This window comes from Eupeodes corollae, chromosome 2 (assembly GCF_945859685.1).
Source record: "Eupeodes corollae chromosome 2, idEupCoro1.1, whole genome shotgun sequence".
Lineage (NCBI taxonomy): Eukaryota > Metazoa > Arthropoda > Insecta > Diptera > Syrphidae > Eupeodes > Eupeodes corollae.
In genome coordinates, this window is record NC_079148.1 from 104,066,425 (window position 1) to 104,138,513 (window position 72,089).

The following is a 72,089-nucleotide window of genomic DNA, read 5'->3' on the forward strand; positions in this document are numbered from 1 at the left end:
GGGATGCCAAAACTAGAAATTGGTCTATAGAGCTCTTCCCTATGGATGACGTCATAAACGGCTTTAAAATCGATAAAAAGATGTTGGGTATCGATTTGAAGCTCCTGGGTTTTTTCCAAGATCTGCCGCAGTGTGAATATTTGGTCGATAGTGGGCTTTCCTGTTCTGAAGCCACACTGATAAGGACCTATCAGGTTGTTGACGAACGGCATCAGACGCTCACATAATACTGCAGTGAGGATCTTATATGCAATGTTAACTAGACTGATGCCTCTGTAGTTTAGAGGGCCTACTTTTTTATGTATCGGGCAAACTATGCTGATATTCCATTCATCGGGCATACTTTCTTCCGACCATATTTTGCATATGAGTTGGAGCATGCTCCCTACCAAGTCATCGCCTGTTGCTTAGAATAGTTCGCAGCGATGCCGTCAAGAAACTAACTTAAACAATATTTTGCATTGAATAAAATAAGTCTGATTAAAATATCTGTTTTTGCTCCCGACATTTTTGAAAGTTTTCATTTATTGTAAAAAGTATCGATTGGATTTTTGTAAGAACAAAATTATGCCTTGAAACAAATAATTTTGAGTTTTATTCTGACTGACTGTTGAATTCCTCCAAAAATTGTACTAAACGTGAAAAAAAATATTTTTCATAAGATTGACATCTGTACAATTATTCTTATATAAGCAGTGGATTTAATCGTCCAGTCAACTATTGGGAATTCCAAGCTTATTTGTTTTGTTTATTTTTACGAACTATCACTATTTACACATGTTTGGATGCTTGTTTTTTTAATAAAAGGCAGTTAGCAATTTACTAGTTAGCACAGCGAAAAGAAAGGTTTAAACTTTTGGAGTCTCTTAGTAAATTGATAAATATTTAGAAAATTTCTAACTAGTCAATTCTTAAATCCTCAATATTTATAAGTTTGCGCCAATATCTTTAAAGGTCCTTGCATATGAGATCGAACAACAAATGAACTAATGGACGATCAAACGTAATCTTACATATTTCAAAAAGTCAATTTCAAACAAAAACACATTTAAATTATAAGAAACCAATTGACACTTATGTTGGGATAATACAATTTGTATTTTGTTCTCTAAAACAATACAATTTTGTAAAAACAATTTGGTAGTAAAGCTGTAGTCACATGAGCGCGACCAACGAACGACGAATGAATTACAAAATGTGATTTTATATGCGTTTGAAGACATATTTCCACACAAAATTTTAACAAAACGATAGCAATGTAGTTTCTATTTGATTTTGTATGCATACTTTTACTTTTCAATACAAATTTATTTGTCGCGAAAAAAATTGTAGTTGATACGAACTGTCAAACTTTATTCGCGTTCCATATTATGTAGACTCACAACGAATAAAATAATCGTGCGTACTTAACCTAAAAAAATCATTTTTGTTTTGGTTTCGGTGTTGAATGGTGTTCGGCTGTGGTCAAAGTCAAACTTCATTTGCGACGAATTAAAAACTCTCATGTGAAAGAAATGTCAAAATCGACGAATATTCGTGCATTCGTTGATCGTGCTCATGTGAATAGTGCTTAACGAATTGAAGTGTGGTTGCTATGAACTGTCAAACACTATTCGCTTTCAACATGCCATCCACACTGCAACGAATAAATTGATCGCGCTCAACTCAACCTCAAAATTATACCACTCTTGTTTTGTTTGTTGAAAAGGGTGATTATAAATTGACAATTCGTTGCTGTCTGCGCATAGAAATATAGCTCATGTGAAAGAAATGTCAAAAAATTCGTAGATCGTAGCTCAATTTGGGTCGAAAATCAATATCTGCCAACTTTTAGTAGTGTTTTTTTCTTGTTGTAAAAAATGTCGAAAACGTTATTCTTAAACGCATACAATTATTCAGATGCAATATCATTTTTCGTTCAATAAATATTTTTCACACATGGATTTGTTTAAAAGCCCTTTCAGCATATTTTGGCATTATTATCTTTAACATTTGAACTTGATACCTTTACCAATTCTTGAGAATTGGAGGAAGAAAAAAGTATTTCAAACGTACAAACGTACCTCTGACCTTAAAACGTCGACAAAATTTCAAAATGTTCAATTAGGGCCGATTACAATAACTTCAAATGAGAACTTAACAATTTAGTAATTGACAGTTCGGGTAAATTGTGTTCGAGTATTGTGTTCTAGTTGATTATAATCGTCTGCGGAATAATGCGAGCACAAATTTGATGGTTTGGTTAAATAATATCTCCAATATAAAAGGCAGTTTCATGTTTGCCTATTTACGTCCGCGTCGTTGTCAAAACAAGTACCAGTGTCTGCGGAGCATTTTACTCATTTATGTTTTCTATATCGATTGATTTTTTGAACATCAGTGTAGTGTAAATCTAAAGCCTCAAAAAATTAACTAGACAACATTACTCAGACATTTCCCAACTATAGGCTCATCAGAGTCAAGAAATGATGAAATGTCATTGAAAGTCATTTAAATTTCAATGACAGCTGTCCGATATGAGAAGCTCTAAAAAATTCAGATAGCTGTAAATGTAGTGCTGACGTTTCATGTGTTGAGCACACAATGATTTTAAACAAATTTTTCTTTTTAAACAATGAAAAAGAACGAACACATCATAATTATGGAAAACCGAAGGGGTCAATCTTTTCTTCACAATTATTCATTTTGGCCACAAGTAATAAACACCATACAAACTTTTTCCAGGACAACTCTTTATGGTTTGTAAACATTAATGTAATGTATTTTTTACCATCGTCTGTTACAATAAAAGTCAAGAAAGTAAGAAAATGGTTGCCTTTAACATCCGGAATGCGTGACTTGATAACTCATTGAAAATTAAATAATTCAAGCGAATCAATATCAAGCATTCTAAACATTACCATAGTCAAGTCTTTTTTTTCTAATGTTCTAACAACTCTAATTCTATAACCTATGTGTGTGTCCAAATGTTAATAAAAATTATACATCCACCAAAATTTCACGCTATACTTGCAATAGAATAAATTATAAATATTAATAAATTTAAGTGGAGTTTTGTGTTAGCACAGTGAGTGAGGAATTGTTATACAATAAAATGCATACCTTACTCTATGTGATGCATTATTTGTTTATGGCACGTAATTGAGTTTTGATAATATTTTTAGTCCGATTGTAACTTACCAACAATGTAGGATAAGCTATTAAAATTTTACTACAATTTTATGCTATTTTTGTGTGGTATTTGCGATTCGTTTAATGCAATTGTAATGCATGACAACAGACCATTGACAGTTGCCAAGCAACGGTCGTACACAAGGTTAGTATGACGGTTCGACGGAAATGGCTTTCTTCAGATTTTTTAAAGGCAACACGGAAATCCGAAATACCACTCAAACACAGTCAAATTTAAATAGGTGTACAAAACTAAAATCTTGTCCCTAACGTTGATGATCTAGATTTTCAGATCTTACACTGAACTTTTTAGCAGTAATGTAAAATAACCATACAAATCTGTCAGAAATCTATTTGACAATCGTTTGAAAAACTGACATGTGACATGAAAACTGACCATCGAATAATTAATAAATTAAAAAAAAGTCCTTAGTTATGACTTGTGAGTTGGAAAACTTTACTTTTCCACAGATGTACATACAAAGGTGTATTTACATTAAGCACTTTTTCGAAAAAAAAAAAAATAAAAGGCTGACTTAAACGTCAATTTGACAAAATATTTCTAACTGACATTGAAGCAGGTGTTCCATTACATTCCATTGAATTTGCATTCCACTAGTTAACCAGTAAATATGTTAAAGTTCCACGTTCCATGAAGTTTTAATAGATTTTATATACAACTAGCTGACCCGGCCACGCGTTGCTGTGGCTAACGTTTTTGTCTTATTGCTGTGTTGTTAACTATTTAAGAGCAACGTTAGGAGAACATGAGACATGGGCATTACCATGATTTTTTACATGGATGGTATTTGAACACCATTGATCAAAACTTTTGTGCAGTTGATGTAAAACAAAAATCAAAACAAAACAAAGTAAATTTAAAAAGTATTATTATTTTTATTCAAGTTTATAACAAATGAATATATTACAAAGTTTTTAGTTAATAACATGTGTTTATGACATCATTTATTTATCAATAAATGTATATATTTTTTATTTTTAAATTACGTACTAAAAATACTATTATAAATTGCTATTGTGAATTAACGTTATTTGCAGCCCGATATGACATTCATGTCAATAAAAATTTAGTACACAAGGACAGAAGAGAAAGAACAACAGATAGAAAGAACACATGACAACAGCACGCGGTGGGTTTCGAGACGGTCCCCAATCACGATCACTAATGGTTGATTTCGGTGATCGATGGGAACCGAAGCTTTATCAGTGACTAGGCCTTTGCCGACTTACTTACTACTTACTTAAGGTGGCACTACAGTCCTGTGTGAAAAAGGGCCTCACCCAACAAACTTCTCCATTTAGCTCGGTTCCTAGCTAGATGTCTCCAGTTTCGCGCTCCAAGTTGGGTGAGGTCACTTTCCACTTATGCGCACCACCTGATCCGCGGTCTTCCTCTACTGCACTGTCCTGTGGGTGTAGATTCGAAGACTTTCCGAGCCGGAGCATTGGTTTCCAAGCGCTCTTCGTGAACCAGCCATCTTAGTCGTTGGACTTTTACTCTTCTGGCTAAGTCTACGTCGCTGTACAGCCCGTACAGCTCGTCGTTCCATTTTCTCCTTCACTCCCCTTCGATGCATACGGGACCGTAAATCACACGAAGAACTTTTCTCTCGAACCAACCCAAGGTGCTTTCATCCGCTTTTGTCATAGTCCATGCTTCTGCACCGTATAGCTGGACGGGGATGATAAGGTTCTTATATAGCGACACTTTGGTCCCTCGAGAGAGGATTTTACCACTCAATTGCTTTCTTAGTCCAAAGAAACAGCGGTTAGCAAGAGTTATTCTGCGTTTGATCACAGCGCTGGTGTCGTTTTCTGCGTTTACAGCAGAGCCTAGGTAGACGAAGCCCTTGACTATCTCAAAGTTACGTCTTTCGATGGTGACGTTTTGACCAAGAAGTCGATGTTGTATATCCTTTCTTGACGACAGCATGCACTTTCTTTTGCAGTCATTCACCGCTAAGCCTATTTTTGCCGCCTCTGTCTAGTAATTGGACAGACTTTTAAAAGATGGTGCCTCTAGTGTTGACGTGTGAGCTCTGCCCTATTCTTTTAAGCACGATGTTAAAAAAATCACATGACAGCGCATCACATTTTCTAAAACCTTTTTTGAGATCGAAAGGTTCTGTTAAGTTGTTTTCAACCTTTATGGAGCAGCGTGAATTTTCCATGGTCATCCTGCATAAACGGACGAGTTTGGCAGGGGTGCCAAAACTAGACATGGCTCTATACAACTCGTCCCTGTAGATGCTGTCATAAGCGGCATGAAATCGATGAAAAGATGGTGGGTGTCAATTTGGTGTTCTTGGGTTTTTCCAGGATTTGCCGTAATGTAAATATTTGATTGTTCTTGACGATTGGCTTTAGACGTTCACATATTACGGCGGAGAAGATTTTATAGGCGATGTTAAGTAGACTGATTCCTCTATAGTTGGTGCAGTTAAGAGGGTCTCCTTTTTTTCAGGATCAGGATAATGAGGTTGCATTCATCGGGCATGCTTTCTTCCGACCATATCTTACAGATAGGTTGGTGCATGCTCCTAACCAACTTATCTCCAGCTGCTTTAAAGAGCTTGACATTCAAGCCATCCACTCCAGCGACTTTATTAGACTTCAGCTAAGATATGGCAATCTTTACTTCGTCTAAGTCGGGAGGACGGGATTGTTGGCTTTCGTCATCTATGTTGAATGGATCATCCTGCCTGACAGCGGAATTCAGTTCGTCGTCGTCGTTATGCAGACTGCAGAAGTAGTCCTTCCATATCCTAAGCATTGACTGCGGTTCCACTATGTTTTTTACACTTTCGTCTTTGCAGCCTTCGGTTCTAGATTTATGTACCTTTGAATTTAGTTTCACCTATTCATAAGATTTTAAACCTATCAACATCTTCGACCGCACGCTTTCCTTCTGAAAATTCGGTATTCCTCTCGCCTCCTCTGCTCATAGAGCTCATGAGCAGCTCTAGTCCTTTTGCCTGCCGACATTCCTCATCAAACCAGGGGATCTTTGTTGATGGCTGCTTTAAACCTAGCATATCAGAGTTGGCTTCTCTCATTGCATCTTGGCAATGTTGCCACTGGTTTTCGATACATTGTGCTGGCGGCAGAGAACTTTGAGAGAGGTATCTAGTACCTCGGTAGGAAAAGGATTTAGCGATGTACCTTTTCCCAGCACCTTGCCTAGGGTCTGGTAACCCGAAGTGCTACCTGGGCTACAACGAAGTAGTGGTAGGAGTCGATGTTAGCTCCTGGGAAAGTTCGGACATCCATGATGCTAGAAGCGTGTCTGGCGTCGATCGCAATATGGTCAATCTGGTTGACGGTAGATTGATGTGGAGAAGTCCAAGTTCCTTTGTGGATGTTGAGGTGAGGAAAACGCGTACGGCCTATCGTATCGTATTTCCTGGATGGCGTTGATGTCTGTTTATAGCAGTCTAGGGCCTCCGCCTTTTTAGGACCTAATATTGTGGGTGCTTCGCAACTATGATGTTTTTACTTGGCCGGGAAGTAAACCCGACGGCACAACCCCCAACCTTGAGGGCCAGGACCTCTCCCCCTCTCTCGTTTTGCTGCCCCAACAACTTTCCACTGAGATTGGAACCCAATCTCCAGTTGTGGTACTAGGCACCCGATGTTCACCACGGGGAGGTGAGAGTAGAAGTTGATAGACAGAGGTGGGTTTTGAGAAAAACCTGTGGATGCTTGTGTCCTCTAGAATGCACATGTCTACCATTTGAACATCACTATAATATTACTTTAATATATACTTCAGTCTAAGTAACACGTTGCCGGTTATGCTAACATCAAAAATTGAAAAAGTAAAATTCACTGTATTTCGTTTACTACAAAATAAATTTGACTTACAAAGGGTTATTTTGTAGCTATTATCTTTTTGGCAACACTGATTTAAACAGCTCTGGAAAGTTCATCGCGCGATTTTTCCAACGAGCGACGAAGTTAATTTTTTCTAAATGGGTTAGTAAATAAGCAGAATTGGCAATTTTGGAGTGAATATCAGCCAGAAGCATTGCAAGAGATCCAGAAAAAGTCTCACTTTGGTGCGGTTTATGGGCTGGTGGCATCAATGGACCGTACTTCTTCAAAGATGATGCGAATCGTAACGTAACTGTGAATGGTGAGCGCTATCTTGAAATTATATCCAACTTTTGTTGATCAAAATGCAAGAACTTGACAAGTTTGACAAGAACGTGAAGTTTCAACAAGACGATGACACATTCCACACATCACAAGCAACAATGAGAGGCGAGTTCGGTGAACAATTTAATTTAACGTTCGGGACCGTTCAATTGACCGCCTAGATCGTACAATTTAACGCCTTAAGACTATTTTTTGTGGGGCTATGTTAAAACTCATGTCTATACAGACCAGCCCGCTTCAATTGACGCATTGGAAGATAACATTGAAGCATTTTTTCGTAAGATATTGGCCAAAATGTTGCAAAGAGTATGCTTAAATTGGACTAAGGGGATAACCCATTTGAAGCGCAGTCAAAGTCAACATTTGCATGAAATAACCTTCAAACATCAAACTATATGGACCATACAATCGATTTAAATAAAAATTTAATGCATTTTCCTGAATATAAATTGTTTTTTTTTTTACTTTTCTACAGCTTTTTAAAAATCACTCTTTACTTTAGCTTCGGCAACACGTGGCGATTATTAAATTGTAGCTCATATAAAACCTTTGGAAGTTTTACATAGCGTCATCTATCGAATACTTACTCAATCCAGTCAATAGATGTTGCCATCTGTTAGAATCGTTGGGATCTAACAGATAATTGCGAGTTTCAAATTATAGACAAATAATTTCTATTTCTTTCAAGTTGAATCAAATTGCATACGGTGTTCAAATTTGATTAAAATCTTTTAAGTAGTTTAGTATAATTTATATAAGTAGTGAAGTATAATATATATTTATTAAGATATACAAAACTTCAAAGTAAAATTGCTTTGAAAAAGAAATAAAATGCGAGACAAATCTCAATCTAAATTCCATTTTTACTGACTTCTGTTTTATAAATGTATGTTATAAGATTTGCTTGTGACACATGTCAATGATTTAAGTTCAATCAAAAGAGCCACTGTTAATGTGTTTGACTTTTTTACACAAACACCTAAAAATATGCACCCATTTTCTGCTTAAATAAAGATAGTATGTGTTATGGGCTAACCAATGTTTTCGAAAAAAGTAACAGCTTTATGGAGTCTAACAAATTTAAAGAAAAATGCTAGCGGAAAAAAGTTAAACTCTTAAAATTCATTAAATTACTGTGTATTTTTAAAGAAAATTCTTAAATTAAATACAACGGATATAAATAGAAATCTGATGGCTTGCAAGGGATTAGCGTTAGTGGATTTGAATCATTAACTATTGCTCGTATTGTCTGCCTGAGTTGTTATAAATAAAAGAACTTTATCTTACTTGATTTTATTTATCTAACAAGGAAGTGAGTTCCTTTCCTAGCTGCAGCTTTTCAATTAAATATTCTTAAATGACAACTGATAAGAATCATTTCTATAAACTTGCTGCTAGTAACACATTGAGATATGTAAATACAAATTTTTTTTAAAGAACTACACCCAACTAATTGTTCTAAATGACTGCTCAAAAACAATTGCATTAATAAAAATTTGATTTATACTCGAGGTAATTAAATTGACATTACAATACAAATACATATATAAATTGTACAAAATTAATTTAAAAAAAACCCTACAAGGCACGATTTTTTCACGTGCACTAAAAAAGTATTTCAAGAAAACAATTATACCTCCCTAATCTACATTTAAATAAACATGAGACAAGCGTTTGAATTGCAAATTGCGAATTGGCCAATGGTATTCAATATTGCCGTATTATTTACATGAGTGTTCACGGTATCTACAAACTTATATATCGTCTGCGTTATCCATATAGTAAAGTCTTGAGCATACCGAAGAGGTATGTGATGACGTTTGCGGTGTCAAAATAGAATATCCAATTAATTTACATTACATTAAATTGTCAAAAACTGATTTTTAATTGTCAAAAAACATACAAAAAATGGTTTCGACTAAAATATAACGGGAATAAAAACAAAAATAATTACATTCGGCTAGCCCGAGAATTCGATGTTCTTATCAAAATTCTATATAAAAATTACATTTCACCGATTGAAACAAACATAAAAACTAATGGAAAATGTTGTTGGTCATTTATTAATAGTAACAAAATGTCAAATGGTATTCCTAGCAGTATGAACTACCTTGGTTCTACCCAATTACTTCGAACAAAATCTAGTCCAGATCCATTAAGAATAGCCAAATTATCTAATCATAGTTATAAGGTTGACATAGCAAAATTAGAAATTAATATTTCGGAAATCGAAGAAGGTCTATTGAATTTAAATAACGATTGCAAGGAAGGCCCTGATGAATATCAATTATTTTGAAGAAATGGGCACTTGCTGTATCTGAGCCCATTTATTACATTTTCAATGCCTTGAGAAAGGTGAATTTCTTTCAGTGTGGAAAAAATCATTTCTCCTTAAGGAGCTTTTCAACATGGATTTATTGCAGGAATATCCACTACCACTAATTTTTCTATCTTTTCCAATTTCGTTTTAAATAAACTCGAAGAAGGCTACAAAATTGATGTTATCTATAATAATTTTGCAACGTAGTACCCGTGGCATGATGGTTAGTGCGATGGACTGTTTTCTGGATATTAGTTTTTTTTTCAAATTTTCTAATAAATACAAAAATAAATAAAATTTAAATTGAAGTAAAATAGATCTTAGAGCCGAAAGGCATTAGTTTAGTCCGTATGGGACCATTAAGTTAGTTGTAAGTTATGGATAATTAGGCTAGTTTTATGAATTTTTGTCTAGCTTTAAGATAAGTTTAAGAATGAATTAATAAACAAAAAAAAAAAGTGCGTTGGACTGTCATGCAAGGGGTCTTGGGTTTAATCCCTGCCTGTGTCACCTTAATTTAAAAAAAAATAATTTTCGCAGGTACTGGCTCTTGCGAGGAATTGACAAATCCTTCAAGAGTAATTCTTGTCATGAAAAAGTGCTTCCTCAAACTAGCCGTTCGGATTCGGCCTAAAATTGTAGGTCCCTTCCATTCCTGACAACAGTACTCGCACACAGGAATGGTTGAGAGTTGTAAGTCACTAGGCCTGGTTCACAACGGACTGTTGCGCCACCCCATTATTTTTTTATTTGATTTGTTGTAAGAAATTTATTTACATTTTAGATATTTGAGCTGATGTGGTTTTTCAATACGTCATAGATCGATGTAGAAGGTTATTGAAAGAGCAGGTTTCGATGATTGACAGTTTTCGATGAGGTGAGTTCAACTCATGGTTGTATTGCAGGTGGAGCATATCGGTGGATTGTTTTTGCTTAGAAGGTGTTTGTGAGTTGCTGAGGTGTGACCAAGTCTTAAGCAGATGTAGTTAGAGATTTTTTGTTTTGGTACGTTTGTAGGGTATTGAGGGTAGGTTTCATGTTAGTTAACTTTTTTATAATGGTGGTGGTATAGGCTCCATTCAATTTCTTGTTTTCTTTTCAAGGTGTTCAGTATTTGGGTTTTAAGGTCTTTTTTGGTGAATAAATTGAATTTGTTGAGGTTGCTACTTTATCAGCTTCTTCGTTTCCACGTATATTAAAATGACCTGCAGTCCACATTAGTTTTATTTTATTCGGTTTCATTATTATCTTGTTCCTTATCGCAGAAATAAAATCTGAATCGTTGTTTGGATTTTTAACTGCTTTCAAGAATGATAGGCTATCAGAGCATATTACGAATAATTTATCGTTGGAATTCCTTATTGATTGCAGAATAGCAAAGGCTTTTCGGTGAAAATAGAAGCATATTCCGGGAGAATGCCAATATTTTAATATTTATCAACGACCTGGCTGATATCTTCTTAAATTCTAGTACACTTTTATTTGCAGATGATTTTAAGTTTTTCAGATGCATAAATTCTTTATATGATTGTATTCGTTTGCAAAATGATCTCCAAAAGTTAATAAAATGTTGTACAACTAACCAATATTCTTGAACGTTAATAAATGTCAAATTTTTTCCTTTTGTCGCAATTTTTCGAAAGTTTCTTTCGATTACAAAGTTAATCAGCCCTATAACAAGTTCCATCGTAGTTAAAAATTCACTCCGTTTCAGGATAAAACTATCACAATTCCATTTGTATTGAATTCAGAGTCGAAAATCTTTTACGATTTTCGAAATTCGTAAAAATTGGCATCACTGATTTCGAATGGAATTGAATGAAGCCATGTTTTTCTACGACAAGTTACTTTTGTCGAACATTGAAGTTGTACAGTTATATTAACGAAAATGTAAGTATTTATACAATTTTGTTGGTTTTAAATAATATTTTCCATAATTATTATTAATACCAGAGACTTTTTCAATGAATTAATACCAGAGACTTTTTCAATTAATGAGTGAGAATCCAGATTTGGCCCAAGGATTCACAAAGCTGGCAAAAGAAGATGTTCACGACTTTTGGGGAAAAGTTAAAGTAGATCTGAATTGTCTTGGGACACCTAATAAAGATGCTGCCGTATGGAAAAAAGTAAGTGGAACATTAAAGTGAAATAATCACTAGAAATAAAATAATAAATAAAAATAATCTTCTATTTTATTAGGTTTGGTTCGATTAGAAGAAAACAAAACAGAAATCAAAACAACTGGTGGTGGGGAATATAAACAACATTCCTTCTCAAAAATACCATTTCGTGTGGGAATAGAATTCCTTACGAGGCTGAAAATAAAACCCAAACAAATAATCAAATCCCCCAGTCACATGAGACCACTGCGGAGCTCATAGATGTGTCCACGTCATCTGATCAAGAAACAAAACGGCGAAACATTCCTTGAAAAGTCGATGACACTGCAAATCTTGATGCACCAAAAATATTTTATTTGAAAACAGACAAATTTTATGAAGAAGTCGGAGAAGATCTTGCATTCAACACAAAGCGGATTTATAGAGCTCTTGTCAAGCTTTGTAATTCGAAAAATGAACAAATGCAAGAAACGATGCGGCACAATAAAGTTCAAGAAGAGCTTCTCGAACAGAAAGTTGAAATGAAATTGAAAATGTTGCAAATGGAGGAAACAAAGCTCAACCTTCACGAATTAGGCTAAACAAAAACGGAGTAAGAATCAAGAACCAACATTTTGTATCCCTATTACTAATTATCTAACAAAAGTTCCTATTGCAAACAATTGCTAAATTAAATTTGAATTCAGATTTTTTTTCTTTAAATAAATTTAAGTTTTGTTTTATTTCTTATATTTTTTATCATTATTGTACAAATGTGTTTTTTAGTTTATCTCGCATAACTAACAATATAATATATTGTAACGTGATATCAAAGAAGTATATTTTTTGAAAAAAAAATCCATCTAACGGTTTATTTTTTTATAAATAAAAAAAACTGAAAACAAAATTGTCACCTCCAAAATTTTAAGACTAAAATATGATTTCATCTCCAAAACAATTTTGTGCAACGAAGAATAATGTTTTTGACATCTGATAAAATTTTGAGAAAAATTGAATTGACAGTTTTTTTTTATAAGAAATAAAAATCTAAAAAAACTACTCAAAGTTGGTAAAAATTAAATATCGATTCAAATATGTTTTCAAAAACTTAAAATTTAGGCTTCAAACTTATTTTATCTTATTGTTAATATTGTTTTTAACATTCTGAACAATGTTGAGAAAAATGGAATTGACAAATTGAAAAATTAATAAAAGTTGGTAAAAATTGATTTTCGACTGAAATAGCTTTTCAAAAATTAAAAATATATGCTTTTTATTATTCAGAATTTTATTTCACAGAAAATATTGTTTTCGATATTCAGTAATTTTTATATAAAATCCAACAGTCCGTTTTTTTATAAAAAATAAAATCTGCAAAAAATAGTACGCAAATTTGGTAAAATTTGATACGAGTACATATAGACAAACTTTTAAGCAAGACAAATCGACAGACGGGATGGGAAGTTATCAGTGTGGGTCGCATCCCAGCCTCGTTTTTGTTTTGTTTTGCACAGTACGGTGTGTGCATGCTTGCGAAACAAATACATGGTCCCATTTGAAATGAGAAACAGATAAATATTTCATAAGTGTTTCTAAAATGTTTCGCAAGCGTCTAGACCAAAAAAAGAATATTTTAGAAACATTGAATACAAACTTTTCTGTTTCTGAAACGTTTTTTAAATACTTCTGAAATTTTTCAAAAATGTGTCTTTGCTCTGAACGCACCCTAATACACAGATAAGTTTTCATCTGTATCCATATCGCCATCACTGCAAATTAATTTCGTTTAGACATAATGGCTTAAACCTAAGGGCAAACCGTAGCGTTCTACGTTGAAAGTCACGAGATAAGAAGATCACAATAAAAACGGGTGAGCAATGTAAATTGATAGGGCCATTTCATAAATACCATTCACCCAAAACCGCTCATGGCATTAAAAATGAACGTTTTTTGAATATCGGTAAATTTTAAAATCTTGAAAACAACAATAATTCTATCTATATATAGACGAACAAGTGGGTATATACTTTCTACAATAATTTAACAAATGTGATTGCATTTAAACAAAGCTCAAGAACATTAACAATTATTTATAGAGTACCCTGTTTATACCAAAAGACACTCAATTAAAACAACATTACAACAAGTTAAATTAATGAATCTACTTCTCTAAATCACCTAACGCAACTGCAGATAGAAAAGCTTCAGCAAATCAAAACAAACATCGAGTAGAAATCTGTTATTCGCCAATCGACATTACAAATTATGATAACTAGTCTCATTAAACCAATCAATACAGAGGTGTTGCTATATTACAGCTTACGACTTTATAAGAACAAAACACACCCGGTTAATATCACGTAGGTAGTTTTATAGATACTTGTCGATTTTATCGATACATAGATATAATGTTTTCACCAGCTGCTGTGCCAAGAAATGATTATGATATTTTATTAATGTAAGTGACATAAGTCTTTTATTTTTGACAGGATTGTCTTTTTCCTAGAGAGAAGTTCCTCAAATTCTCTTCTTTAAGAAAGCTTTTGAAAAATGTCAAGAACAAGCTAATGAAACAATAAATCATTTGTAATTAAATATGCAATATTATGCGTAGAAGCAGTTGTAAATTACAAATCAATTAGCTGGGTACAAATGATGTTGCGGTACTTGTGATTTAATTTAATGGCGAAATCGTTTTTCAAAATAAATGAATGTTCATATACATAATCTGGTTTGGAACAGGTGTCTTTTTAAATGCTTACCCACCCGCAGGCTTAACGAGCGATCAGCCCACGTTGAACAGTACAATTATCTAGTGCTTTTTAAATAAACCGCTGTTCCTAATTTGATAAAGGCTAGCAGTAGCAGATGAAACAGCTGGTTGAAAAATCAACATCCTGTCAATTCTTCTGTCATTCAATCTAAATTAGAATGAGTAGGTTCAGGCGACATAAGGGACTTGAAAGTAAGGCAAGTTTCTAGTATCTGATTGGCCAGCTGCGAAAAAATTTGAATTCCAATCAATGCAATTTTATTGGAAAGTTCACTGGAAAGGGAGTCAAGAAAAATCTCCCTAAAGCATCTTGCACATGAGCTACGAACTTTAGATGTTCTCATATTTTGACATTTCTTTCACATGAGCTTTATTTCTATTCACAGACAGCGACGACTTGTCAATTTATAATTACCCTTTTCAACAAACACAACAAGAGTGGTATAATTTTGAGATTAAATTGAGCGCGAACAATTTATTCGTTGAAGTGTGGATGGTAAGTGCAACGGGAATAGAATTTGACAGTTCGTAACAACAACACTGCAATTCGTTACTACCAAAATGTTTTTACAAAATTGTCTTGTTTTAGAGAACAAAATGCGAATTTTATTATCCTAACATAAGTGTCAATTGGTTTCTTATAATTTTAATGTGTTTTTGTTTGAAATTGACTTTTAGAAGTTTGTAAAATCACGTTTGTTCGTCCATTCATTCATTCGTTGTTTGCACTCATGTGCAAGGCCCTTAACTATCAAGTCAAGTCCACTTATGTATGTCAAAATGACAGCTAATCATGATTTTTCAATTAACTGAAAGCTGAACTGTATTACTTTGTCATTCATTTATTTAATTTCTACACAACTTTATTTAATGTTGCTTGTCAATTTGGAAAATAAATAATTAATATTTTTTTACAATACGAAATACAAATCGCGATTGACAATAATTTCGTTTATAGTTTTTGTACCATGAACTGAAGGTAGAGGTTAGTAAATTAAAGTTCTTAAATTGATATTTATGACACTTGAAAAACTTACTAGTTGCCTTGGTGAAAATGTACATTCAAATAATAAAGTTGACTGCAAATGAAGTCTCTTATGTTGGCTGAACCTGCCCAATTTCTATATATCTCACAACGTCAGAAGTTGCTGTCCAAACTTTCGACAATTAACGGATAATATGATCGCACTCGGGGGTCTTAAATCTTTTGGATATTATAGAAATGTAAAATTTATATTATATTTTGCTTTAATAATATTTAGAATTTTATGTTTCTAGATTGACAGCGCAGGAGAATAAAATATAAACACAATTCCCTATTCATTCTCACCTAGAAGTCAAATTAACTTTGCAGTTCTTTTCTTCCCTTTTAAATTGTGTGATATAGAATTTTTAAGAAATCAAATCATAAAAAATCTGTTCTCAGAAATCGCACAGCAAAAAGCCTAGTACGCAGCTAAAGTGAAACGATTTTTTTCGGCGGTCTCCAAGTGCAGAGCAAAATGAAAACGAAAACCACAGTGGAAAAATATTTGTGGAGAGTTCTGTCAGCTGTCAAAAACAATTGAATTCCCATCCTATCTCCTGGGATTCTTCCTGTAATGTCTCGACTTGATCTGAAACGCCAAGAACGGCCCCACTACCCGACTTCCTCTTGTTCCTGCCTGTGACGTGGTAGCGCATTCTATCACGTAAGGAACGCCACATTGCCCTGCAATCTTCAACTGGAATAAAAAAAGCTTACATACGGAATTCTATTTATTAACATTTTGTTGAGCAGTTAGTACTTGTTTTGTTCATTTCTGCAGCTACATGTATTACTCCAGAGGCTCGCAACGGCTGCATTATTTTTGTGAAGCCTATGCTCCAACTTCCAAATAGCTTTACTGGCTTCGACCAACGAGGCCAGTTTCTTTTCCGAAGAGAAATCAATTTTTTGTCTTCGGCTTATTTTTTGGAAGTTGAAGTTCACTGGTTGTCTTCATCACTTCTTGCACATCACCAATAACATCCTGAGTTTCCGATTCAGAAATGTAATGTTGGATCACATTAGAAAAATCCATTTTATTTAATTTTAAATCAAAGATAAATCCAAATCAAAACACCGAGAGTCACGAGTAAACAATTTTTTTCAATTTTTATTTGTAAACAATTTTTTTTAATAAATAAATTAAACGTCAAAATTTCACATACAATTAATATGACGGGCAATTAAATTGAGAACGAAAAGAGCGGAGAAATCTAGTACAGCTGTCCACTAAAATGACACATTTGGTCGTTCAGCAGCGTACTGGAAAACATGATTTCGTCATGTCATTTTTGTATGGGAAATTTCGTTTCGCATCAGCAGCGTACTAGGCTAAAAAAGTGAGAAATTTGTATAAGAATTTTTGTTTATATTTCTAAGAATACGAAAATCTCTGAAATCTTAGAAATATAAACTAGCCCAATATATCCTTCTTGTAGTGGCATTTCTACTTTCGAACAGCCAATTTGAAATATCAAATCACCTACCAACAGTGCCAACGTCAAAGTGACAATAGAGATTTATAAGGAACCGAGATATAACAATGAAATGTCAAATGTCGGATTTTCAATGTCATCTTCTAAGTGTTCTCTACTTTTGATGTTGACACCATTGTCAAATTTTTAAAGCTGTTTATTTTTAGTAAATATTTTCAAAACCTAAATAAAATTATTGCCATGGCAGTGACCATAAAACATAGTACCTAAATGAGTACGTTTTAAAGCAGTAAAATGCCATTGGAAGAGATCGTTGAAGTGATTTTTATAGCGATAACACTTAACCAAAATTAGTCATTTTTTAACAAATCTTCCTTATCTCTGTTTAGCCATCAAATTTAAAATGTAAAACAAATAAAACGTATCTTAAGAATTCAAAGTGAACACAGGCTAAAGTGCCTTGCACATGAGAGCGAACAACGAATGAACGAAAGGACGAACGAACGTGATTTTACACATTTCAAAAATTCAATTTCAAACAAAAAAACTTTTAAATTATAAGAAACCAATTGATACTTATGTAAAGATAGTAAAATTTGCATTTTGTTCTATAAAAAAAGACAATTTTGTTTAAACAATTTGGAAGTAAGGAATTGCCGTTTGGTTGCTACGAACTGTCAAACTCTATCCACACTTCAACGAATAAATTATTCGCGCTCATCTTAACCTCAAATTTATACCACTTTTGCTTTGTTTGTTGAAAAGGATAATATTAAAAATTCGTCGCTGCTCATGTGAAAGAAAAGTCAAAATATGCGAATATCCACAGTTCGAAGTTCGTAGCTCATGTGCAAGATGCTTAAGACGCATTTCTTTTTCTCTAAAAATGTATTTTTCTATTTTCCGGACGGAAATTCATTTTCCTAAAGGAAACGAATTGTTCCACTGATTTTTGTTCCAATTTCACACAATTCCAATGACAGATTTCTGTCACTCAAATATTTTCTGTGACTTTCAATCAAGAAAATTTTTCAATGACAGACATTTTTAATAATACCTATAAATGACCTGCCAAAAAAAAATTCCAAGGTTTTGCGAATAAAAAGGCATCACACAAATTAAGGTTTTGACAGGATCAAATTCTGAAAATTTTCAGAAATTCCCAGAACAACAGTAAAAAAAATACAACATTAATTATAAAGAGGTTTGTTTCACAAATCATAGGTTACGTTCACATTGTACTTTCTTAGGTTTAATTACATTGGCTTCTATCATTGTATCTATTCCATGTCTAGTGGTTGGAAAATAATCAGACATTTTTCAAACACAAAATAATAATAAAAAAACAAAAAAATCTCACGGTCCTCAAATTACATTAAAAATGACAGTTTATTTCATGAAACTGTCAAATCATTCAAGTTCATGATCAAAATACCTCACCGATTGAAGTATTAATAAGCCATTAGCTCAGTCTAGTTGTCAATTAAATGTCAGTAAATTAAATTGGTTCCTACTTATGAAGTGCAAAAAAAAACAAAAAAACCATAACAATCTTGCTAAAGTGTACATTTGAAAGCCTTTAGTTGTTTATACTTCTACATACACAAGAAAACAGGTGTTTATTGAATGAATATTTATAAATAATACTTTATAATAATCATTGCTCTTAATATATCTAATTTAATTGAAGACTTGCAGACACTACTCACTGACAGACTAGCTTGACTGATAAGTTTGTTAACACCGGACACGGAACCACCTATTTCAGAGACCTAGCAGTCATTAGAGGTATGACTTGTTGGCCCATTATAGCAATAATTTAAGTTAACGCTTTTTAAAACAAGCAGAAAAAAATGTTACTTACAAAGTAAAGCAATTGATTGGTTTTCAAAATTGAAAACAAAAGTGGGTTGGGTTTGTTAGAATTTCCCCCTTTTGATTTGGTGTGCTGAAAAGAATTTCTTAGGAAGTGAAAAACTAGAGTTAATTAAAAAATGCTGTTACCTTATAAGAAGTTAATTGCATACAAATGTTGGATATTTTTGTTATTTTACATTAAATCATAGTTGCACCTATAAGAGTATTGTTTTTATTTTGTTGTATTTTTTAATTAATCAGGACAGCGGAGGAATGTAAAACTTAGATTTCTTGACAGCTAATTAAATTAATTGAAACGACATTATTTGATTAACATTTCTTATTTAAATAAATAGTTCCATAAAGTTGAATATGTTTAATATAGCGTTGATAGGTGGCTTGTTTTCAACTTCAACTGAAATGTTCTATTTATGTGTACTTAAGTTGAACCTGAGTTGAAATAATTCCACATTCGTGTAGTGCGACTAAATAGTGGTTTTGAAGGAGAATTACGCTTTTGTGACAGATACACCGAGTTTTCGAAGCATTAAATTCTACACCGTTTTTGATTCCTCAATGGACAATGCTGCCAAGATCAGAATTTAATATGCTTATCATACGCTGATAGTCCACATCCAAAAGACAAGGATGAGAATGTAAAAAACAAATTGATCACTGAGGATACTGTCATCAGTTAAACAATTTAGAGGGTAAGAAGTTCCAGACAAAAGATCATTTATAAAAACAATAAAAAGTGTTAGAGACAAAACGGAGCCTTGGGGCACACCAGCGTTTATTTTGTGGATATCAGATTTTAAATCATCGAATACTCTCTGAATTGAATGGTCCAAAGAGTAATTTCTAACCCAACGAAGAAGAGATTCATCAATATCAATTGCACGCATTTTCGATAAGAGATCTTGGTTTCAAACTCTATCAAATGCCTTGGAAATAAATAAAATAAATTTTGTGGTGCAACAGACCGTTGAGAACTAGGGCTAGGTGACTTACAACTCTCAACCATTCATGTGTGAGAGTATTGTTGTAGGGGTGAAAGGGGACCTACAGTTTTAAGCCGAATCCGAACGGCAAATTTGAGAAAGGACTTTTCATGACAGGAATTACTCTTAGAGAATTTGTCAATTCCTCGCTAGAGGCAGTACCCGTGAAAAAACTTAAGATGGCACAGGCAGTGATCGAACCCAAGACCTCTGGCATGACAGTCCAACTCACTGACCATCATGCCACGGGTACTACTGCCTTTGAAATAGCAAGTGCAATAATTTTACTTTCTCCAAAACGATGTAAAGACTCCACTGTTGTGTGAGATAAACCATGATAGAATTAGTGGACCTATTGCAAAGAAAGCCATCCAGTCATTAAGAAGCTTGCGTTCTTGAAGATGTTTCTTAAGCTGAAAATTGATCAGCGTTTCCATGACCTTGGAAAAAAGGTACGTAAGTTCAATTGGACTATAATTAGAGGGGGAGGTGGGTTCCCCTTTTTTAGGGACATGCTGGATAAATGCAGTTTTCCATCCTCTCGGAAAAAGACATGTAAAGAAGGACAGACGGAAAGGCTTGGGCAGTGGTTTTACCAACGTTGAAGAACACCTCTTCAGAACAATAGTGGGACCAGTGGATTTGTAAATGTCAAAATTTGTAAGTACTCTAGTAATAAAACGAGTGCGAAAGAAGATTTTCCCATATCGTTTACGATTTCATGTACAGGTGGAGTCATGTCACTCATTGGCAGCATCTAATTAACAGTAAACTGTGCTGCAAGCAAAATGGCTTTTTCAATCGAGCTTACGTAAGGAGTGTCATTGGAAACGAGCTTCGGAACCGATGACGACGAAGTGTAGCGCACATTTTTTTACAAATGACTAGAAATTTTGGAAAAACCCAGGAGCTTCAAATCGATACCCAACATCTCTTTATCGATTTTAAAGCTGAGTTTGACAGCAACCATAGGGAAGAGCTCTACAAAGCATCAATGTCAAACTTATCCGTTTGTACAGAATGACGATGGAATATGAACGCTGGTCTATCAGGGTCGGAAAAGATATGGCGATGCGATTTCTTCAATATCGTTCTGGAAAGAATTGTGCAAAACTCAACCGTCAACACTAGAGGCACAATCTTCCAAAGGTCCATCCAATTATTCGGATACGCAGATGATATTGACATAATTGGAAGATCAAAGCGTGATGTCAGTGGAGCGTTTTTGAGCATTGCGACGGAAGCGAAGAATGCGGGTTGGAGGTCAATGAGGGCAATACCAAGTATTTGCTGTTATAAAAAAAGGACATTGAACAACGACGTCTTGGACAAAGCGTCACCATGGACAGCTATAACTTTGAGGTAGTTAAGAACTTTATCTACTGAGGCATCGCTATATATATACAGACAACGACACCAGCGCTGAAATCAGACGTAGAATAACTCTTGCAAATCGCTGCTTCTTTGGACTTAGAAGGCAATTGAGTGGTAAAGTCCTCTCTAGAGCATCTCACCACCTATAAGACACTCATTATCCAGGTTCTCATTAATGGTGCTGAGGCCTGGACCCTGTCAATGAAAGATGAGAATGTCTTAGGATGCTTTGAGAGAACAATTCTTAGTGTGATTTTTGGTCCCATATGAATAGACAGATACAGTTAGCTGGGGACCTAGCTGGCTGGAGACGCATGTTGGTTGAGGTCCACCCCGGACTGTAGAGCCACCTTAAGTTAGTAAGTAAGACCAGAAATTTGTACTACCATGCAAAAATGTAATGCGTCCAATATGTCCGTTACAGGTCTTTCTAATTTTGTTTGTACTTATTCTGGATTTCTTTCGTTGTGTTGGCTTTGTAATTCAGGAAACTTACATTTTTGATCCTAGTAACCTCTTTACAGTTCGTTCCAATCAAACCATGAGCTTTCTTTGAGTTTAATAGATTTTACCCTATTGGGGATGAAATTTTTCATTCCACAAAAAATCTAGTTTGTAATCATATCTGCACTGGAATCCAGTGCAGTGACCAATTAAAGTTTCTAAAGAAGTCTATGAGACCGTCTCAGTTGGCTTTCTCATATTTCCAAACGGTTCTCGTAGGAGTTTAACCATTAGCTGGGGTTTTTCGGCATGAGAAATTTGCAGATTCTTTTAGGAAGGCCGTATGTGATCATTCATAGCAACAAGCACACTGTTAGGTAACCTGTTTACACGTATATCATGTTCTGCCAACTGCCACAAGTGATGAGGGCCGATAAATTACACCGCTAGATACGCAAAACAAAATGGAGAACGCTTGTCTATTCAATATTCGACACCATTATGTTGTAACCAAAGGAATGTTGTCGTGTTGCTGGGTTTTCGGTGCCTGACCGAGGCCGTCTTCGATCCCCTGACATGCATTCTATAAGTCCCATAATATATGTGTCCTGCTCATTCTTTGTCCGACCATTGTAAACGTTCTGCAGTATTTCTTTTCTTTGTTCTGTGTCTATGTTTCTCGAACAACTTAACTTGCAAAGAACAATGACGGCCCGTATTAGATTTTCCATCCATTACCCTTCCAGTTCTAACGCTTTTGTAGGGCTCACCGCGTAAGCAGTATAACCTTTGAGCTTCTGCTTGTATAAATGTTTTCTCCTTATTCCTCGCTTCCTCTTTCTTGTAAATGGTACATCACTGTTGCTTAAGACACTAGACATTTCTGCGAGAAATTATTTTTTTTTTCCAGAAAGAAATTTTTTTTAGAAAAAATCAACGTCACCGCTTAAATGTTACACTTACATACCTTTGAAACCTGTAAAAGTATATTAATTTTAAAAGCTAAAATTACTGTTTTTCAAAAACTGTAAGACTCAAAATAGTTTACTCTCTAATATTAAAAACCAAACTAGATATTGATGAACAAATAACGTCACATTTATAGCACAAGTTTTTTGACCCCAATATCTTTATGACTCCCTGTTTGCCAAATATTAAAAAATAGGTATCCAAAAGAAGGGTTTTGATATTTCAGATAATCTGTTTCATATTTGAAGGGTAACTTATGTGTCGTTTAATCTGCGTTTTATTATCCCTAGTGAATCATCACCCTTAGAAAATAAAACGATGCAGATCTAACACATTAATCCTTTATACATCTATCTCATTTTTTCTTATGTTTGTTTAATTTCCAAAATTTTGTGTTTCTTTTCCAACTACAGATCACACTACCTTACCATTTGAAACACAAAATAGCCATCTACCCGTCATAATGAAAACTTTTTTTAGGTTTCTAGAATAGACCCACGGAAACACGAGGATCACAAACTGTTGTTGTATTACGTGTTAAGAGACGACTTATATGGATCGTTTTGAACAATAAAAGGCAGCTATTGGCGGTCATAAGGCACAGATATTATAAATTTTTATAAAATTGTTAATGTTACTAGAATTCTGGATGATTTCACTATTTTTTCCGGCACCTACTATATATAAGAAAAAAACCCTGGCAATGTTTCAAATTATGACTTTTTATAAATCCGATAGTTGTTGATATTGTGGTTCTACTAACAGATTTATCTTTCTTTGACTTTCTGACTTAATGCCAAATGACATGATTGCAGATACCTTAAGATAGATAATAAACAGGCATTATACATTAAGCTATATACTTTTATTCCCATAAGGTTATGTCTGTCTACCTGTTCTAAAAAAAGAAACAACAACAAGGGGCTTTTCTGGCAACTCTATACCAACTATTGAAACAACTTCACCTCCATCCGGCAAACAATCAGTAATCATGCACCATTAACATCATTAAAGATTAGACTGAAAAATTAATAAAACACTGACAACATGCAATTCCAATGCTAAATATCTAAATAAATAAAAAATATAAAAACAAAACAAAAAAAACAATAATTATATGATGCAAACGAAGACAGTTATTGCATCATTCAATATATTATAGATATTATGAAAGATGCTCAAACAAGACCTAAGTATTTTGGGTCAGATAAATTATATTGCAGCCATCTTGAATTTGTTTAAATCACTTTTATTCGATGCCCATAAACGGCTCTCTGATTTGTTCTCCCACCAAGGATCAATTTCGAATTTTACATGTAAAATTACATCAGCAATTAACATGTGAATAAAATGTTTAAGTATCTGCACGCTTTTGCTAGATAATTAAAGCTATTTAAGCCTTGAATTAAAAGGTCGTTAATGATTTGCCACGAACTTTATCTAATTAGGCAACAACTTAATATACCTGTTGTAGAACAAGTACCCACCGGAAGTTCCAGTTGTTTCGTAAACAATTCGTGAACGTGAACCCATTTAAATATATTAAACTATTCGTGAAAGAGTGTTTTCTTAAAAACTTGTTCATAATTCGCTTTAAAGCGCCATCTGTAGGGGCATTTTTTGTTTGTTTTGTATGTAAAGTTGGGGAATACCACACAACTCAGATGTCGCGACGAACGACAAAAAGATCACACGTGCTAACTGCTATGATCTAATCTAATATATTTAAACAGACTGTCAGAGACGAGTTCGAGTCAGAGTCAGTGTCAGTATCAGACAGAAAAGTGTCTGTCCAGGATGATGTCGTGATTGGAGATGAGTCATGTTACTGGAAAGTCAACCAATAACTGCGGTTCAATAATTAAAAACTGACAGTAAATTATAGACTACGTCTACTCTTGTCAAACAAAGTGGATTTTAATGAAATATCCGGGCAACAAAATGGAAAGATTGTAGCAAAACAAAACCGAACAAATGTTTTAACTTGGGGTCAGAGGTAGAGCTTTGTTACAAAGAATTAAAGTACCTTTTGATACTTAAATTGCTTCCGTATAATATGTTAACTAGCTGTTAAAAGCCTTATTAATGTGAATGTTGTTTTAAAATTATTGATGCCGCTTTTAACCTGTAGTTCATTATTTTAGAATTCATTTAGAAATACATTTCAGAATGTGATGAAATCGATGGTAAATCCGTCTTAATTAAGTGGGTGGAAGACGGGTACACATATGTAAATAATTGCGGATAATTATACGCACAGTCAATAGTTGTTAAAAATGTAGCTAATTGAAGCGGAATCAATTGATGTGAGAAAGTTCTTTTTATTTTAGGTAAGGTAAGATTATATTATACAAAGTCAATAATTGTGTTTTTACTTCACAGAAAATTCAATCACTAATGAAATTGAGGGAGCAAGAACACTTACGCAAAAATTAGATATAGAACGAACCTATCAGCTGTTAATTTTCTTAATAGAAATGTCAAAATTTGCGATTTTAAGTTGGAAATCGAAGGTGGTGAATTTGACATTTAGTGCACATAAATTTCCACTGATGATTCTATTAGTCGGAATGCAAATTTTAATTAATTGAATTATTTTTATAATTCATTTTAATCTAATTATTTTCAAATTAATATTTAAAAAGAATTTAATAAACTCAAAGTAAATATTTTCTTATAAATTAAAAATAGACTTAGTCTCTGAGGTTATTAGCCTATCATCTTTCATTCTCAAAACTGGAACGAGTTGCTTACTGCAAAGGGAAATCGGTAGAAACAGCCTTGCACATTCTGGTAAGAAGTATCGAATACTCCCTAGAAAAAAAGGAATACACTATGGTGGCCTTCTTGGATATTGAGGGCGCTTTCAACAACGTTGACACATCCGCTATCACTTCTGCTATGACGACCTTAAAGCCGAATACTCAATCTGTGAGTTGATTAATCTAATGCTGAAAACCAGGATCATCAACTCTAGTTTGGGAGATTTTTGCAAAAAAAGGTCTGTCAGTAGAGGCACTCCGTAAGGTGGTGTTCTGTCCCCTCTCCTGTGGAACATAGTGGTTAACGAACTACTAATATCCCTTGAGAGGGAAGACTACAGAGTGGTTGCCGATGATGTTGCTATCGCCGTCACAGGGGAACATCCTAATACACTGGGAGACCTCCTCCGAAATGCACTCAATATGCTCACTAGATGGGCTGATCACTGCGGACTTAATATTAATCCTCAAAAAACAGACCCCGTCCTTTTCACACGAAAATATAAGATCCCAGTAATTGTACCTCCTTCAATAAAAGGTATACCACTAACTTTTACAAATGAAGCCAAATACCTTGGTCTGATATTGGACAAAAAATTAAGGTGGAAATCCAATAAACAGGAAAGAGTTAAAAAAACTACATCAGCTCTTTTCCTTTGCAAGAAAGCTATAGGAAGCAAATGGTGTTTTCAACCTCGCATACCCTACTGGCTATACACATCGGTCATCCGACCAATACTTATGTACGGGGTTGCAGTATGCTGGACTGCACTGGAGAAAGTCACATACTACGACAAACTCAGCAGAGTCCAACGCACTGCATGTCTCTGCATAAGGGGGGCATTGAGAACCACACCCTCAGCAGCGTTAGACACCCTCCTCCATCTGACACCCCTCGACGCCTTCAGTAAACAAGTGGCAGCGAGTACAGTGATAAGACTCGACGCCTCATCTCAATGGACCAACAACAATGTGGGGCACTCCATCATTTTGAACCTATACCAAAGTACATAGACTACACTATTCCTAAACCCCTATTTGGAAAAAACTTCCAGGCATCCATTCCATCCAGAGATGATGAAGAAGACAAAAAACTCCTGGATAACAAAAAGTATTCATTTTTATACAGATGAATTCAAGACAAATGAGGGAGTTGGTAGTGGTGGTACACAGAAAAGCTTAATATAAGCATCTCATTCCACCTCCCTAATCATTGTAGCGTCTTCCAAGCGGAAATTTTAGTGATCAAAGAGGTCCTCTCTTGGCTAAGAGAAAACGTGATATCAACTTCTGATATCCGCATCTTCTCTGACAGTCAGCTGCTATCAAATCCCTTGACGGTGTCTCAACCAAATCTTCAACCGCCCTCGATTGTCAATCGTCTCTTATGGAGATGGCGCAGCAATTTAACATTCAACTCTGTTGCGTGCCGGGCCACAGGTAATTGTAGAGCCGATGAACTCGCTAAAAATGGAACCGTCATACCTATTTCAACTGAAATTGAGAAGATAGGTATACCGATAGCTACATGTAAACTTATGCTAAAAGAAACAGCTTTTGCGATAGCAAATTCTAGGTGGCACAACTTACCAACATGCGCAGCCACAAAACTCATATGGCCTTCACTGGACCTAAAGCGCTCTAAAGACTTGTTATCTGAAAGCAGACTTCATATTAGCTCCTTAATAGGTCTCCTTACGGGACACTGTCTTATAGGCAGACACGCAATACGACTTGGTGTAGCCTCAAATGACTTCCGTAGAAGCTGTATGGACGAAGAAGAGGAGGAAACAATCTCTCATCTCCTATGCACTTGCCCTGCTCTTTCACTCAGACGCAAACTTCATCTGGGGGACTACTCTTTTGATAATCCCAGTGAACTAGCTAAAAAGGATATCAAATATCTTCTTCGCTTTATAAAAAGCTCAAAATGGTTCGACTAGTAAGAAGTAATTCTCTAGATTCATGTGGTATCACAATGGGCCTTTCTCTTGGCCTAAGTGTGTGGATTTTTAATCCGCAGCCACGTTAACCTAATCTAACCTAGTCTCTGAGGTTAAAATGTGCAAGATTGCTGAAGATGATTTTAATATGAAAATCCGGATTATTTGAATGCATTTCAAGAACCAAACTGTCAAAGATATGATGCTACGTTACTGGTGTTCGACTAGGTTAAGTTTTTGTATCAATTGAACTTTAAAAGTAAAAATACTCTAATTAAATATAAATCCCTGGAGCCATCTTGGTTTGCCAACAAGCTTACAGTTGATTCATAAAGTGATTAAATGTGTGCGTGACATTTGTACACAAAACTCATTAGTCTATTCTAAATATGCGTGAAAAAAGGCAACATTTTTTTTTGAAATTCCAATCTTTTCATCGACATCATAAACACAACATGGAAGCAAATGGGTCTTGGGGGATAATGAGTACGAAGGATTTATATCTTTTATTTATAAGACCCTTTTCTTTATGCAAAATGCGCTTAAATGTCGTTTGTGGAAAGTTTCGTCAACACCACTGAAAAAATTCCACAGTTTTTAGTACGAAATGCTTTTAATAACATTGCGTTTTAGTATAGATTTTATCATTACATCATTAAGTTTAAAGCAATTTCGTAGTTTTGCATTTCAAGTCAAAAAAGCTAGTTGCTCGAACAGCGAACCATTCAAAAAGAAACCTCTTATTGACAAGACTTTTACTGAAAGAAATGGATAAGAATTATGGTTTCAATAAAAATCTTTAATATTCAAATTTTATCAACGCGACCAACAAATTTTCTATTTGAACTGTAAAAATGACCTTGTAAAGGGTTTTTCAACAGGGACACTACAAAAGTAGATCGACAGGGAAAGCAAATGACGCCAAATTTCTTGCCGCTCTTTTGACATTTCTCTTCAGTAAGGATTTGCCATGTCATGATGGAAAGATACATATATGAGCCAACAATGAGGCGAAATTATTAAAAAATTTAATACCGAAATTTAGAGTCAGTTCAGTGGTCTCAACGCTAGAGCGCTACGTACAATTTATGGTCATCATAATCGTCCTTGTAGATCAGCAATTCAGCGTCTAGTGGGAAAATTTTAATCCACAAAATGTTACCGTGCCAGTGAAACAAAGAAGTGCCCGTAGTGTCGAGAATATTGCTGCCGCTGAGGCTTCAGTTGCAGAAAGCCCAAATGTATCTCTCACACGTCGTTGTCAAGCGTTGGGCATAAGACCTTGACCTACCAAAAACGTCGTATGTTCGTGAATTGGGCTGAGCAACAATTTGAAAATGATTCGGATTTTCATTGAAAAATCATCTTCAGCGATGAGGCTCATTACTGGCTGAATAGCTTCGTCAATGAACAGGTCAGGCGGCAATCCACACGTACTCCATGAGTCATCATTGCATTCCGAAAAAATAACTCTTTGATGTGAATTATGGCCGCTATCGTTAAATGATAACCGAATATTTTTGTCCCCAATTGAATGATATGGACTTGGAGGACATGTGGTTCCAACAGAATGACGCCACATAGAGAATGTCACAATCAATTTATTGGAAACCAAGTTTGGAGAACGTAGTCTCACGAAATGGTTCAGTGCGCTTTGGTCGTGCAATTTGACGCCGTTAGACTATTTAATGTGGGACTACGTTAAGTCCTATGCCAACAAGGCAGCAACTATTGATGAACTTCGTACGAATATCAGTCGTGAAATTGTAGCAGTATCGGCCGATTTATGCTTAAAAACCGCAGAAAATTGGGTTCAGATTCTAGACTTCTGCAAGCGTGCCCGTGGTGGCCATGCAAAAGAAATCGAGTTTCATACATAATTGCATCAAAGTTATTTTCACAGGAATAAAGAATTTGATTTATATCCAAACCCGTTTTTGAATTAATTTAAAAAAAAAATTTGTACCACTCTTATTGAAAAACCCAATATAACTAAACTAATTTTCACCACACACTTATGTGCATGAAGCTTGGCTTCAAGTTCTCATTTCAGCTGTCATTTAAAGTGCTATAATATAAGATAAATGTTTGAACATATGGTAATGGATCACTGCTGCAAGCCTGCTATAAATTACAGACTAATTGAAGCCTACCGGCCAATCAGAAGGCTTCTTGGGTTTTGGAACTATTGACAATAAACCCTTATTTGTCGAACAACAATTTTTTGTATGTGGATCAGAACTGAATTCTCAGCTGGATCAGAAATGAACACCTAAATTCTTAAAAGTGAAGACGTGACAGATTTTAGCTGCAAAATACAATAATTATGGCATTTTTAAGGTACTTTAGTTTTGGTGGTAAAGAGCAACAGTTCAGTTTTACTTTGGTTAACTCCTTGTCCACAACTCGTGGCCCAGTTGCTAACTTTCTTCAAAGCTGACTCCGTGATTTCACTGATCACAGAGGTGTACTTTCCTGACACCAATAGTACCAAATCATCCGCATAGGCTACTGCCTTCACTCCACATCTCTCTAATTTAACGAGAATTGCATCCATGACCAGAAGCCATAGAAGAGGCGAAAGGACACCACCCTGGGATGTTCCCCTACTCACGTGTTTTGTTGCGATTGTGTTGCCTAGAGAGGCTCGAATCTTCCTACCACTGAGCATGGAAATAATCCATTCTCGAATGAAGTCTTCTACACCGAACTTAACGAGCGATTCTTCTATGGATTCTGTAAGGACGTTGTTAAAAGCACCTTATATGTCTTGGAAGGTGGCAAGAGTAAATTCTTTATAATGGATTGTTTGTTCTACGCACTGTCTCATGGAGGGTAGTCTCCGTAGATTTGCCCTTAAGATAAGCATGCTGAGAGCTTTCGAGAGATCGTCCAACTAGGATTTCTCTAATATTGTAATCAAGTATGCGCTCCAAATTTTTAAGCACAAAAGATGTTAAGCTTATTAGTCTGAAATCCTTCGGATTCTAGACCTCGCCTACACACTTTCGGGATGAAAACTACTTTGACCTGTCTCCACGACATGGGCACATGTTTAAGAAGGAGATATCCTTTGAAAATTTGTTCCAGCCATGGAGCTGCCACATCATGCAACTTTTTCTTGCACCAAAATATTAAACTATCAATATAAGCCTGTAAGAGTGTAAGCTCATGGCTTGATTGAGAATTCTCATGTCATCAGCAAAAATTGGATCCTTACTTGAATGTAAACATGACGTTACGTCATTAATAAACAGAAAAGGACCAAGATGGCTGCCCTGGGGAACACCAAATTGAGAAACAAAAGCTTCTATTTTCAGGTTAGATTTGAGCAAAGCTAAGCAAAACGATGGAAAACCAAGTGATCTAAGTTTGAATTCCACAACTAAGATGGTTAAAAACTTTAGAAAAAAAAGTGTATACACAGTCAACTTTCTTATAAAGCATTTGAAAATTTGTTTCAGAATGTGAAAAGATTTCTAGCGGTTGATTTTTTGCTCACGAATCTGTCTTGATAACATTTTTACTAAAAAATACTTCACTCTCAGAAACAACTTGTTTAAAACGTTTAGTAATGCAAGAACCTTTCTTGAATATTAGTGTAAGAAATGACTTTTTCCGTATACAGCAAAATTTATCTAGGGCCCGATTATGAGGTTTGCGGGGGATCGTTTTCAATTCAACTCGCATCGTATTTCCTTATTAACGAATTCGCGGCGAAGTGAAAATAGTTCTGACTATGTTCCAGTGATTTGACACTTTTGGTTGGACTTTTTCTTCTTATATCTCAATGATTTGACACTTGGTTTGACAGCTTTCCACACATTGTGTTTTGTTTTCATTGAATTTGTGAAATTTGCGGTGATTTATTCAATAAACAATATTAAATTTAAAAAAAAGTTAAATTTTATTGTGGATACATTATAAGAAAATTAAAATAAAGCCAACTTACGTTTTTATATAATTACAAGCAAGCAATTATCCACGAAATCGAACAGTGAATAATAACAAACTCTGTTTCGCCTGTGAATCCGCCAAAAAAAGCTGTCGGATTTCAACTCGCCAACAAACATTATGACGTTTCAAATTCGCCTTCGAATTCGTTAATTGGTAGAATTCAAAACGAATAAGACGAAAGCGAAAGCAATACTTGAAAAACGACAAACTCGCTATCAAAATGATTCGCTGCGAATCCCGTAATCAGGGCGAATTTGAAATGTCATGTTTACAAGGAGAATTGAATCAGGATTAAGCGCCGTATAGACCTGGATCGGATCGAAATAGGATTTCTCGATCCAATTCCACTGAAAGTGGTAAATCGAATCGAAAATTTGTTTGTAAACCTGAATTCTTTTTCTTACGATTGTCAAACGAAACGTGAGGTCGAAGTTTCATTGTGATAACATGCATTGAATTCCTATGGCTGAACTCGTAAACGTCAAGTGAAGCCGAAGCCGAAGCTGAAGCATGTTTGTGAAACAGCCAATACGAGTTCAGCCATAGGAATTCAATGCATGTTATCACAATGGAGCTTCGACCTCACGTTTCGTTTGACAATTGTAAGGAAACGAACGTAATGTAACGTTATGTGACTCCAAAAGGAAGCTCTAGTTCAATTATCTGAACATTTGCTTTGTCTGACAGCTCAACAGCTGTAAAAAATGCCAACAAACAAAACATTTGCTCTTTGGAGGGATGAAATAATAGAAATGTCATTCAAAACAACCTCCAATCAGGCCCACCGTAACGCAGACGAAGCCGAAACTGAATCGTGTTTGTGATTCAGCCATTAATGGATCGAATTCAGGCCCCTGTTTTTAGGGAAAGTTTGTTTTTGTACTAAAAAATAAAAAACAACATTTCTTGACTAATATTTTTATTTTCTTAACCGAAATATACAATATAAAAATGTAGATAAATACTTTTCTTCTTTTCTTTTTTGAAATAATGGACGTAAGTAATGTACATGTTAACAAAACGAGGTATGTATAATTTTAAAACATAAACAAAATATACATTTATAAATATGTATCTATTTTTAAACGAACAATATAAAATTGTTAAAATAGTTACATAAATGTATTTATATAATTGGATGAGTATCACAATCGAAAATAATAAACAAAAACCTGCAATGTACTCAACTTTTTTTACACTTAAAATTACAATTTATAATAAAATAAAATTATACTAGTATAAGAGTAATGCTTAAAACTATACAAAAAAATATAACTTAATTTGTTTATTTTTGTTTAAGTATAAAAGGCCAGATTCAATCGGCTTTCTATATAAGGTCTCTGATTTCCTCATCGTCATCTTCAGTTCTCGGAGGTAATTTATAAAAATATATATAATTTGACTAAACACAAATACATTTTGACTTTTTCTTTTCAAAAAAAGTTCTTAGATTTTTTAAAACTTAATAAACGTTTTTTTTATACGTATTTATTCCACTTAAAGCCTAAGCCGCACACACCGCCAGTTTACCTCCTCATCAGATTTACTAAGAGCAGACTTAGCAAAACGGTCGATAGACAGGCCAAATTTATACTCGCTCCAGATGCACTCCTGCGGGCATTCATTATCACAATTGGATCCACTTGTGGCCTATAATGCCAGTCAATAACATTTGTCTCACAAATCTTGGCAAAGACCTTGGCAGAAACTTTTGGAGTTCTTATCTTGTCGGGATGGTTGAAGTCGACGTGGTATAGACCGAATTTCTCACTGCAGATTGCAAGAAACACAAAAAAAAGAATTCATTATTATTATTGATTTTTGTTCAGCTTGCTTGCAGGTTGCTAAGACTAAATGATAAACTTACGTGAAACCAGCCTTCCACTCAAAGCTATCCATGAGACTCCATGCAATGTATCCCTTGACGTTGGCACCCTCCTCGATGGCATCCAGAACAGATGTCAGATACGAGTTGTAATAATCCACACGGGCGTAGTCCTCGAGGCCACCCTTATCGCTGACTCCATTCTCGGTCACTATTATCGGTGGATTGTTGTATTCACGCTTGATCCACATCAGCAGTTTGTACATACCGAATGGAACTGCCTGAAAGCAAAAAGGCAAAGAAAAAAGACATTAGGAAAGAGGCTTGGGGTTGTTATTGTTGTGAGGATTCAGGAAGTTATTGAACTTGTCTCATCTTATTGTATTATTATTTCATAAGAATCAGGCTGATGAGGGGTTGCAGAAAGAAACACATAGAAGGCTGCATCTGAACAGGACGAAGTTACGCTGACTGTCTGGAAGATTAAATATGCCTCCCCCATGTAAGTAGACGTATCCCTTTTGAACACTCTCCCTTGCAAGAGGGGATGTTATGGTGGTTAAATTAAATTAATTTCTGATGGAAAATTGGCTAGCTTTTGTGTCTTACGCGTATGATCTCCTTTTAATAATAAAAGTGTTCGAGTGAGGGTAATGAAAGGGTTTTTTTTTGTCGGTATTAACGGCCTTGCAAGATGCTGAATAAGCTCTTTTTAATGTTTCCTTTCATGAGAAAAATAAGAACGAATTGGGGAAAACGATTGGGGGATGTATTACATAAATGGAAGGAATTCAATGAGTTAAAAAGTATAAAACGTTGAATAATTTATGTAACGTAAAGGTTTTATGTACCGAAGTATTGCATTAAAGGTGGGAAAATTTGCAGTATAAAGTCGTTTTGTAAGATTGTGACATATAATTGGGTTGATATTTAAGATTAGAACCCACTAGGAGTGTTTGTCGTGAAATTGGAGTGGTATTTAGAGATTGGTCACTTGAATTATTAAAAGATCAATTTTCAGATAAATGCCGATTGATCTCGTGAGCCTCGAGTATATAAACATAAGTATAATTGGTTTAAGAATAAAGTTGAGTAGGTATAACCTCAGTAAAGTATGTCATTTTATTTGTGGCACAATAAGCGTTTTTTTTCTTAGCTCAGACATTTTTGTACAACTGTTGAGCTGTCAGACAAAGCAAATGTTCAGATAATTGAACTAGGCCTTCTGTTTGGAGCCACATTACGTAACTTTACGTTCTTTTCCTTACGATTGTCAAACGAAACGTGAGGTCGAAGCTCTATTGTGATAGCATGCATTGAATTCCTATGGCTGAACTCGTAAACGTCAGGTGAAGCCGAAGCTGAAGCTTGTTTGTGATTCAGCCATAAATTGTTCGCGCTCAACTTAACCTCAAATTTATACCACTCTTGTTTTGTTTGTTGAAAATGGTAATTATAAATTGACAATTTTGTAAAAACAATTTGGTAGTAACGAATTGCAGTGTGTTTGCTACGAACTGTCAAACTCTATTCGCGTTCCACATACCATCCACACTGCAACGAATAAATTGTTCGCGCTCAACTTAACCTCAAAATTATACCACTCTTGTTTTGTTTGTTGAAAATGGTAATTATAAATTGACAATTCGTTGCTGTCTGCGAATAGATATAAAGCTCATGTGAAAGGAAAGTCAAAATATGCGATCATCCACAGTTCGCAGTTCGCAGTTCGTGGCTCATGTGTAAGATGCTTTAAACAAGAAAATTTTGTAAAAACAATTTGGTAGCAACGAATTGCCGTGTGGTTGCTATGAACTGTCAAACTCTATTCGCGTTCCACATACCATCTAAACCGCAACGAATAAATAGTTCGCGCTCAACTTAACCTCAACTTTATACCACTCTTGTTTTGTTTTTTATGTGAAAGATCATGGAAATGTGGAGAAAAGAGTAATTATTCGTCACTGTCTGCAAGTAGAAATAAAGCTCATGTGAAAGAAATGTCACAATATGTGAACATTCACAATTCGCAGTTCGTAGCTTTAGTTGTCACTATTTGACAATTGTCAATTTACTTGTCATTTTCTTCAACAGAAACAAGAAATAAGATTCAGAGCTTAAATTAAAATAGAAATCGAGGACGAAGATTCTGATGCTTATGCTCAGCATTCAACTCGTTCTGCTCAATTTTCATGCTCATAATCGCACAAAATTGCAAATAACAAAAAGCAAATGGTGTTTGACATTTCAATGACATAAGTTTTCGCTGTCAACTGCGAATTGTGACATTGTCGAAGCATGAATTTTGTATTCGTCGAATAATTAAGTGGTCTTGAAGTTGGGGGTTTTAAATATAAAGTTTGCAAGGTCAATAATACCGGAGGAGCGTAGGAATGTCATGCAAAAGTTTTTTTGTTCGATCCCTGCCACCTAAAGTTTTTATTCACTTATTCACGGGTGCTGCCTCTGTCGGGGAATTGACAAATTCTCCAAGAGTAATTCTTGTCATGAAAAGTCTTGTCTTGAAAATTGCTTTCTCAAATTAGACGTTCGGATTCGGCATATACACTGTAGGTCCTCTCTATTCCTGCAATTACTCGAACACCAGGAATGGTTGAGTTGTAAGCTACTAGGGCCTGGTTCTCTACGGACCATTATTTTATTTTTTAAGGTCAATATTTTCCCACGTTTAGAAAATACAAAGAGTTAATTTTATTTTATTTAAGGCGCCTAAACACTTGAATTTGTATTTACTTCAAAAACAGCTTAAAAACATTTTTTGTTATTTGACAGTTCATGTCACACACACGCAATCCAAAATATATGGTTTACGGATGATAATTTGTTAAAAGATCTGTTTATCAATTGTAAATGTTTTAAGCGCCATCAAATTTATTTATGTGTCACAATTAAGGTAATCATTCATAAATAAAGTCATAATTATGGTGTGTTCACAAATACAAGAAATAAAACACCTTTATTTTCTAAAAATAGACTTTTCAAAATAAAACAATATAATACAAATCAGTTACAATCATCTTATTAATTTCCATTGTAAATGTTAATATACGATGGTACGTATATTTATGTAGATTAAAAGATTCAAATTGTTTTAATGACATATAATTAAACCTGATTGTCGGGTTGACATAACACAATTAACACCCAATAAAACCAGTTAACTATGTTGACAATATATCAATGCGGGTAATTGACATGATATGTGTATTTATACATATCCATACATACAATCTAGAACAAACCCAAAAGAAAACTCGTCGATCTTTAAGAATAATATTTATGACATTTATGTCAAACAGTTCTCCAACAATCATTCAAAACTCACCATTAAAAATAAACTATTTGATCTTATTAACATGATACGCTAATTGAGAACTGTATATGTCATCAGCTCAGCGGTTATGTCAGTTAAGCGACAATAAAATGCAAAGATATCTTAATAATATCTAAGATTTTGCCAAGTCTAAATACGAAAAGTTTAAGATTCTTATGAATTGAATATATTTTTTTTATAATATATGTATAATGCAATTAAATAAATTTCCATAAAAAGATAGATTGTTAACAAACTATAGACAATGTTTGCGTCTTAATTTGCTATAATTATAGAAAAACAAACTAGATATTGAGTGATTATAATATTTTTACAACAAAATACCAATTATCTCCTAATAACTATAACCGCTAGTGCTAATTATTGTATTTTTCTTTTTTTCTAGGGTTTAGATATCCATTAATATTAATTTTGTACGCTATCTCCCTCACACCAATAGTCTTTAAAATAAATGTCTCACAATTTTGTTTTGTCGTGTTAAAGGTATACAAGAAATTTTAACGGAAAACGCCAAAAAAACACCAGCAAATAATTCCCTCGTGTGAATGGCAGCAAAAAGAAAAAACAAAAAACGACCTTCCAATGAATGCGTTCAGCATAATATGTGTAAAAAGGCTCGTTCAACTATTCGGAACTATTTGGTGGGGCAAAAACTAACAAATTCTGTAACGCCTTTTACTTTCAAATAGTTATAATTTTTTGGGCATGAATTAAATTAACAAAAAAAAAACATTTAATTGATCTTAAGTGGAAATATACCAGTTTACATGAATGATTTGTTTATATATTTATACTTATTATTGTATTTTATTTAAGTCTACAAACAATAACAAATCATTAAGAATATTCAAAGGGCAAAATATATTAGAAACATTATATAAGAATAATTATGATTTTCTTAAAATTCATTGGTTCGTAATGATAAAATACAAAATAGACAAGGTCTTAAGGTTAATAAACCATAGAGGGGAACGTTTCAATTAAACTTGTGATTAACGGTTTTTTGACGAGTGAGTAAATGTCAATATTAAATAGGATCGGAGGAAACATCATGAATTGCATGACTTAAAATAGTAGGATAGGTGACTGTCATCTAACCCTTTTAAGTTTAACGAATTAAGCAAAAACTTTGTTGGTGAAAACGACTCCTTATAAAGTAAATAGATTGAAAACTCACCTTTAACCATGGCGAGCCAGATCCCGGCCATTCTGGATCTTGTTCTTCAACAACACCCATATCATGATTATACGATGGTATCCGGAAATTTCCTGTGTTATTATGACCATTAGGTGTCACCAAATTTGTTGTATAAGAATTAATTCCAAAGAAATCTGAAGTTCCTCGAATTAAATGAATTTCTTCCAATGTAAACGAAGGCAAACGTGATCGTGTAAATCCTTGTTCTTTACTCATTCCAGCAATACGATCAATCATAACTTGTGGATAGTTGCCACGTTTTGAAAAAATTGGATGTCCAAACCAGCCCACCTATGAATACAATTAAATTTAATGGTTTACAACATTGTATTTTAATTTTATATAAGAAAAAACTTAAATATTTTGTTTTATTAAGACTTGTTTATTTGCTGTTAAAACTTGTTATGTTTCATTGTTGTAAAAGAAAAACTAACCAGTAAGAATTTAAAATATAGGATAAATTATAAAATTGAGAAACGCAATTGTTCTTAGTGGAATATTATTTAAATCTCTTATGTTCAAATGACAGAGTTTGTCTTAATTTTGGACAGGTTATACCATTTGTTGTTAAAAGTTGGCTTTAAAAATCAAGCTGTCAAGTTGTTAGTTCATAACAATAACATTTTATTTTAGCATGAAACATGTTTTTTCTTTCAGCCAAAATAACAACAGTTGGGTATTTTTTAATGAAAATCAATCTTTTAAATCAAATTCTTTTGGAAGAACAAACAGCTTTTTAATTGAAGTTATATTTACATAGAACTGCATTGCTCGCTCGGAGGCCTCCTTATCCTCGTCCGAATTAGTCTTTGCCTCTGGCCATGATACATCTAAAGTAATTCCAATTTTACCTTAAAAATAAATAAATGAAAAAAAAAAACAGAAAACAAATTACATAAAATGAATAAGTAATACAAAATACAAAAAAAAGAACACGACCTGTCAAGTACTATAATTTTGTGCTATTTAGAAAAACTCCCTCTCTAACACCCATCGATAGACAGAAGTGTAATTAATTTTTTTTTTGCTCACTATTAATTATTTATTTACCTCGCTGTTTTGCTTGATACTCATTGCGGTACATGTGAACAACTTCTGCATGTGCTTTTAATAAATTATGACCGCATAAATACGATGGAATCCCTGGGTAATCATATGACGGGGCCATATAGTCTACACCATAACCATGTTCACACACATGCCATGGTTCGTTAATTGTTGTCCAAATCTGTAACATAATAATTTTAATAAATTAATTTATGAGGACAAACATGCATATATTTATGTGCATAATGTAGGTAAATGCAAAACTAGATGTTAGCATTTGCAAAAGTCATTTACCTTAACACGCCCACCAAATAATTCAAACAACAATCTAGCATAGTCCTTGAAGACCGGAATTATCTCTGGGTTGGTCCAGCCACCCAACTCTTGAAGTCGCTGTGGCAATTCCCAATGGTATATTGTGACCATGGGAGTAATGTTGTATCTGAGAAGTTCATCGATTAGATTACTGTAGTATTTGATGCCCTTGTTGCTAATGTGATTCATATAGCCCGTTGGCAGGATTCGTGGCCATGCGATAGAAAATCGATAGATGTTTACATTTAACTGACGTACCATTTGGACATCTTGACGCCACTGTAAAATAAAAATTGGAGAGATGTTTAGAAAAAAACGAATACGAAGGAAATAAAAAAATAAACGTTTTTAATTTTGTGTTCGATGTTTTGGATTGAAAACTGAAAAAAAGAAATACAATACCAATTCAAAACTTAAAACGGATCTAATGGATTCTGAAGTTAGTTTCCACGATTGACATTTCATCTGTTTAAATGGGTTATTACATCTGTCAATTTGTAAATTCAAAACCATAATCATTTCTCTTTATAACAGAAGAAAAACTATCAATTTTTAGAGTTGACATTGAGGGCTAAACGATTGATCCTTAACGATTTGTGTAATACGCCTTAATCCTACTTTCAAACTCAATCTTTGAACTATATACAAACTGATCTTTAATTATAGAGCAATAATATTTAAGATAGAAACATACATCAAACTGATATATTCTGAATCTAATTTTTACGATTGACATTCCAACTGTGTAATTGTATTACTACATCTGTTAAATTGTAAATTCTAATCCATAAGTATTTCTCTTTCTAACTAGAAGAAGAACAGCCTAATAGGTTTTTCACACCAAGTCCAAAACCCGGTTTTCCGCAAAATTATCGGTTTTCGCCGAAAACCTTCATCGAAAACGCCAGTTTTTCCATACATTTTTGTTAAACCACAAGTTTTATATAAAACCTCTCGATAACTAGTAACAATTCAAAGTTGAACTAAACAAACAAACCTTTCGAAACATTCAGCGCTCAAATTAATGTAAACAAAACAGCTGATGGCTGCTGTCAAAACAAATATTTCATTTTGAAAACAGCCTAATAGGTTTTTCACACCAAGTCCAAAACCCGGTTTTCCGCAAAATTAACGGTTTTAGCCGAAAACCTTCATCGAAAACGCCAGTTTTTCCATACATTTTTGTTAAACCACAAGTTTTATATAAAACCTCTCGATAACTATAGTAACAATTCAAAGTTGAACTAAACAAACAAACCTTTCGAAACATTCAGCGCTCAAATTAATGTAAACAAAACAGCTGATGGCTGCTGTCAAAACAAATATTTCATTTAGAAATATCTATCTCAATGGAGCTTCGACCTTACGTTTCGTTTGACAATCGTAAGAAAAAGAACTTAATGTTACGTAATGTGGCTGCAAAAAGAAAGGTCTTGTTCATCTGAACATTTGCTTTGTCTGACAGCTCAACAGCTGTAAAAAAATGTCAACAAACAAAATATTTGCTCTTTGGAGGGGTGAATATAGAAATGTCATTCAAATCAATCTCGAGCAGGCCCACCGTAACGCAGACGCAGACGAAGCTGAAGCGTGTTTGTGATTCAGCCATTAGCGTCACTGGTGGTTCTTTTATGATCCTCTAGAGTTTCAAACGCTCTTTATTAAGCGAGGAACTGTAATTCTCTATGGCTACTCTCGTGACGACCCCAAGGTCGAGGAAGACTTGTCATATTTCGTAATAATGTTTCCAAGGGATGAGTCTTGGAACTCGTCGCCACAAATATGTTCGACGCTTTCGCTTACTACCTGGAGAAAGTCTTTCCGGTAATGCCGTTCAATCACAAGGATTTGGGAGATATGAGAAAGGCGATAAGTTCATTTGTGGAGAAGAATAAGTATGAAAGAAAATTTCTGGTGGAGGCTTAGTCGCAGTGGGAAAATTTGTGCCAAAACATTCCACAATGTGGGAAACGTTGTTCCAGTGGATAAAACCACAACAGTGGGCTATCGCAACTTGATGATCAGCCTGCCAACATGAAGAAGATCCTGAGTGCATTGGACAAACCAGGAGAGTCCTCAAAGGAAGAAGCCAAAGAGATAGTCATGGAGAAATTACAGCCCATCATAACAGATTAAGTGAGTTGATAAGTGTGATTTTGGTTCGAATCTAGAACTAGGACCTGGAACCTTTTCTGCTCCGCCATAAAGACGTACACCAAATCTTTCAGAATCTTTTCGCAAATAATTTGAAAAGAACAAAACTTTTTACTCACACATTTTTTCATCAATACAAAATTTGACAGCCGATGTTAAACAAATATAAATGTCAAATGAAAAAACGTGTAAATGTCCGGTGTAAACTTTTTTCGGGATTTAGAAAACATTTTGCCGAAAACTCGGTTTTGGATTTGGTGTGAAAAGGCAATAAACGACTAATCCTTACCGATTTGTATGCAATGAGTGTGAACTACGCCTTAAGCCTGCGTTCAAACTAAAATTTTGAACCATAAACAAACTGATCTTTAACCATAGAGCAATAATATTTAAGATAGAAACATATATCAAACTGATATATTCTATAATTAGATATAAAGCTTAATGGGTTTTGAAGTTAATTCTTACATTAACTGTGTAATTGTGTTACTACATCTGGCAAATTGTAAATTAAAATCAATAAGAATTTCTCTTTCTAACTAGAAGAACAACTGTCTAAACGACTAATCCTTAACGATTTGTATGCAATGAGTGTGTACTACGCCTTAAGCCTACCTTCAAACTCAAACTGTCAACAAAAAGCAAATTGATCTTTAACCATAGAGTAATAATATTTAAGGTAGAAACACACATCAAAATGATAGATTCTATAATTAGGTGTGTTTAGATTATAGATTACTGAAAAGAATAAAAATTATAAGATAAGGATACAGGTTTGCTGTAAAAATAATTAATGAATTTGTGTAGTAGTTTCTTGAGAATTTTAATTGGGCCTAAGTTTAATATCAACAAAACATTACTTTGAAATTCTTAAATTAAAAGAACTTCTAAATTAATCTAAGTGTTTCTTTCTTAATCTCGGCAATTGATCTCACTTGGCTTGACTGTCATCGCAGAATATAATTCTAATTCCTTAATACAAACGCAAACCTAAATAGCAACATTTTATTTTAATGATAATTTGACCAGATGGATTCCACCTCTTCTAAGAATAATTGAACGCCTCCTCTATTATTAAAACACATTATCGTATGTGTTCTCTGTACGTTTGTAGCTGCTGTTAGAATATCAAATAAAACCGATAAATATCTACCTGGCTACTTGAAAATTGATAGTTATAGCACTGGGATTGTGTTTTCTAGAATAATTCATAGAACCAGCGTAATGCATCTTCGAAATGAAAAAATGTTGTTAACCATGGTATTGACTGGCAATGGCATGCGGGGTCTAAGTCAAATATTATAACCAAACTTATTATATTAGCCTTGAAGTTAAAGCTTGGCTATGGCTACAGCTGAATGTCATTTTATGCAACTGAATGATAAAGCCTCTTGTAAGAAATCAATCTATCTTCTTGAGGAATCTTACGAGGCTCCTTCAATATAGTCGAATCAATTTAAACCATCAACAAAGTTGTTGTTGTTGTTGTTATTGATAGCGCATGTAATTGATGTTTACAATCAGGTGCATAATGATATTGTTTCTTAAGTCAATAGTTAGATGTGAAGCCTTGAAATATTGCAGCACGCGAATTTGAACTTCAGAGTCAATATAATAATTACTAAGGCTTTTCTGACACTGATGCATAAACACCTATGCTATGTCATTATTTATAAGCAAACTGATTTATTAATTGTAACTTAAAGAGACAATGTGACACGCGCTTAGTCTATTACTGGGTGTGGTGTAGACCTGGTGTTTGGACCGGTTGTGCAGACTGCAGAAAGCTAGAAGTCCAGATAGAAACAACCCCTTGAGAAGTAGGAGAATTAGTAGTTACAGATGTTCAAATCGGACTAATCGCAACTAGTCAAACTTTATTAACCCCGCATTTGCGCATAGCATACACAGAATATTTGCATATATAGTAATGAGATCGTCTACTTAAACAACACTGAGATTAAGCCAGGTGCGCGGGTAATTAACATTACAGGTTATTTGGCCGATATTATTGACGAAAAATTAACAATTCAATATAACTTTTGGCTGGTCATTTGCCTACAATGAAGTTAAGATTGGGTCAGTTTACATACAAAATATTAAGGCCAACAAACACATAAAATGGGAGGGTTAATTTTAAGACATAAGTATTATTTATTTAATAATTGTAATTTTTTGATCATTCAATATGACAACCATTAATCTTTCAATATTTGACAGTTTGGGGGAGTTTGTATTTATTTATTAGAGCATAAAGATTGTTTCTTTGTTCTTTTGCGATCTTATCGACATCTAGACGTCACTTCGTTTAGTTTAAGGTAATAATTAAAATTATGAATTATTATACGGATGTTTGTCTATTATTTTATATAACTCAAGCAAAAGAGTAAAAGAATTGTTGTCAATTAATAAATAATTTTTATTTATTTATATTTCCTTTATTCATTGGCAATTCTAATTTATACTAAAACAACAAAAACGTTAAGTTGGGTGCGGTTTGTGTATTTGATCTTAAATCAAAAACATATGGTTATTTGTGTAAGTGGAAAGCAACTTTTTCTTGGTGAATAAATAAATTTTCAATAAATAATACTTTTAATGGATTATAAATCTTTTATTATGGTAATTAAACTTGGGTTTAAATTTGTTTACTTAATGTGTGATTGTTTTAACTTAGAATCAAAAATTTGAGATTTGATTCGCGTGGCAAGATTAAGGTTTTTATTGATTAATTTTGATTTTTTTTTGTTGTTTGCTTTACTAATTATTAACTTGAGAATTCCAAAAAGTGACAATAACTTTTTATTTGGTATTTAACAAAACAAACATAAGGTAATAATAAATTATTTATAATTTGGAAGCAGTTATGTTGTAAGGTTTTAAAGTTTATAGCTTCTGGGGTTTTCCATTGAAAAATTTACATTACATTCAAAATTTGATATTTTTGTAAAAATTGAAAACTAATTTTGGTGTTGTTTTTGCACTAAATAAGAAAAGGAACAGTTTGACAGTTTGACAGTTCATACACAGGAACAGAGCTAGCGAACATTTTCTTAGCATTTGCCTTTTCCTAAATGTATTTGGTATCATTTTTTGTATAAAATGTCAAAATTAGACACGAAAATGTCAACCTTTTTAGGATCTTATTATCTTATAGGATAATTGTTTTGTAATATAAACATTCAATTTGGTTATTGTGTCTTCTAGGTAATACAAATAAATTGAAACTACCTTTACATCCTTTTCGTACAATTATTTGATGTGCTGACTGATTAGAGTCAATGAACGTAATTTGATGGAAAGTTTAAAAGCTAAAAAAACACTAAATTTCAAAATCAGGGTTGCGCAAAAATTAAATTCTACAAGTTCAAAGATCAATAATGTGTCCAACAAAAATATATGTATTATTAAGATGTCGCTTGATGTGGTATTTTTTTAATATAAATTTGCGGTTAAATATTTTAATTTCTCTATGGTTTGGGTATTTTCCATAATTTATGTCAAATTTTATTAATTTGTTTTCACAAAAAAAAATAAATTTCTTTTTACAATATGAAACCTATTATAATTCATAATGAATTTTTAATAAAAAAATGTGGTTTATTGTCATTTAAATAAACAAACATTTGTATTGCAAACAAAATCTTAACTTGCTGTTATTTTGTTTAATCACAAACCAAAGCTTGTTTTGTTTCGAATTTTTATTGTTGAAATAACCTAAATGCACAGGATTTACAAAATTTAATTGTTGACATTGGAAGAATAACAAGTTCACACTTTTTTTGAACTCTAATACGTCATTCATTTCAACGTTTCACCAGCTTAGATTCTTAAAATAATAAAAATATACCGTTGAAAAAACATATATTTCAACAATGTTAATTTTTGTAATACAATGTTTGTTTACAAAAATAAAAAAAAGTTGTTTCATTTGTCAATAGATTATTAGAATTGGCAGCACTTTTATCAAATGCATTTCTATTTGAAATGACTTTTCAGTTTAAAATTAACTTTTCTTAATTTTGTATTGGAATTTAAATTATTAGGGATGAACTTACCTGATGATAACTGTCAGAAGTTGTATCAGCATTTGATTTATCGGCAATTTTTTCTGGGAAATTATGTGTCAAATGATCCCAAATTGATTCTCCCTTATCATCTGCATCCCAAGCACCTTCTACTTGATATGATGATGAAGCAACACCCCAAAGAAAGTCATTAGGAAATCGTCTCTGTGTAACTGTTGTAGCATCTCTAAAAAAAAGAAAAAAACAAAATTTTATTAGCTATAAAATACTCAAAAGTAATCTTTTGATATTAAATTTTTGAAACTTTAAGAATTATAGGATGTAAAACGTGTTATAGGTTCTCTCTTTTGGACTGCATCATGATTTTTAGTTAAAACATTTGATTTGATGCAAATTTTTAAGATTTCAGCTCAAGTAGCAGCACGGGCACAAAGGCCACCTTACTTTGAAATGATGAACTAATACTCGCTATATGCAAATCAAGTAAATAACCAGTGTGACTGCATCACAAAATATCAATAACTCAATCTTAGCGTCTATTACTTTCACGTGTTTTACCAAAAAAAACCACAACTGCAATAATTTCCATGACAGACAGGAGACCAAGAATGTTGGTACTGTCAAAATGACTATTTTGACATTAACTACAGATGCGTGTAGACCTTAATTTTTGTTTAGGCTTCAAATAATGTACAAATAAAGTCAAAATCAACTTGATAAGCCGAATTGAAACATTTATTATTCTTTATTATATTGTATGCCGTTCTGAAGTTTAGTCAAAGTAATGGTATAGTTATTTTTAATAGATCCTTAAAGAGAATAAATGGATTTTAAAAAATAACTTGCATTAACTTTATAAAGAATCAGAAGAATTAAATTTTTGTGTACTTATACATACATATGTATAAATAGCTACTTAAATAAATACAAAACCCATAAAACAAATACTGGTACTCGAGTAATAATACTTATGTATGTTCTAAGGTAGAACACTTAATGACATTAAAAATCAAATTACTTTACTGTCATTTTCTTACCTAAACTCAAGTGTAAGAACATAAATCCTAATCGTAAATTTGATTGTTTATTTTTTTTCAAGTCTATAAATAGAATCATGTTATTATTATTGTAAAACAACTAATTCAAAGTAAATCAATTTGTTTGACAGATAAAGACTTGTTACTAATTTGTAACATAATTTCAAGTCGAGGGGGCGCTGTTCAAAAGTGTAGTGATTCTATTTCAATTATCATAAATGTATACTACTTGAAATTGCGCGAGATAATAAAAGCAACAATATTCTTATCGATTTGCTTTGTTACTCATTTTTACTTTTCGTATTTTTTTTTCTATTTCATTTTACTGTCGCAGACCTTCATGCGCCATGTTATGTAATGTTAAGTTAAATATGTGACATTGAAATGTTTCATATAGTAATTCTGATTGTTAGGTGATTTCATTTGAGATGAAAGAAAAAAAAAAAACTAAATCAATTGAATTTCATTTTAAAGGACATGAGTACAAACATATTACATGATTTTCAAACGATTTTAATGGTTATTAAATGGTTATTATACTTTTGTATGTTTCTTTTGTGACTACAATTAAATTAATCAAACTTAACGTAAACACTTGATGTTTCTATGGAAGGTTATCTGCCTTGGACATGTGAGGGAAGCTATAAATAATAGTACTTATCCGGCTTAGGTAATTACTGTTGTTCATAAAAAAAAAATAACATCTATAATGTTACTTTAAATGGGAAGATTTGTGTTGTTAAATGGAGGAAATGACTTCTGAATACTTTGTACTTCACCATGATACAAACACTTTGACTTTTTTTTTAATACATCAATAAATGTGGCAGAAAGAAAAAATTGCGTTGTTTTTAAAGAAAAAATACCCGTGACTGCCGCACTACTATCATACAATATCCGCTAAGGATAATTAAGAGTCTCAGCTGACAACATCAAAGTTCCTGTCAAAATTGCATTTCTGTTAGTTTCACCTTGAAATTAGCACTTAAGTTACGTTACGTTGAAACTGAGCTTAACACTACATTTCAAAAAAGTAGCGTTTCTTTCAAAAAAATAATTAATCTTATCTTATTTTCATCAAAGTTGTAAGTTTGACATTTTGAGTGAAAGAGAGGGCTATATTGTTACTAAAATGTGAATTATTTATATTTAATTATTTCATTCTAAATTCGTGTCTCTTTACCGAGCAGCTGATTCTGAAACGTCAAAATCATTCTCCACTAACTTTGTAGCCGAATTTTGTACACTACTTCGGAGGGGAAATTTCAGCTTCTATTGTAGTTTGATTTAGCCAATCAAAATCTCTTAACAACGTAGCCACTAGCTTTGTGAATGCGACCAATATGTCAATTTCAAAAGTGACAGCTATAGTATTTTTTTAGTGAGAAATGGCATAAGCATTAGGTGTCGGTTTCATCGCTTTTTAGAAATAAATTTCTATTCATCTTTTAACTGTTACTCTTTTTTTTTATTTGCTTCTAAGCATTTTTAAACGAATTGAGTGGAGAATTCAACATTTTCAGCAAAAGGTAAAGTGCTCCAATTGGATTCTTCTGGGGCAGTTCATTTTAATGTTTATTCATTCATTTAGAAATTTTAACGTTTTATATCGCTTCTTCTTTTTTTATGGTCAAAAAGGGAATAAGATACAATGAAGGGATGTCAAAGTGAGATGTGTACAACTGTCAAACAAAAAATGTGTTTATCAATGCGACCAGTGATAGCTATCCTATTTTTGTAAAAACTACAAATAATATAAAGAAAGAAAATAGATATACGCCGTTCCCAACAATGAAACTAATATTTCATTCTTGAATATCGAATTTGCTTTTTTGACACTACTAACAGACTTTTTTAATAAAATATATATGTCAAAAAATAGGTTTTTCTCTCTTAATCAGTTTTCGTGATATGATAGGAAAACGCACTATCTATTACGCCAGGGGCAACTGCATCCATTTACTACTGCTAATTGCAAAGCATATGAAATATGATGTGACCTTTTATATTTAGCTGTCGCTATATTTCATTCCACCTAATTAAAACATCAATATTTTTTCCCCAGATGGCCAAGCTCCTATTTTAATATGCATTTTATTGTACCTGTGCATTCATTATCTCAACAACAACAAAAATAACATACATCAATTTCAAAACAACTTAAAATTCCTGAAACTCAACTAAAATAATTTTAATTTCAAAAAAAGAAAAATACTATAATAACCGATAAAATATCAAATTAATGATTTATTTTATGTTTTAAAGCATATCAAATGCAGTATACTTAAGTTCTATGAATACGAGTATGCTGACTTATTGGGTTATAGAGAGCTTTTATTAGCATAATTAATTTCAATGCCTTCAGCTAAGCCACAGAGTAATTTGTCAGAATGATGTTGTTGTTCTTGTTTTGTTTTGTTTTGGTTAAATATATTACTTGTATGTAAATGTAAAATTCATTGAACAGATATAGAAGATAATTCCAGTGAAATATAACATTAATCTATTACACCGGAATGTAATTGACAAGTGTGACAATGTCAATTGAAACAGAAAAAAAAAAATAATCGAAATGTTTGAATTAAGAAAAATGAAATTAATTTTTGTATGGATATATTTGAAATACTTGGAATTCAATGATAGGTAAAATGGTCGGCATAACTATTTTGACAGATGTACATCTCTCGCTCTTGTGATAATAATTTATAACGGTTAAAATTTGAAGAGAGCAAATCGATAACAAGTTAATAAGTATGTTATAATACATCACAATGATGGCCAAACTCAGTCATTTGGATGGTGTTCTGCTGCAAGGCTGCTCTTTTTGTATTTAAAGTGCTATTTTCTGAGTGACAAAACTATTTTGACGGATGTTCTTCTGTATGCTTGGTAAGTTAAAATAAGTTTTTTTTACAAATTTAAAGCATATATCAAAACGTTGAATTTGTTAAGGCTCCGATTTGTACAAAAACGGATAAAACAGCAGAACTAAGTATTGAGGTTGAGCATCTTTTGTCGCAATATTTAATTCCGGCGTGTCTATTAAACAAATATGCAGAGAACTGAATTTATTAAGACAAACCGTACACTACCAAATAAACAAACATAAAAGAATGAATTCTGTACAAAATCTACCAGGGCAGAAAACGAAAAACTACTCTAAAAGAAGGCAGGCACATTTTGATAGAATTAACCAAAAATCCTGCATTGAGCCCTAAAAACTTGGAGCTTGAAATGAAATTCCTACTTGACAATTAGCAGACGTCTCAAAGAATATAATTTTGGGACGTATACCGTAAGAAAGATACTATTTAAAAATCCTAAGAACAAATTAAAAAGATTGAAATTCGAAAGGGAATATGTAAATAAACCTCTTAGCTTCGGGAACAAAGTTTTATGGACTGATGCATTTCATGGATCACCTAAAAAGAATACAGAAAGAAATGCATGGATAGTTTGCTCCAGTCTTGCAGAACATGTCCCATGGTGGTGGATCAGTTATGTTTCGCGGATACATTTTCGCAATCGGTAATGGGGACCTAGTCCCAATCGATGGCTCCATGAACCAAAGCAAATATTTAGATGTGTTAAATGAGAACGAATTTCTATCGTTTTCCAACAAGATAATGCCCCTTGCCACAAAAGCAAAATGATCACCAAGTTTTTGAATGAAATTGGGTTGGAAACCCTCAACTGGCCACCCCAAAGCTCTGACTTAAATGTCATAGAAAATGTATGGGCTTATATAAGAGGAAATAGGAATTCATCAGGAGGGATGAGACTATTTTTGAGGTGAAAACTCTTTGGGAAGAAATACCTGTAGAAATACTTCAAAAACTTGTAAAATTAGTTCCAAGACGACTTCAAAAAGTCATAGATGCTAAAGGAGGCTACATTTTCTACTAACATATCAATAATTTAGTTTTAAGTTCTACAAATTGTGTTTTTTTTAAAGTTAAAATAAAACTGTCAAAATAATTATACCATAACAAAAAGAGATTTGTACTTTTATTCACTACTTGATCTAATTATAATAAAATAATTGTGCCATCAAATTATCCCTTTTTTGCTAAGATCCAATTTCTATGCCAAACAAATCTTTTAAATTACAAAATAACAAGATATACACTCTGTCAAAATAGTTATGCCGACCACTGTATAAGTGTTTTGATTTTAATTCTGATACACACCTGAACAGAAGAGTTCATAAATCACAGGTTGTCAAAATTGAAAATGTCAGATATTAAAAATGGTTGCTCAAAGTGACAATTGAAAATTATATTAAAAATGGCTACTCAAAGTGACAGGTTTTAAGAATAATCATTAAATAAAACCAAATGTAGTTTATGTGTTCCTACCAGTCTGTAAGATAAAAGTTCAAAATATATTTTAACTAAGCAAAATAGCAAACAACACTCTAATTATTATTCTATTTTTATCCTCACCGAAAAAAATCACCTCACCTCGTGACTGTCAGTAGCGGCCGTATGATCATAGTTATCAATTAAATTATTATAACCTGCTCCTTCCTAGAATCTCAAGACTGCAGCAGCGTGATGTAGTTTATTCAAGTTCGCAACCAGTTAAGATGTAAACAAACAAAAATCACAGATTTAGATTTTTTCTTTTTTGAATATGCTTCAAAGAAAAAGTAACATATACGCCGTGTAACACCCAAGGTTTTATCTACTGCGTCACGTAATTCGTTTGAAATCGCTTGAGTCTTATTTTAAATCCATTGAACCAATTCCAACTTCTTTGAATCTTGTTACATTTTAAATCACCGTTAAGTCCATTACCATGGAAGTTTATGTATAATACTATGCCAAGGCGTCCACTATACAAAGTAACATGTGTGTTAAAATCAAAAGTACATCGCATGCACTGTATCACACCTTTGTATGTAGTTATTCCAATGAACTCTACTATTTTGGTCTTTCGTAACATTCTGCACATGCCATCGACGCCACCGCCACCGCTCTGCTCCAATCTTGTTTAATTACACTGGCAACAAAGTTAAAGTCACTGTCACAAAATACAAAGACTAAAAAATACCTATATGAGTGTTATAAGAATGCCGATCGACCTGATTAATGTTTTAATCACATATACATTTCATTGCTTTTGATATTTTTTTATTAAATCAAAATTAAAATTATTGACTTCTTGGCATAACACTTGCTGCACTGTCAATAGCATATTATGGCATCATACATAAATTAATCCCAAGGTACATTTATTATCTTGACCATCGAAATGTCAATCCCTTATCAAAACTAAAATATAAGTAATTTTGACACTTGAAGTTTGCTGTCAGTGACAAAGTCTGAAATTTCGACATCTTTTCTGATTGTAAATTAAATTACCAAATATGTAATATACACGCGCATGTACTGTATAGAATGTGCCATCATTTATGTCAATGTAATGTGCGAATTATTTCCAAATCAACAACACCGGCCCTGATGAGCCGGTATGACACACCGTTATTTTCACCCAACTTTCATTTTCACTCAAATCACGAGTTTGTTGTTTGTGAAGCTTTTTGTCTGTACAATCTGTTATCTAAGCGACGGAAATATACGCTGAGATAGTGTGAATGTTTGTGTACACAATATTATGTGGTATAAAACTATAAAATGCATAATCTATGTACGTGTTCACTATGGAAGTCAAACTGTCATTTAGCCAGTTCAGATATCAAAAATCTCAGAGATCTAACCTTTGCTGTCAAAAGATTGAGAATAATGTAATTCATTTATAATAAAACAGAAAAGGAAAGAAGAAGTCCCTTCATCTCCTGATCAATCAATCGAACAGGGCAAAATCTTCGACTTTGAGATTTAAAGAAACACAAACTATATCTTCATACGGATGTATATGTATAATTGAATCCGGTTATCAAAGACAAACCACCTGACTGACAATGTATGTCGGCAGCGGCGGCGATGATAAATAAGTGACGTGTGACCGAAACTTGATTTATTCAATCGTAACTTTATCTTGACAGACTACGAGAAACAGTTAAAATTGCTGAAGGTCAGTTCGGCGTGTGCGCTAGAAAAATAGTAATTGTTGACAAGTTCGCTGAACTTCCTAATATACATATGTCATTTTATACTACATTATAAAACTTAATTAAGATAAATGATAAATGCACGCTATGTGGGGTAGGATGTTGATGTTGTTTGACGTCATAAAATATAAACTTTTTTTTTGTTTAAACAAACAAAAATGTGTTGAACAATAGAATCGGCAGTTAATTATATAACATTTTAAAGGTCAGTTTAACGGGAAATATTTGTTTGATTTTTTTTGTATACTCTTATTGTTTCACACCCAAGAAACTGAGGAAACTAAAAATAGGTTATTGCAAAAACAAAACAAAATCTTGTTTGATTTTGTTTACCATCATTTAAATTTAAAAGAAACTATAAATAATATTTAACTATTTCTAGTTTTGCTATAAAATTGAAATTCCAGTTGATGTGTTATGGATGAATTTATTTGTGTATATTTTAAGGCAGGTTACACACTTCAAACTTCAAAAAATGCAAACAAAAAATGACAATTATAGAAAAATAAAAAAAAATCATATTGAAAGATGTATTTTAGAATTTCTATTTAAAGAAATTTGTTAAAAACTTCAAAGAAACAAAATTAAAAGAAACTTCGTATATTACAATATTATATAAGGTTTCCAGATCTGTTAGATTATTAAAGTAGAATGAGTTTTTTATCTAATATGAACTCTGCATGTTTCATGTCTAATGTTTCCGGCTGTCACTTAATTTATTAAGTATGAAATCCATTTTTTCCATGGTGTGTGTATACACAAATACATTAATTAACAGACTTTGGCATGTTGTCGTTTAAATAAATTCAATCAAACACACCTAGCTAGTTTTTTAATGTAGCAGTTTTGCGCACTGACTGATAGCTGTCAACCGGGCTGTCAAAATATTATCGATGTGACTTAATTTTATGATGAGTTTTTAATAATTTAATATAAAGGAAGTTGACTATTAGAAATTTAATTTCAATTTTATAGCCTTAAATGCAATTCAACCTACTAAGTGTCAAGAATATTACAAAGTGTATTCCTAATGATATACAGAAACATATACGCATGCATATTTTTATAGGTATACTAATCAATTAGCAATAATCAAGGAAATCTTAAAATTCCTAATTGTTTTTTTTTCAATACTAATATTTTCTCTGCGAACCAACAAAATTGATCTCATGAAAGTGGAAAAGCTATTTACTTGACATTAGTTACTATCCGCTCCCATTTAACGTCACATAATCAAATCATCATTACTATGCATGTCGGCTTTTAATATGATGGGCTGGAAATATTCTTAACTTAAGATTAATTACGTATACTCAGGTGGTTTTTGGGAGTGTTCCATTTATGTCAAATTAGAAACAATCTATGTTTCAACCACCTCTTTTCCGTTATTGACAGGAAGCGAATTCTTATTGATCTTTTTACATTTGCATATATTGCACAGATTGTTAAAATGTGTCAGAAATTAAAAATAATGGAAAATGGTAGCTGAATAAAAAAAAAATACATTCGAAGGTGTGGTGAATAAAATGTTTGAAAGAAGTTGTGGTGAATACCATCTTTTAAAGTTGTTAATGTGATTTGTATTCGGAATTAGGATTTAAGGAGTCCCTTGCATCGAATTTGAGTTACTGACAATTCCAAATTCCTTTGAAAGAAAATCAGTATTGGTACATACACAGAACTTATCATCAAGAACGCAAAATTCATACACTACTGAAAATCGTATTACAAACTGGATTACAGAAAATTGAATTTCGGGAGGATACAAAGCACAAATATGGGCCGTAGAATAACATACAAAACTAGCACTTAGGTACATAAATATAACTAATAAAGTCTTACCTGAGCTATGAGTAAGACGTGATTTGAAACAATATCATAAAGCCTGTATAACCAGCCTAAGCTATAGGCGGTGAACATTTTCTTTGCAGAAGAAGTTGTTTATTGTAGTTATTATGGAATTCAACTTTTCTTCTCTTCGATTTCATCACATGATGCAAGAAATTTTTGAGATATTTTCATCTATACGTGAATAAATTAATTTTGCTCATTCCATCAAAGATAATTAAATTAATATTTCATTAGTGCTCACTTGTGGCTCTGATTTGGAATTATTATAAAAAATTAGTTATACCATCAAATTTGAAATTTTGACTGACTGCGCAAAATTGTAGTTCATTTAAAACGATAATAAAGCACATTATAAATTATTTTAATAGGTTTAAATAGATTATTTCGCTAATTTCAAACAATCTAAGCATAATTTCTTCTTTTTTATTGATTTAAAGTTCAAATTACTTAATCTTTTTACTTTATCGATTAAGATTCTATAATTATAGAACATTGACACTTTGACATGAGTAAACGTCAACGTCAACGTCGAAAATGGTTAGTACATGGTTAGTACAGTTTAGTACCAAAGTTGAAAAACAGAGCACATATCGATCACTTTTTGACAGAACGCGGAACCTGCATATTAATTATTTCTCGTTGTAATTACATGTCTTCAAAGTACGGTTATAGTGCAAAAATCTCGCCAAGTAGTTTTCTTTTAATTAGTCACCTCCGTTTTTTCCAATTTGCCATCGAAATTAAAAGACTTAAGTCGCACACTTAAGTAGTTCTTAGTTCCTAAACTGTCAATAAGGAAAACATATCGTGTGTAAATGAAGCCATTAAGATTATTATCGATTATTTAAAGTTTGGGTGATTTTATGTAATCAAAAAAACCTACCATTTTAGTTCTAAACTAATAAATCTAGTAACGTGAACTAGTTATCCCCTGAACTGAATAATATATAAACAAACATTTTTATTTAATTTTTATTCCATTAAAACAGGTACAAGAAACACTTATTATTCGTTTGAAATATTTTAAAACTATAAAATAAAATTTATAGATACTTACTACATCCTCATAACCTCGAAACCTTCACGAGTTGACTAAATAATGTTTATTTTTGTAGAGCAAAAGTATATTTAAAATGTATCTAAATATATTTTTGAGGATCTATACAGTTCATGCTTAAAGCTATTCACGTTTTTAATTTGTCTGTTATATTTTGCACGAGTAATGGACACCTTTATAATTTTTGTTTTGTTCTATATTTTATTATATAACACTTTCCAGACAGAAGAACTATTTGTATTTAGTTTATAGGAGCAATTAAAATGATAAAAATAAAATATTTGATCACCAAAAAGGCATTTACGAAGATGCGAGTAGGTATGTCATGCATATTTATAAAATATTTAATTAAATCATCGTTTATACAAAACAAACATTTAAATAAATCAGTAGGTAAGTAAAACAAGAAGATGAAAAATATAAAAAAAATTGATAATCAATTTTCAATTTTAAGCCAGTGAGTTATGCAAGCAAATGCAGGTTTGGTCAATTGTATGCATGTGCATCCACCCTTAACAAATGTAGTTTTAGACACTCGATCAAAACGAATGCAGTTACTTACTCTTAAAGTTAACATTACGTTACGCTTTTGACATTATAAAGACATTTTTTTTTATTTATTTAAAGAAAGGCCAGAGAAGTTTTTAAAATATATCATTTTGACAGTTATGATAGTTATAAAGTAAACAGCAGAAAAAAAGAGTTAGTTTACAAAATACATATGTATATTATGTATACGCACAATAATAATAATAATTTAATACTATGAACATTTATTTTTTTAACAAAATTGTTGGAGTTTCATTTGGGCTTCAATTGAATTAATATGCACATTTTATCCAGATGTGACAGCTCCTATTATTTTGTATTAATATTTACACATACATTTCTTGATGCTATTATTAGGTCCGTTCGAGTACTTTCTGCACTAAAATTCGTAAAAAGAGATATTTTAAAGAGTGGGTGTAAAATTCTTTCACCAACAAAAAAAAAACTATAAAGAAGTAAGCGAACGGAAAAACAACAAATTTTTCACACAATATTACTGTCTTGTTACTGTTCTTTAAAAATTTGTTTTTTAATTTTATAACTGACAGCAAAATCGAGCAATTTATTTAATTTATTTGAATTTCTATCAAATTTGACACTTTTCACAAATCATCAGAAAGAAATTTCTTGGGCTAAAATTCGTAGGTTGGGGAAATATTTTACTCTCACGTGAGCGCTCTCTTTTCGAAAAACTACGAAGTTTTTGAGTTCACGAATAGGATTTGGTTAAATATCGTATTTTTTCGAAAAATATCGTATTTTATGAGGGTACACGATCGGAGCTATTATGTATAAATAATTTAAGAATTTCAAAACTTTAAGACTTTATACATTTTTTCTAGATTTCTATTGCAACTTCACTTAAATTTAAAGAACTCGAGCAGCCAAAAAACATTATCTGCAAAAAAGATAAGAACAAATGAAACTGGGCCTTTAGCGTTTGAACTGTCACTTTTTTTGCAAAATTCATTTAAATACAAATTTGAAATGAGATGTGTTAAAATTCGTCCTTTTTGCTCTTTATTTGTTTTATTAATAACTTCCCTTAAATTTAAAGAACTCGAGCAGCAAAAAAAACTTTATCTGCAAAAAAGATAAGATCAAATGAAACTGGGCCTTTAGCGTTTGAACTGTCACTTTTTTTGCAAAATTCATTTAAATACAAATTTGAAATGAGATATGCTAAACTTCGTCCTTTTTGCTCTTTATTTGTTTTATTAATAACTTCCCTTAAATTTAAAGAACTCGAGCAGCAAAAAAACTTTATCTGCAAAAAAGATAAGATCAAATGAAACTGGGCCTTTAGCGTTTGAACTGTCACTTTTTTGCAAAATTCATTTAAATACAAATTTGAAATAAGATATGTTAAACTTTCTCCTTTTTGCTCTTTATTTGTTTTATTAATATCTTCATGAAATGTCAAAATGGGCGTTGAAAAAGGAATGACAAAAATCCTCTTAAATATAAAAAATTCCAAAATTCTTAAGAAAGTTTGATTTACGATATAAAAAAATATAAAATTTAGTTGGAAATTTTGAACAAATGTTTTTAAAAATCCTTAACAATTGTGTTTATTTTAAATACAAAAATGGGATGTTTTGGATTAGATTTTTGGGTGCAGTGGAAACATTTTTTTAAAAGTTAGAATCAAATAAATATAATAAATAAAAAATATAATAAAAACGTACCCAACGTTACTGCAACTTAATCCAAGTAAAGTGGCAATCAAAGCCAACAAAGTGGTTGCATTCATTTTGGTTAAATTAAAAACTAAAAATCTATATCACATAAATTTAATGGATTAAATATTTTGCAAAACTTTCCGCTATCCACTTTTTATCTTTTGCAAAGAAATGTCACTTTCAAAATGTCAAATACAAGAACACAATCTTTTTCTGTCAAAAAACTAACCACTCTTAAAAATTCCTTTTGTTTTTTGTTAGTTTTCAATTATTGTAAAAAATTAAATTTAATTTAGAAAAAAATAACTATAATTTTAATGGCCCGCCAACTTTAATAACAAATATTTGTAAAAAAAAAATAATAAACAAAAAATTGTATCACGTTCTGCGCACGATCGATTGTCTCTCACCACAGAAGAGTTCTAAGCTGGTCACAGTGTTTTTATATCCTCGCATTCGAATGGCGCCTTAACAAACTTACCCCGAATCGATTCGAATTGAATAGAAATATACTGAACGAAAGAAAAAAAAAAAGAAAAACCCAAATCCGAATCCGAATAACCGCTCGCTCACTCGCTACGTCAACGTCAGTTAAGAGTTAAAACACGTTAGTTAGCTACCTAGCAGCTTCGCTTTAAGTCGTAGCCATTTCGTATTTGTATCTGTCTGACGATATTGTTATGATGACTACCCTGCCACCCCACCATTGAATCACGATTGCTATCGCCCGCCAGAGTAAAGTCAGAGTGTCACTGGTAAACTCTCTGCGCTGCTGACGCTGACATGTGAATCTGGACTCGAGGGGTAATAATAACACCTGTTTCTCAAGTTTTATGTCACACTCTTGTTAAAATCGTCGTCGAGGGAAAACACACCAAGCCAATTTTTTTTTTTTGGTCAATGGGCTTTGTTCGAGATTTTTTAAAAGTATTAACTTTTTGTTTATAAATAAAAGAAATGAAGATGAGTCTTGACCCAAGTGACATATCTGACGTCACTAGTGAATTGGACAACTTTTGATGATGATATTGGATTAAGTTTTTGGTAAAACCACTCATCGCACTTAAAATAGGATTAAGCATCTGATGAAGAATAATAAATACATAACATTAATAAGTTTTATAATGTTGAGGCAGATAGTGTGTTATTTTATGTATATTGCCAATAAGAATAAAACAGCAACAAATCTTGTAGTTATTTACTCGTGCGTTGTCGTGTGCCTATGACATTGAGTAGCTTTTTATCGCAATGTGTGAATGTCAATGTACAATGTCCCACATGATATTTTTTTTTATTCACAGATAAGAAAATTTTCATTTCATAAATAGATGTTTTGTTCAAAATATATGCCGAAATAGTGAGTCTATAAAAATGTTTGAATAGAAATTGTATTCTTTTTACAAAAAGTATAGAGTTTCATTTAAGACCCAGAATTAAACTTGCCATATTGCGGTAGGATCGAATAAATTCCAGCCAGGACACCTAAATTGTTTGACGTATGCCGACAGAAACGCGCCGAATATGCTCCACCATGGCTACAATCGTCTCAGGCTCTTCTGCGTTGATATGTGGCTTCAAATAACCCAACAAAAAATAGTCCAGCTGTGTTAAATCGGACGATCTAAGAGGTCACGTCACAGGTACACAATGCGATATATTAGGCTCACTAAAAGTTTCCTCCAATAAGTTTATTGTTTTGTTGCTTCGCGTGAACCAAACAATTATTTTGGTAAAACATTTGTTCGATTTGGAAACCTTGTTCAAAAGTAAGCCCATACGAAATGACAACTCAAATTAAGCATAAATTATATGACAACTGTCAAAATGACAAACTCCGAAAACACTATTTTGAGATTAAAATCCAAACGTCTAAATAAAAACACGCGTTATTGTTTTGTAGATTGCATTCCGACAATTAACTGTACACTTCATTATTTTTAAGCAACTTTCAGTCTCCTTCGGAGCAGCCATTAAAATCCACTTGTTTATTTTCGTGGTAAAAAGTCTTCAAATAAGATGTTTCATATTGAATGACAGTCCGTCATTTTGCAGCTTTCACTTTTGAATCACATACATTACTCAAAAAATCAATATATAGATGGGTAAAACAAATACCAAAGGTTAACGCCGAAATTAATTTGTTATGTCTTGGTAGCTTAGAAAGAGGAACTTCCTGGAAGGATTTCATCAAACAAGATAGAGCAAATGTCAAAAACTAAGCGAATATACAATGCAAGGCAACAAGTGTAAAAACTTGCTGTCAAATTATGGCTGACCGCTAGGCGTTTGCGTTGTAAGGGCTTATTGGCTGAATCACAAACATGCTTTAGCTTCAGCTTCGTCTGCGTTACGGTGGACCTGCTCCGAGGTTGATTTGAATGACATTTCTATTATTTCATCCCTCCAAAGAGCAAATATTTTGTTTTTTGACATTTTTTTACAGCTGTTGAGCTGTCAGACAAAGCAAATGTTCAAATAATTGAGCTAGAGCTTCCGTTTAGAGTCACATTACGTACTTTTCCTTACGATTGTCAAACGAAACGTGAGGTCGAAGCTCCATTGCGATAGCATGCATTGAATTCCAATGGCTTAACTCGTAAACGTCAGGCGAAGCCGAAGCTGAAGCGTGTTTGTGTTTCAGCCATAGTATTTCCTGTCACTTTTGAATATGGCACCTTTTGACATAAACATAACATAAAATAGTTCAGATTTTAAGGACCTGTAATAAACGACATTTGACATTTCATTATCGTTATTACTTTTCACTTTTGGATATAAACCGAAGCTTTTTGGACACTTATTAGTTGAATTAGAAATTTAAAATATTTTTTTTTAATATGCTAGAACCTGAAATCCGGGATTTTTTAACGGCTTATTACTAACTGGAGATTTAATTTTGAATAATTGTTTGGGATATAAGAAATTCCCAACATAAAAAAAAAAATATTAAATTATTAATTTTGTATTCATATGTAAATTTAAATCTTAATATTTAATTTTTATCTCAAGCAGTAGCTAGAAAGCTAATTAAAAACAAATATATTGTAACTTAATACAAATACAAGTATGTATATAATGTCCACACAAAAATAGTAGACAACAAAATACATCCGTGAGATTGAAACAAATTCCATTTGGATACAATCAAATTTGTAGACATGCCCAAGAACATAAATGTTGGTACTAGATCTACATTTTTGCAACTTTCAAATATCCGGTAAACTGGTACTACACCAAGAAAAAGTACAAATAAAATATTCTACCTCAAAGAAAAAAAGCATTACTCACATCTACTTAACGGTAATTAATTTTTAAAATAAGTCACTTGTGGTCAAAAGTTAATTTGATTGTTTTGCATTAAGCTATTAATAATCTCAGTAAATATGTTGCCCACCGAGTGACGATAGACTTCCGTGTTTTATATTAAAAAAAAAAAAACAATCTACATTCCATTGATCTCTAGCTGTAATTTTAAAATATTAATCTTTTAATTTGCATGAGCGCATACTTAGGCGGGAAAAAGGTGCACTTTTGTGTTTTTAATCTGCCTCTTCCGTTTTTTTAATTTCTCATTTTTCAATAGAATAACTTACTTACTTACTTACTTAAGTTGGAGCTACAGTCCGGGGTGGACCTGGGCCTCAACCACAATGCGTCTCCAGCAAGCTCGGTCCCTAGCTAGCTGTCTCCAGTTTCGCACGCCAAGTTGGTTGACGTCCTCTTCCACCTGGGTGCACCACCTGAGTCGCGGTCTTCCTCTACTTCGCCGTCCCTCGGGATTGGATTCGAAGACCTTCCGGGCTGGAGCGTTGATGTCCATCCGCTCTCCATGACCTAGCCACCTAAGCCTTTGGACTTTAATTAATTCTGCTAACTAGGTCAATATCGCTGTACAGCCTGTACAGTTCGTCATTATATCTTCTCCTCCATTCTCCATCTATGCGTACGGGACCAAAAATCACCCGAATAATTTTTCTTTCGAAGAATCCTAAGACGCTCTCATCTTTCTTTGACAGGATCCAGGCCTCAGCCCCATAAATGAGAACCGGGATGATGAGTGTCTTATAGATGGTGATTTTAGATGCTCGAGAGAGGACTTTACTTCTCAATTGCCTTCTAAGTCCAAAGAAGCAGCGATTTGCAAGAGTTATTCTTCGTTTCATTTCAGCGATGGTGTCGTTGTATTAATAGCGGTGCCAAGGTAGACAAAGTCCTTAACTACCTCAAAGTTATAGCTGTCCATGGTGACGTTTTATCCAAGAATTCGTCGTTCAGTGTCCTTTTTTGATGACAGCATATACTTGGTCTTGCCCTCATTGACCACTAAACCCATCTTCTTCGCTCCACTGACATCACGCTTTGATCTTCCAATTATGTCAATATCATCTGCGTATCCGAGTAATTGTATGGACCTTTGGAAGATTGTGCCTCTAGTGTTGACAGTTGAGTTTTGTACAATTCTTTCCAGAACGATGTCGAAGAAGTCGCATGACAGTGCATCGCCTTGTCTAAAACCTTTTTTGACATCAAATGCATCGGTAAGATCTTTTCCGACCTTGATAGAGCACCGTGCATTCTCCATCGTCATTCTGCACAAACAAATTTAGCCTTGATGGGGATTGTCGTGATGCGCTCGCTCACACTGTTGAAAATCAAGACTTTTTGCCTGAGTCTAGTTCCAACAACAAATCCACACCCAAATAGACGCTGTCTTTGTTCTCGGTAGCAGTCGCCGTAGTATACATCGCATTCTTTTAGTTTGCGTTTGCCCGGTCCGTCCCATCGTACTTCTTGGATGGCGGTAATATCTGCCTTGCAGCAGTTTAGGGCTTCCGCTAATTGTTCGGCTGCACGTGGTCTGTTAAGGGACCTAACATTCCACGTACATATCCGAAGTTCGTTGTCCTTATTTCGTTTGCGTGGGTTGTCAACAGTGAATCCGTCCGTATCCGAGTCTTGTTAGTGCTTCGCAATTAAAGGTATTTTTTACGTGGCCAGGAGGTCACCCCGACGGCACAACCCCCAACCTGGAGGGCTAGTTCCTTAGTATAACTCCAAGGAAGGGGAGCCGGATAAACCGCTCCTTACAGGCCTGTGCTTCTAATATGTCGAAGAAGCCCTATAAGGTGTTCACTAAGTAGTTCAACCTTACTGGAACTGTAGGCGCCACCGTTGATTCCATCTCGAGAATTCGTCCGCCTAGAATAACTGTGTGAGCTTTAATATTGAATTCTCCCAAATTGAAATCGACACTTTTGAGCTGTAAACGAACATACAATTGTTTCAACAATACGGTTTTTAATTTTCTAAATGATTTTTTTTGAGTTTTATTAACTTCCCGTGGGACGTTATTGTAATCGGTCCAATTTGTCGAATTGAAAATTTTGACATTTCTCGACGAAGATGCAGGTAATTTTTTTTACCATAGCAATTTAAAAAAGGTAAACATTTTGGTTAACCCAAAATATCTCACGACATAAAACCGCTAGAGACTTGATATACATTTTATATTATATATTGTAACGTAATACCAAATAAATATATTTTTGGAAAAAAAATCCAATTAACGGTTTATATTATAAATCAAAAAATGTGCCTTAAAGCGTGATTGCGAGTGTCGATTGGAATCGAAAGATTTCGATTATGGCGTTGATTGTCGTCTATCACCATTTTCGTATCGATCTGTGTGGAAACGGTTAAACTTGTGCAGTTCCGAGCAAAATGTAAGCTTTTTGTTTTAATTTTTCAGAATAAAAACAATATTATTTTTGTTCTTTGCAGAGCAAAATCAATAACAAATAAAAAAAAAGAGTATTAGATGTGTCTCTAAAATGCTTTCTTTTTCTGCTCATCTCTACAATTTCTTGGTCGTTTTCACTGTCGGTGTCACTATCGCTAAACCATGATTCTATTCCACTCATTTTAAGCAAATAAATAATCCAATTTAATAATATTCGAGTTAATAAAACGCAGAACAAACACAATAATGAATTGTCGAATCAGAAATAGCGTATTAGTCCGTAGATTACGTTAAACAATACCAAACTTTAAAACCAATCGAACTCTTCGATTCGATTAATTCGACAACGACAATCGGGGCCTTAGAATCTGTCAGTTTAATGGGCTTATGGGTGCGTTCAATGCTATTTTCACTACTCCGTACATTAATCCTCTAGGTTTTATAACTAAAATACCTACTGATTAAAGGAAAATATTTGTTCAGCATGTGTCAGAATTAACCTATAGAGTTTGCATATTCTCAAAGTTAAACTAAATAAGTTGTATTCTTGTATCCTTTTGAAACTTACGTTAATTTTTCCGAACTTACATCATTTAATAACAGCTGATACGTTATAAAATTATACCGAATACATGATTATAAAAATAATAAAGGCTTTAATCGGTAACAAAAATGCTGTAAGTTTAAAATTTGTTTGGCCTTTTTTAGGAGGCATGAACCTTACGTAACAAGTACAAAACAGTTGTATTGTAGCAAATTTGGGACAAGTTTTATAATCTGGCATAAATATTTTATCGGTTACTTGGCAATTTTTACAGTTGCCGAACGTTGCTTTCTGAAAAATTCTGACTAAATGTCATCTAAAGCCATCTTCTTCACTTGACAGTTGGGTTAACCAACAGTTCTAAAAATTAAGGAATCCTAAAATTATTGTTAGAAGTAGTTTTCATGTATTGAACACAGGGAACGATGTAGCACAAACCATCTCTTGAATCGATCACAACAAATACTGAAGTGTGTTGTACGAAAAGTTGTTATATTCACAAAATAACGCTGGTGTGCCCCACGGCTCCGTTTTTTCTCCGACACTTTTTCTTATTTTTATAAATGATCTTTTGTCTGAATCTTCTAATCCACTCAATTGTTTCGCTGATGACAGTACCCTCAGCTTCTCATATTCGTTTTTAGACTCGCATCCTTGTGCTTCGGATGTGGACTACCAACGGCAGCGTTTGATAAGCTCATTAAATTCTAATCTTGACAGCATTGTCCAATGGGGAATACAAACTTGTGTAGAATTTAATGCTTCGAAAACTCAAAGCTGTCTTCTGTCACAAAAGCGTAACCCTCCACCATGAGTGGTACTTGCATCGAGGAGACTGAACAGCTTTCAGTCCTAGGTATGTGCATTACAAACTACTTGTTGTCGAGTAATCACATATTTGACATCGCCAAAAATGCTGCTAAGTGTTTAGGTTTGCATCTTCGGCAAGAAGTTTTTTACATTTTCTGATCTGGCTACAATCTATAAAGCTTATATTCGTCCGAAACTCGAGTACAATTCTCACATCTGAGCAGATAATCCAATAACACATTTGAGTCTCTTGGACAGAATTCAAAAAAGAGCTCTAAAATCGATAGGTGACCGTTTTTTAACTGAAACTTTTGTATCTCTGGAGCACCGCTGTAAGGTTTCATGTCTGTCATTATTTTATCGCTATTTTTAGAAACAATGCTTTAGTGAAATAGCCAGTTGCATTCCTCCCTCGAAATAATTTAACCGTAATACCCGTTCTTTTAGGAATGCCCGTCAGTTTACCCTTGAGCCCAATTTTGAACGTACAGTAAAGTACAGAGATTCTTTTTTTAGTCGCACTTCACGAATGTGGAATGCTTTACCAGACTCAATGTTTCCCACTCATTACAATATGCAGACATTTAAAACTAATGCGCATCGGTATCTCCTTTCCAATCCTATCCTTCCTTCCTAATTGCTCGCGCTGTGTATATTCATTATAAGGGTATTCATATCCCCTTGAATGGGCGCACAATATGAAAAAAAAATTACGTTTGGCGACTGCAAGGTCTGCAAAGTTTGGCGATTGCAAATTTTATTGCTGCTATTTCGTTTTGTACAAGCAAAGGGTTTTCTCATTTCGGTCGATTATGATTTGACTTTTCAGAAAAGCCATTATTTTTGTCTAAAATTTGTTCAGCAAACTTTGACAGGTTAAACAAATTCTGTACCTTTAATCTACGTTATATTTGACAGCGCTTAAGGTGGTCACAACAGATATTCCTTATGGTTGCGGTCGAAATGTTTTATGGGTCATAATACTGTATTTAAAATACTATATGTCAAAAATCTGCCAAAACACTAGTTGTTAAAAATTATGTGTTCTATATATTGTCAATAGTCTGAAAAAGAAAAATTAAACTTTTGAACGAATATTAAATATGCACAACAAAGATAAGAGTGAATTTTGTAGGTTAAGGCGCGAGGGAACATTTTGTTCCTTGAACCATGGATCGTATACGGAACGCGAATTGAGTTTGACAGTTCATTAAAATCAGACTACAATTGACGACAAACAATTTTTTTCTTAAATTTCTCACGTTTTGACAATAAAAAAGCAGTGTTGTGGACATTCAGTGGTTCACAACATTTTGGCTGACAGTATTATGACAGTGTTTTAAAATGCAGAACTTAGGACATTCAGAATTATGACCATGACTCTATGCATACAGACCAGTCCCTATTGTTTGGCTTGTTAGAAAGAGAGTATAAATAACACATCTAAAGTATGCTCGAAAACACTAATCTATTTGCCCTTTAACAAAATTTCTATACTTGGACGCGGACCTGTTTGTTTAAACCCAAATTTATTCTTTCATCTAGCCACTTAATTTTGTATTAACTGCACAAATCAATTTTTGTATTTATCTTCTTGGGTTTTTTGTAGAAAATAAGTTGTAACAAAACCGCACCAAAACTGGTTTATCTTTGTCACAACTTACTAATGTATCTAGTGCAGTTTTATTCTTAAGCTACACATATGATAATTTTATTACTCGACGAAAGTCTTGGGTGATTCCCATCCTCATCATGTGGTTATTTAAGATCCAGTTATTAACAAATAATATGTACTATAGGTAAGTTCTTAGATTATGACTAATACGTTTGAAAATATTCCGTTGTTTATTTTGTTGAATAGGATTGACTTTAAAATTACATTCATACATATTGGATACATAATAAAAATAAAATAGCCTAAAGGTAATTTAATGTATGGTTGATTATTGGTTTTGGAACGCGGACCAAACTTCCTCTCTGTGTCACTTTGAATTCTTTTATTATAATTTAAAATCAATGAACGATCTTGACATTGGGTTGTGCAACGATTTGAAAGGCAGACAGGTAATCACTATTCTTTTTCTCGCACTTTATAATAATAGTAAACCAGATAGCAATGTTATGATTGAGAATATGTAATAAACAAGACAAACAAAGTTTCAAGAAAGTTAATTTTGATTTCCTTCTGACCTCAGAAAAAGATTGAATATTTGATAAAAAATCGATACAATAAATTCAAACTTATTTTTAAGACTTTGTACGACAAAAGTTATTAACACCATTGACATGTATTTTACTTTATTGACTTCACAAATGTCAAATTATGGAATTAGATTTGCCGCCATTAGCAACACTTTTATTTAAATAACAGTGTTGTTTTGAGGCCTATCAATTTGACGTTTTATCACTCCCACTTTTATTAAAATAAAACAAAAAGCACCTGTATCACATCCCTATCTCAAACAAGAGAGAATGATAGGACGTCAAAATAAACTTTTTTTTGACAAGTGTGAATGTTTTAAAAATAGCAAAAACATATGGTGCGAAAGTACCAGTGGCATGATGGTTAGTGCGTTTTACTATCATGCCAAAGGTTGTGGGTTCGATCCCTGCCTGTGCCACCTAAAGATTCTCCAAGAGTAATTCTTGTCTTGAAAAAGTGTTTTCTCAAATTAGTCGTTGGGTTGGGAGTTGTAAGTCACTAGACCCTAGTTCTCTAGGGACTGTTGCGCCACCTAATTTATTTTTAATTTTATAAAAACATCCAAGAAGTGCGATGGGATGGACCGAGCAAACGCAAACTAAAAGACTGCGATATCTACTACGGCGACTGCTACCGAGAACAAAGACAGCGTCTATTTGGGTGTGGATTTGTTGTTGGAACTAGACTCAGGCAAAAAGACTTGAGTTTCAACAGCGTGAGCGAGCGCATCACGACAATCCGCATCAAGGCTAAATTCGCCAACATAAGCCTAATATGCGCGCATGCCCCAACAGATGAGAAAGATGAAGACACCAAATACTTATTCTTCGAGCTCTTGGACAAGACATATGAGCAGTGCCCTGGCTATGACATTAAAATTGTCTTAGGAGATTTTAATGGCAAGCTAGGAAGAGAAGACATCTTTGGTTGCATAATCGGGAGATACAGCCCACACGACACCACCTTCGACAACGGATTCAGGCTGGTCGATTTCACTGCGGGGCAAGATGTTCTGGTAGCTAGTACGCAGTTCACGCATCTTAATATCTACAAGGGGACATGGAAATCTCCTAATCAATCAACTGTCAACCAGATTGACCACATTGCGATCGACGCACGACAATTCTCCAGTATACAGGATATCCGAACATTCCGAGAGACCAACATTGACTCGGACCACTACCTCGTTGTAGCCAAGGTAAGTCTACGGATATCCCGATCCAAGCCAAAACAAGGAAGTACTGTGAGAAGATTCGACGTTAGACGGCTACAATCGCAAGACACTGCCATGTTCTTTTCCGATCAAGTCTCTAATAACCTCTTAAGGAGTCCTATGCTTCCTGCATTAAGCATTGAAAACCAGTGTCAACATTGCCTTGCAGCCATCAGAGATGCCGCCTCTGAAGTGCTAGGTTTCACACGGCCACCACAGCCAAACCCCTGGTTTCACGACGAACGCCGGCAAGCGCACGCAGCGAAACAAGAGGCATACAAAACGGCGCTGCACAAAAGGACTAGAGCTGCTCGCGAGCTCTACGAGCAGAAGAGGAGAGAGGAATACCGGCTTCTTAGACGGAAAAAAGAGAGCATGAGAAGCACGCGATCGAGGAGACAGAGGGATGTCACAACAGGAATGAGTTTCGTAAATTTTAGGTAAAAAAAACCTCCCAAGGGTACCACCCACGAACCGAAGCCTGTAAAGACGATCAGGGGAACATCGTAGTAGAACCACTGTCGATGCTGAGAATATGGAAAGATCACTTCTCCAAATTATATAACGTCGATGACGAACCGAATTCCGCTGTAAGGGAGATAGAACCACTCAACCTCGGCGACGCAGATCAACAATTCCGCCTACCCGACCTTGACGAAGTGAAGATAGCTATATCTAAACTTAAGTCAAACAAAGCTGCTGGAGCTGACGGCATCGCTGCCGAACTATTCAAAGCAGCAGGCGATGACTTGGTATGGAGCATGCACCAACTCATCTGCAAAATATGGTCGGAAGAAAGCATGCCCGACGAGTGGAATCTCAGCATAGTTTGCTCGATACATAAGAAAGGAGACCCTATAAACTGCGCCAACTACAGATTCATCAGTCTCCTTAACATTGCGTATAAGATCCTCTCTGCCGTATTATGTGAACATCTGAAGCCATTTTTCAACAACCTGATTGGTCCTTATCAGTGTGGCTTCAGACCAGGAAAGTCCACTATCGACCAAATATTCACACTACGGCAGATCTTGGAAAAAACCCAGGAGCTTCAAATCGATACCCACCATCTCTTTATCGATTTTAAAACCGCGTATGACAGCATCTATAAGGAAGAGCTCTACCGAGCAATGTCTAGTTTTGGCATCCCTGTCAAACTTATCCGTTTGTGCAGAATGACGATGGAGAATGCACGCTGCCCTATCAAGGTCGGAGAAGATATTACCGATGCATTTGATATCAAAAAAGGTTTTAAACAGGGCGATGCACTGTCATGCGACTACTTCAACATCGTTCTGGAAAGAATTGTGCAAAACTCAACCGTCAACACTAGAGGCACAATCTTCCAAAGATCCATCCAATTACTCGGATACGCAGATGATATTGACATAATTTGAAGATCAAAGCGTGATGTCAGTGGAGCGTTTTTGAGCATTGCGACGGAAGGGAAGAAGATGGGTTTAGTGGTCAATGAGGGCAAGACCAAGTATATGCTGTCAACAAAAAAGGACACTGAACGACGACGTCTTGGACAAAACGTCACCCTGAAGAATAACTCTTGCAAATCGCTGCTTCTTTGGACTTAGAAGGCAATTGAGAAGTAAAGTACTCTCTCGAGCATGTAGTTAGCAGAATTAAAGTCCATCGGATTAGATGGCTAGGTCATGTAGAACGGATGGACATCAACGCTCCAGCCCGGAAGGTCTTCGAATCCAATCCCGAGGGACGGCGCAATAGAGGAAGACCGAGACTCAGGTGGCACACCCAGGTGGGAGAGGACCTCAACCAACTTGGCGTGCGAAACTGGAGACAGCTAGCTAGGGACCGTGCTGGCTGGAGACGCTTAAGTAAGTTATAAAAACATACATATGTACCTACATAGGTGGTTTACTTGTTCTGCCTATTAAAATAGATGGGCCATAACTTAGATTTTGACACATTTGACAATTTTTGAGTAAATTTAATTCGTTTGTATTGGTTTTGTAAACGCTTTCGCTAGATGGCCTGAAACTACTTTAATTTTTGGACATGCACCTGCAATTTGAAGCTCAAATAATCATTGAAATAACTTAAAATCACGTAACAACCCCCTTTTATTTTTAAAGTCTCTTAAGTTGCCATGAGGTAATAAAGGAGTTTTAATTTAAAATTTGCTTTCTTGAAAAATTAAGTGTTGGTGACTTTAACCAGAGTAAGGAATACCCTTGAATTAATCATGGTTCTGTAAAAAATGAAATGCACAACTGGGTTCTGTACGCAAAGAGTCTGTTTAAAGTACCTACACATAAAAGATTTAAAAATATACCTGTTAAATAAGTTTGTCAAAGATATAAATGCCATTACACTTGTCATAAAAACCGTGAGATTCATTACAAGACACAGGACAACTTATCCCGGAAATGAAAAATACTTGTAAGCATACTTAACCAAAACAATTGTTTGTATGTTCAAGTAGTTCGTTCAAAGCTTTTTCCGTTGGAGAGCTTTATTTTAGTTTAATATTAGAAGAACCAGGATGGAAAGTAAATTATCTAGAGATAAGAAAGAGGAAGAACATGTATGTTTAAATTGTAAAGCGATCGACTATTGGTTGTGTAGTTAAGGCCCAACTTTAATAGACTTAACCGAGGTTAAGCCAGCTTAAGGGAACGAACCAATACGCAGCCTTATATGACACTAACCATAATAGATGTTCTGCTCAGTTTCGTTAAATTTCGCTAACTTTTGCGCAATTACGCAAGAGCCATTTAAATACCTCGAGCTTAAGCAAATGTCAAATTTGCTTAAGTTATCTGAATCCATTATGGTTACTTTTTGTTTTGACGATAACTTCTGATAATTTTTCGTTCGGTTTTGACATTAGCTTACTTTCGGTTAAGTCTATTATAGTTGGGCCATTATATGTCACTAACCATAATAGACGTTCTGCTCAGTTTCGTTAAATTTCGCTAACTTTTGCGCAATTACGCAATTACGCAAGAGCCATTTAAATACCTCGAGCTTAAGCAAATGTCAATCCATTATGGTTACTTTTTGTTTTGACGATAACTTCTGATAACTTTTCGTTCGGTTTTGACATTAGCTTACTTTCGGTTAAGTGTTTTATATAGTTGGGCTATTATATGTCACTAACCATAATAGACGTTCTGCTCAGTTTCGTTAAATTTCGCTAACTTTTGCGCAATTACGCAAGAGCCATTTAAATACCTCGAGCTTAAGCAAATGTCAATCCATTATGGTTACTTTTTGTTTTGACGATAACTTTTCATTCGGTTTTGACATTAGCTTACTTTCGGGTAAGTCTATTATAGTTGGGTTTTTAGGCAGGTGTCTAAAACGATTAAAGAATAGTTCATTGGCGTGTTAATGATAATGAAGAAATGTTATTAGTAGTTAGAAGGTACTTATTACAATCCAATCACATTCCTTCTTTCCTACAAGTTTTCAGCGCAAACATGAAGTTATTACGTTAAGTTTATTTTGTTCGTTAAATTTAAAAAAAAAATTATTCGAACAAGTACAAGAAATTGCTATTTATGTGTTGTTTATGGTTGATCAAAAAAACGCAGCTTCGGCTTCACCTGGCGTTTACGAGTTCAGCCATAGGAATTCAATGCATGCTATCACAATGTGACTCCAAACTGAAGCTCTAGTTTAACATTTGTTTTGCCTGACAGCTCAACAGCTGTAAAAAAAATGTCAACAAACAAAATATTTGCTCTTTGGAGGGATGAAATAATAGAAATGTCATTCAAAGCAACCTCGAAGCAGGCCCACCGTAACGCAGACGAAGCCGAAGCTGAAGAGTGTTTGTGATTCAGCCATTAAAATCAGGCACAAATGCAAAACTTACCATATGGTTCCTATTTGTAAAAAATATTCCATCAAAAATTAAATTAATTCTTTTACGGTGATACAAGTTCGACACAACATTCTCCAGGTATTTTAAATTTTAACAACATTTTAAGATGGGCGGAAAATTCTTAAAATATTTCTGAATTTTTGAGAATTTTAAAAGATTAAAATTTTAAATATTAACATTATTTTAATTATATTAAATCATAAAACAATACATTTTGAATATTTATTA

General features: G+C 33.7%; 1 protein-coding gene across 1 annotated transcript; it reads right to left on the reverse strand.

The window, feature by feature from the left end:
* Positions 1-32,217: 32,217 nt before the first annotated feature.
* On the reverse strand, positions 32,218-58,066 carry LOC129945762 (myrosinase 1). Its single transcript, XM_056055671.1, has 8 exons — positions 57,496-58,066; positions 45,268-45,463; positions 39,035-39,334; positions 38,744-38,921; positions 38,450-38,544; positions 37,673-37,984; positions 33,183-33,421; positions 32,218-33,085 (listed from the first exon to the last, which is right to left on the reverse strand). The coding sequence occupies exons 1-8, from the start codon at positions 57,558-57,560 to the stop codon at positions 32,842-32,844; spliced, it is 1,629 nt and encodes a 542-aa protein (XP_055911646.1). The 5' UTR covers positions 57,561-58,066; the 3' UTR covers positions 32,218-32,841.
* Positions 58,067-72,089: the final 14,023 nt, after the last annotated feature.

Bases quoted from the DNA above. Each gene is read 5' to 3' on its own strand.
- LOC129945762 (XM_056055671.1), bottom strand. From the start codon at position 57,560: ATGAATGCAACCACTTTGTTGGCTTTGATTGCCACTTTACTTGGATTA. The intron at 33,422-37,672 runs GTGAGTTTTCAA...TTTTGCTTTCAG, and splicing joins CTGGCTCGCCATGGTTAAAG to GCAGTTCCATTCGGTATGTA. The intron at 33,086-33,182 runs GTAAGTTTATCA...TGCAATCTGCAG, and splicing joins GAGTGGAAGGCTGGTTTCAC to TGAGAAATTCGGTCTATACC.